The following is a 72,089-nucleotide window of genomic DNA, read 5'->3' as shown; positions in this document are numbered from 1 at the left end:
GCGCATTCAACGTGACCTCCAGGAAATTCTTGGGCTTCTTAGTATTAGAACGAGGTATCAAGGTCAACCCTGACCAAATCAAAGCTATAGAAGGGATACCAGAAAACTTGACCAACAAAAAATAGGTTCAAAGAATGACCGGTCGTATAGCCGCCCTGTCGAGATTCATCTCGTGGTCTTCTGATAGGTGCCACAAGTTCTTTGGTGTACTAAAAAAAGACAACGGACTCCAATGGACCGCCGAATGAGTTGACGCCCTGAAAGAACTAAAGGCCTACCTATCCTCGCCCCCACTGCTCTCCAAAATAGAACCTAGAGAACGCCTCCTCGTTTACCTAGCAGTATCCGAAGTGGCGGTGAGTGTAGTCCTGGTCCAAGAAAATAAAGGTACGCAATCTCCCATCTATTAAATAAGCCAAACTTTAGTCGACAGTGAGACGAGGTACCCCCACCTCAAAAAGTTGGCCCTGGCCTTGGTCGTAGATTCACGGAAGCGTAGGCCTTACTTTTAATGCCAACCCATCTTAATAGTCACAACTTTTCCCTTAAGAAGTATTTTGCATAAGCCCGAATTATCGGGCAGACTAGCCAAATGGGCCATAGAGTTAAGCGAACATGACATCACATATCAACCGCAAAAGGTAATAAAGTCGCAAGTACTTTCTGACTTTGTTCCCGACTTCAGCACAAAAATAATGCCTGAAGTCGAGAGAGAAGTTGCCAATATCTCTCCCCCAAATACAAGATCTATGGATTTTGTACAACGATGGCGCCTCTAATGCATCAGGGTCTGGATTGGGACTCGTACTCGAGGTCCTAATAGGCGAAGTAATTTGCCAATCCATCATATGCCCGGACATGACTAACAATGAGGCTGAGTATGAGACCGTGATTGCAGGATTAAGACTGGAACTCAAGTACGGAGCAAGATGGGTCATCTTACGTTATGGTTCTCAGCTCGTAGTCAACCAACTCATAGGGACATTACAGATCAAAGAGCAAAGGTTATGAGGCCGAGATCTGCAAGCTACTGCCCGACTTCGATAAATGCCAGCTCGACCAGATCTCTCGAGCACAAAATATCGAAGCAGACGGCCTCGCCAAGCTAGAGGTGGTAACTAAAATCATAACTAGAGAAGGAAATGTGGTCACCCCCCTCTGCTCATCAATCGACCAAATCGAGGTAAGGACTATAAACCTAACTTAGGACTGACGCAACCATATTGTTGCATACTTGCAGAACGACGTCCTCCCTGATGATACAAAAGAAGCCAAGAAGCTTCAAATGCAAGTGGCCAGGTACATCATCATTGACAACGACCTTTACAAAAGGACGTACGGTGGTCCCCTGGAAAAATGCTTGGGCCCGAACCAGACACGACGCATTCTAGAAGAAGTCCATGAAGGACACTATGGAGCATATTCCAGTGATCGGGCCCTGGTTAGATGTCTCGTACGAGTAGGCTATTACTGGCCTACCATGAAAAAACAAGCTGATGACTTCATGAGAAAATGTGAGCAATGACAAAAATACTCCCTCATGATCTACCAAGCGGGCAAGCACCTCCACTCAGTCACCTCGCCATGGCCTTTCATCAAATGGGGAATGGACATCGTCAACCCCCTCCCAGCAGGGCGAGTTAACGTACAATATCTTTTAGTTTTAACTGACTATTTATCTAAGTGGGTAGAAGCAGGAGCATTCGCCCAGTTATGCGAGCAAGACGTAATTGCCTTCATATGGTAGAATTCTATGTGCCGCTTCGACCTCCCCAAAGAAATCAGTTGTGACAACGGACCCAATTCAATATGAAAAAGATCGCCGAATTGTTCAAGAAATGGCATATCAAAAGAATACTCTCCACTCTGTACCATCCCGCAAGCAATGGACAAGTAGAATCCTCCAACAAATCAATACTGAACATCATAAAGAAAAAGCTCGAGAACGCTAAGAAGCTATGGCCAGAACTACTGCCGAAAGTGTTATGGGCATATCGCACCACGCCAAAAATGAGCACAGGAGAAACACCCTACTCATTAGTCTATGGGACTGGCACAGTAATACCAGTCGAGGTCGGAGAACCAAGCCTGAGATACTCCTAGGAGAGCGGGACGAGAAACAACGAAAGCAAAAGACAGGATCTCGACGAAGCCGAAGAACGAAGAGATATGGTTTACATAAGGATGATCGCCAAAAAAACAACAGGCAAAACGCTACTACAACAAAAAAAATCTAAAGTCAAACCACTCAAAGTCAGGGATTACGTACTCAAGGCCAAAACACAAGCAAGCAAGGAACCCCGGGAAGGAAAACTGGGAACAAATTGGGATGGCCCATATAAAATCACAACAACAGCAAACAAGGGGTCATTCCAACTGAAAATGATGGAAGGGAAACTACTACCAAATAACTAGAACATCGCCCACCTCAAGTACTTTAACTTCTAAGGAAAAATGTTCTCCGAGCCGTACTCTTTTTCCCTCACCCGAGTTTTGTCCCAATTGGGTTTTCTAGGGAAGGTTTTTAACGAGGCGACAAGGAGGACATTTCAAGTTAAAGTACGAATAGAGGAAGGTGCAGACCAATCAGTTCATTGCTCAACCTCTCAATACTTCTACAGGTCAACCAATGTAGGGACTAGATATACTAAGATTGGAATGCTAGCCTGGAAAATTAGACTGGGACTGGAATGCTGGCCTGGAAAACATGTAAATTTCTCCAAATTTATATATGCAAAGCACACGTACGTGAAGTTCGCCCAAGTTCACTGAAACAACGTTGCATCGCATTCGACCTCGTTCGATTTAATTAGTGACATTCGACCTTGTTCGATTTAATTAGTGACATTCGACCTTGTTCGCATTAACTCACATTCGACCTCGTTCGAATTAACTCGCATTCGACCTCGTTCGAATTAATTAAAGTGACATTCAACCTCGTTCGAATTGACTCACATTCGACCTTGCTCGGATTAATTAAAGAGACATTCAACCTCGTTCAAATTAACTCTCACTCGACTTCGTTCAAATTAACACTGATCCGCCTCGGCCGTGGCCAAAATCAAAATTATTGCGACTAAGGCAACCAAACAAGGAAGATTTAAAGACGAACAAGCAAAATAATACTTCATACTTCACAAAGAAAAACATATCCTTTACAATGGCTAAGTAGACGCCCACAAAATATACACAATTACAAAGGAAAATTTATTCACCACTCAGCCCAGCGACGCCATCTCCGCTATCACCTTGAGGATATTCTTCTTCATACCATGCATCCTGCTTGAGCTCATCCAATTCCTCCTCCTCCTCCCCATCACCGGTCCCCGGAGTAGCTGGGTCATAACCACTGGCAATCCTAGCTGCACGCGCCTTAGCATGAGCATCTTCAAAATCAGCCTTAGGAACTCTTCCTACCGTCATCAAATTATTGAAAATATCAAGCTAAGCCTCGGTGTGAATCCACATCTCGTACAAGTTCCGCGGAACATCGGGGTAAGCATAGGTATGAGAGGAGGACGACTGAGCCAACAATTGCGCCTTCTCAGCCTTAAGAGCAACAACTTGATCGCCAAGGTTCGAGACCTTCTTCTCCAGCCCCCCAATTCACTCATCAAGTCGTGCCTCCTTGAGCATGGCCATCTCCACATCATTCGCCCGTTGAGACCGGAGGACGCGGATCGAATCCTCCAAAGCTGCTACCTTCGTCGAAGACACCAACCGAGCCGACTCAACCTTCTCCAATCATGTCATCTTCTCAACGACTTCATCACTTAAAGCATCAGCCCTTATCATATAGTGCTCGAGCTCGACCCGCAGAGATACCACTTGGGTCTGGAGATCCGCGCAGTCAGCTTCAACTCCCTTAATCACTTCTAACTCTTCTTCCTTCTCCCTAAGCGCCCCCTTGAGCTTGCTGCATTTACCGATGACCTTCATAAGCTCATCATCTTTCTGCTTCAACTCGTCCTTGATAGCTTGGAAATTCCCACTCACACCAAACCGCCTATAGATCTCACATTTCTTGTTATGGTACTCATGATACTTTTTCTCTATCTTTTTTAAAGGTAGCTCGACAACTCTCTTCTAGGCGAGCACTCACAATCTCCAAGATGATGATCTGAAAAGAACCATAGAGAATCTAAAAAATGAAGGGAAAGAAAAAGATGCAAGGCATAGAAACTAGGGAAATAGGAAGACTTACCCTCAAAGCAAGGCCAGCTATGCCCGTCGACAGGGCAACGTCATTGACGTCGCCAAAGTCCTACCTTCTGCATTAGAACAAAGGGGACCCAAGGAGGGGACTACATCCTCTGTGTTTACCAAGAGGTCGCGATCCATAGGAATCATAATGGTACGAGAAGACCCCTCCAGCCTCTTCTCCACCCGAGCAAATCCTTCATTATACCTCCGCACCTTTTCGGGGTCAATATCAGAATTGGTTTGTAACTTTCCTCGACAACATCTTTTGCCCTCTCCTTGGCCGACAAAGGAATGCCGACTGACCTCGCGAGGGCTCGCTCATTAACATAGCATCGATAGCCTCATACGGCCTCCAATTCTATCTCCGTCCTCGCGTAAAGGCGACCTTTCTGCAACCTCGCAGACAATGGCAACTCAGGCGGGATGGAATCACTCTCCAATACGGCAGTTGTCGACTCATGATCATTTCTCAAAGAGTCCACTTCTTGGGTGGTCCCAACGCCCACATCCACTATTCTCCTTTAGCAGGGAACCAAGTCCCCATCACTTGGCAACGACTCGTCTATCAAGTGCATTACAGGAGAAGCTTGGTTCTTTGCTGCTGGAGCCGCCAATGGTTGGCTGGAACTATTCATTGCCGGGGGTTGAGAAGAAGTGGTCGGATGGGTAGGCTTATCCGCAGCCGCAATGAGAACGGAACCCATAGCAGTACTCAAATGGCAAAATGCCGGAGTAGGAGACCTCACCCTTCTCGAAGCTCTCTGACCTAATATTGAAAAAACGGTTAGGTCAACTATCCACAATTTAAAAAGAAAACGATATTGCGACCCAAAGGTCGAAGCAGCTAAAAACTCACCAGTCGTCGAAGGCTTGGACCCGAACTTCTTGAAAGGTCGTCCATTCACGGATCCCCACAGTATGAAGCAAAACCTGGCTAACCTAGTCATGGATGTCCACACCCAACGAAGGGGGCTCTTTCTCGGCTGGACAAAAAATATATACATATATGAAAATAGAGCAATTACGCTACTACTAAAATAAGTGAAATAAATGATCGGTACTTACGATCAAAGTTCCACGCCTCAGGAAAATTGTTAGTATTCCTCATACGTCCTCGGTCTTGACGCAGAAAAAAGTTGAACCAGAATCGATGATTGGCCTTATCGTCCATCTTCACCACCAAACTCTTACCTCCACGATGACAGAGATATAACATCGTCCCCCTATGGAAACTGGGCGTATATTGGTGCAGTAGATGGCAGATAGAGATCCCGCGGTTGGCCAGTTCCGTGTACAATGAGAATGAGTTTATAAATGTAAGGGGAAAGCTGGGCCGGACAGACACCATAATAACGGCAGAAGTCCTCCGCCAATGAGGGAAGGGGAAGCGAATAGCCCACAAGGAACGGATACGCATAGAATGTGCAGTATCCAGGGTGATGAACCTGTACTACATCATGACTGGCTGGGACAAAGTCAATATGGGTCGGGATTCGGAACTTAGCCCTAAATTCAACAAGGGTTGTCGCGTCCATCTTAGATTCAACGGGCTCAGGATCATCCTCATGCCGCTTCGAGAAGTTTGACCTAGACTTCTCCGAGCGAGGGATTATTTCATCCACAGTAGGGAAGCTTTCATCCTCTGCAACAATTGCTTCCCCTTCATCATGAGAGGGCATGTCCACTAATAATGGAACCGGGTTAGAGGTCCCCTCAGGGTTGGAAGATGCACTAGCCATCTTTTGTTACGTATATGCGAAGGAATTACAAGCACAGAGGAAGTGATAATGGCGAAAGTTGTTGAAAACAGGGAAAAACAAGGATGCAAGAGCATAGAGAAGAAGAAAGTAAAGCCTGGAGATGTGAATGCTTGAAAATGCATCAAATCAAATGGGAGGTTCTCATCCCTATTTATAAGAACACATGCACCCTAATCAAGGAGAAAAAGTATCGCTGCACTAATTTCGAAATGGCAGGGACGCGCGAAACGACGTAATGTATCAAAAAAATGTGCAATAATGATGCATGATGTCATTCTAAACCGATGTAACGGTCGGTTGTGGCTCACATAGTGCCACGTCATCACCTCGTTGTGAACGTTATTATTTGACATGCCCGCCTAAATTTCTCAAGCTGCAACTATTGAAGTCCACCCATCAAGTTCGTCCTAAAAATAACCTCGATAAGCGGAGGGACTAACTGTATGGGTCAAAATCCAACTAAGGGAATCCAACACGAGGAGAGATTATTAGAGGTGATTAGGTCGAGGTCGAATGAAGATTAATGGAACTTACTGTCGAGCTGTCGATTATGGTCGAGGTCAAGTGTTCAACGCAACAGTAACGACTAGTTTTGTAATAAGATATTTGGGAGAATATTCTATTGAATATTCCATTGAATATTATCTGCACTTGTATTTTTAGGTCAGATTAGGAGCATGTCTCATGTAAATAGGAAGAGAGAGAAAAGGTAAGGGGCATGTATTATTGATTTTGATATGAACTCTCTTGAAAAGTTGACTCTTTAGATAAATACAAAAGAGATTCGATTCGTTATTTATTCTATACTTTTCATATCAGATCCGAAAAAGTCTCCAATATTCCCATAGTTGTTTGTCTTACATCATTATCAGAAAGAGGAATCATCCACCTCACTCATATTGGGTGAATCATTCTCTCTATTTACATTTAGCGTCATTTATTGTTATTTATTGCTTATAATTATTCTCATCCGATCAATAACCGTAACATTTAATATGTATTGCAATAAATCTAATCTGACGTGGTCCCACGTTATCAGCATAAACCGCTTTTGGATCTAAAGTCAATATTTTTAACTAGGATTAACCACTTATCTTTTTATTTAATTAGTTTAACCAAAGATTTATATTTTTTGGTCAAACAATTGTCATGTATATCTTTTACCAATACAATTATAACAAGTTAATAATGACATACAAAAATTTATTTGTGCACAGAAAAGTTAAAAAGATATTTATAAATTATTGAATACAGAAAGGGAGAATTACACATAAGTACAATTCATACACACACATTGCAACTGAGTAGCTCATTTATAACTTTTCAAATCTATAGCCCAAAGACAATAGGCCCAAATCCGAAAATCGAGCATTTTTTCACACAATCAACATTTTTACGGTCAATGCTATTCAACATTCCTATTGTTGAGGAGATTATGTACTCATCTCCAACCAAAATCAGTATTTTACTATTACCTTTATGAGATAATTAATAAAAATATATTTAAATATAAAAAGAGAAAGAAAAAAAGAAGAACTAGTAGCGTTTTCCCCTTTTGTTAGTTGCAGAGAATTTGCTGGATTTCAATTGAATAGTTACTAAACATATAATATATGAATATAAAAGTAGAAGAAATCGATTAAACAATTAGTAAAATATACATTCATTTATAAACAAACAAATAAAAATAATTTTCACTGATTTTTTGCTTTGTCAATGGTAGAACAAATGGTAATTCCTTCTTATACAAAAATCATTTCTAGATTTTAGTTATTTATTTATTTTCTTCAATGATGCCATTAATAGAATTTAACCCAAAATAGAGAATAAGTTAAAAACAAGTAAATGAGGTTGTCCAGCTTGAGAAAAGGTAAGAAAACACACAAAAATTTAATTTCGTCGGTGAACATTCTTATACACTGGTATATACATATTTATACAAAATTATATACACTTATACTTATTTATACAATATATATACACTCGTATTTATAATGTCTAAACAATGTACTTATGTTGTATAATTGTGTAAAATACCTTTTAGGTACCATTACACCTCAATTTTAACACCAAAATCATGAAGAAGAAGAAGTTAGTAATCCATCAAATAGGTGCAAATATTGTATCAGCTTGGTCTAATAGTATATAAGAGATTTTTATATACCCATATACACTATTATACAATATTATACATTGTCATACCAATGAATCCTATGAATGGAGCTTCACAAGTTCTTCTTCTTTTTCTTCTTTCTTAAGCCTCTTCTAAAATTTAACTTAAATATAGCTCAAATCTGATTCAAATTGCTTCAAATTTAAGCTTTGAACTCCTCTTGATGTTTTAAATCGATTGGAACAACAACCAATATTGTTTTCAAGCAAACCCAATAACACCCATTTCAAAAAATCTCAAATCTTAGATCTGAGTTTGCTATCAAACTCAAAATCTCATATATGGTTCAAACTTAAAGCTTCAACCTTCAATGGAGTTTTTTTTATTCAATCAAATTTTAGATTTGAGAAACTTGAGCTCCAATAATGGAGGTTTTATGATTATATACGCTGAAAGGAGAGAATACTACACCTAGTAGGAAGGATGAGGCAAATTTGTAACTGTACAACTTCAAATCTTGTTCAAAGATCCAACTTCGCACTTGAAGTTGAAGTGTGCTTATATGATATGGCAGAATACGCATAGAAAAGAGATATTAAGAAGCTTATGTGGGTTATGGACTATAGAGGAATTGAGTCTTTAATGTTGAGCTAAATAATTTGAAAAAATTCTTTTAGGTTATATACAATCTGGGCCAAATAAGAATGTGTTTCTTTAGTGTCCTTTTTTTTAAACTAGAAACGCAAATTCCTGTTATGTGTCTCTCCTCTTTTAGCTGCATTTTCTCTGAATTAGGGGTGGGCATCGGTCGGTTATTATAAAAATACGGTTCGGTTAATCGGTTTTGTAATATTAATAACCAAATCAAACCAAAGTATTTACGGTTCGATGCGATTTTTTCAAAGTTCGGTTCGATTATTTCCGGTTTATATTTTCGGTTTCAAACGGTTGTAGACTCGTAGGAACAACAAAGTATGTCCTTATATAATTATGTACAATACAATGTCTAAAGACTCCTATAAATAATGTGTATTGTGGCAATTCATTCCCCCTCACCAATTATAGCGTTTAGGCACAATGTAGTATGGAACACCAGTAACTTTTCAAATACCAAAATATTTGGCATACAACAGAAAGATATAGACGTGAAGGTTTATGTTCCCTTTGGCATACCAGAATGAGAAAACTATAGTTCCCTTTGACATACCAGAATGAGAAAACGAAAGGAGCAATGCATATTGCATTGTGCTGGGGCAGTGGCAAAAACAGATAATAAACTGCTCAACAGTGACAAACTTGTCCAAAAACAGTTTAACATCTAGCAAATCTAGCAGCTACCAAAGTCCAAAATAAGTCTAAAAATACCATCACCAAATAACAAAACAGTGGCAAACTAGTCACAACCCATAAGCCACAAAATAAGTCTAGAAAATGATACTTAAAGTCTAACATACGGAATCACTGGATGAGGATTGAGACACTTCTTAATATGCTTCACTAAGCACATGGTGCCAACATACTTTGGATGACAATTATAAACTCGACCACAATGAAGACACTTTGCTTTGCGGACTTCTTCATTTGCTTCAACTAGCTCAAAATGTTCCCAAATAGGCGATCTAGCTTTAGGACTACGAGGCATAGTTGAACCTACAAAAAAAGATCACAAGTTAATAAAATATTTTTAATTATAAATAACAAAAAAATACCATAAAATAAGCAAATTCTTAAACCTACCACTTGTTCAAACTATGCATCAACAATGCTAATATTTCTTTCAATAATGCAAGTTTCTCTTCCGTTCGTTGCCATATCTAAATATAATTTGATAACGTGTGTCATATAAACTTACAAAGCAAACTAATTTTTACTAAAACACTCATAAAACGGAAAATCTTACCAAGTTCAATTTGCTCAAGAAACTCCAAATCTTCTTCAACATTAATAGGAGTATCGTCACATCTAAACTAATCTTGAACACAAACAAGACTTTGCACCAACCGAGAAGTCAATGAACTCTTAAATGAATCAAGAATGCGGCCGCCGGTGCTAAATGCACATTCCGATGCAACACTTGAAATTGGAATGGCTAATACATCACGAGCTAGCTCAGATAGAACAGGAAATCGAGGCGCATTAATTTTCCACCAATCTAAGATTTTCAAGTCATCAGAATCATCAGACAATGGCTCTTGTCCTTCACCAATATATCTTTCCAACTCAGATTTAGCACCTACACTTCCGGAGTCTTCCTTTTGCCTTTTCAACAATTGCTTTGTTCTCACAGATTTTGTTCTCACATTCACACCAGATGAATTGGATGTATCATCAGATGAAGTAGATTTAGATGGAGATGATTGAAGACAACATCCTTTGGAATATTTTTTTTGATACTCCTCAAACAAAGAATTCAAATTAACATCCACTTCGGCAATTAATTTCTTCCCTGGTTCCTTCCCAAACATTCCTCAAGTGCAAAACCAACATACTCAAATTTGTTATGAGGGTCTAATACAGAAGCAATGAAAATCATTTTACTCATCTTTTGAGGTTCACCCAATATTTTTTAAACCTCTCTGCCATCTTACTCAAATTAGTATCATCACTAGCTAAACAAGTTTTCAAATGACTATCAAGCTCACATATATCCTCAAAATGACAATTAGAAGTGACATAACGTGAGCCTGAAACTTTTTCGGTGAGCTCGTGAAATCTTTCAAGAAACTTTATCACATTTCTCACATTCACCCAATCATCACATATAAATAGACCTACAACATTCCCATCCTCACAAACATGTGTACAAAGATGAGTTGAAAATCCATCATCAAAAAGATGAAGTTTGTCAAAGGCCTTCTCAAAGTTTTGCGCCGTTTCCAACATCAAGTAGGTGGAATTCCACCTAGTAGGAACATCCAAACACAATATTTTGCTACATTCTACCTCTTGATGTGCACAACATTCCCTAAACTTTAAGGTCCTTTGTGGAGATGATCTCACATACCTCACAGCTTATCTAACACGTTTTACAGAAACATCAATTTCCTTCAAACCATCTTGCACAATTAGATTTAAGTATGTGAGCCATGCATCTCACATGAAGATGCTTACCACCCATCGAATTAGTTTTCCACATATCTAATTGTTTAGATAATTCTTTGACCGCGACATCATTTGAAGAAGCATTATCAATAATAACAGTGAATACCTTATCCAATTTCCATTCAAGCAAACAATTAGCAATAACTTTTGCCATTTCGTCACCCTAGGGCAAAAATTTAATATTCTTTTATGCAACACTCAATCTCTATCAATAGAATGATCCGTCAAACACATATAGTTAATTCTTTGTAACGAAGTCCATGTGTCTGTGGTAAGGCAAATTTTTGGTTTTACATCTCTGAAATTTTTCATTAATTTAAGCCTCTCTTCATTGTAAACTTGAAAACAATCCCTTATAATTGTCCTACGAGAAGGAACATTAAATAGAGGTTGGGCTATGCTCATAAACTTCTTAAAGCCTTTCTTTTCAACAAAGCTAAAAGGTAATTCCTCCATAATTACCATCTCAACTAAAGCCCTCCTAACTAGTTCTTGATCAAATTTCCAAAGCACCCCACCATTAATTTGCTCATCCTTTTGTAAACACAATTGTGTTTGAGTATTATCAACTTTTCGTGGTATTTTTGGACACTTCTTTAAATGAGTATTCAATGATGTTGTTCCATTCAATCATGAATTAGCCTTATAATCACGACCACAATGTTTACACTTTGCTCTATCACCTCCATAAGCGTCTTTAAACTTTTCAAAATGATCCCAAGCAATTGGTCTAGATTGTACAGATTTTCTTTTTTTTTGGGTCTTGACTAGTTTCAACTGAAATTGTAGGTGAAGAAGTAGGTTCGCTTTCAGATGAACCCACCTCACTTACTCTACTTTCAACTTCTGCCATCTATAGAAAATCGAATGAAAATAGAATTAAGGTCGGAACTGCTATAAGTTTATAACAAATAGAACAACAGAGTAATTCAGTCAAATTATACAAATAGAACAACCTTAGACATATTACAGAATTGGATAAAATGCATGGATTTATGCCATATTTCATCTTTAAAGGCAAGCAACAGATAGGACATTAAACTTGAACTAAGTTGTCCCAACACTATGATTAATGTGTGTGTGTGTGCGTGACTACAAGGAAATTTTTCCGGCAATAGCTAGCTAGTTTCTTTTACGAAGTTAGTTTCAATTAGAAACTGTTACCTAGCTACAAGAAGTCGCACTAACCTGAGGAAGAAGGCGTCACAGTGAAGCTGAGGAAGAAGGCAGCAGTCACCTGAGGAAGAAGGCGTCACAGTGGAGCTGAGGAAGAAGGCAACAGTCGCAGTGTGGCACAGAGCTGAGGAAGAAGCCAGCAGTCGCAACTCGCAAGACTCGCAAAACCCTAAGTCTAATTTTTGATGGGAAATAACGTAAGTGAGTCACTTGGGTGGGGTGGGATTCAAAGGTATTTGGGCTTCAGAGTTCAGCGGCTTCAGCCTAAGAATATAAGTGATAAGACTATTAATTAAGTTTTGAACTAATACCCAAAAGTTCGGTTTTTCGGTTTAACCGAAAACCGCAATACTAAAACCGTAAACCGCACCGAAAAATCAAAAATTAATAATTTTAAAACCGTGCATCGACCGAAAAACCAATTAAACCGAAATCGAAAACCCGAAATTCACGGTTCGGCCTATTTTTTCGGTTCGGTCGGTATTATGTCCACCCCTACTCTGAATACCAAAAATTTCAATACCATTCAAAAGTCGTCCACTATATTCACAGCTGACCAACCCCCCACGTCCCACCCACCCCCGGCCCAACCCCCTCCAATTTTCTTATGCAGCAAAGACTCTCTCTATCTAGAATGGTAGTATTCCCTTGATTTTCTTCAGCCCTCAAATTTTGAATTTTTTTTTCCCAAGACTTTTCCATTCTTCCTTCTTTAGTAAGCTCTTTCAGCTATTTTGACTATATTCAGATCTCAGCTATTTCCCCCTTCTTTACTTCTTCCTTTTTCTTCCTTCTGAATTTCTTTGAGAACAGTAACAAAACACTTTTGCTGAAATGGGTAGCCGTTATGATAGCAATCCGTTTGCTGAAGAAGAAGAAGTTAACCCCTTTGCTGTATGCTCCTTTCTCTTCTATATTTTATACTCCCATTTATGTACCTCTTTCCTTTTAGTCTGTCTCAATAAGATTAATACCTTTCTTTTTGGTGGGGTGGGGGAGATAATTTCATGTATGTGGAACTAAAGTTGAAGTCTTTTTGCTGATGGGTGTGAATTGGTTGATTTCTTGATAGTGTAATGCTTGAAATTGACTTTCGCTGAATTGGGTATTTGAGTTTTTAATCTTGTTTGTGCCATGATGTAAGTGTATGTGGAGGTTAACCCTTTTGCTGTAAGCTCCTTTTCTTGTTAATATCATATATATCTTTTGTGGTTTATTTCTGAAAATTATGATGCATTTTATGTATGTGGAACTAAAGATCAAGATTTTATCCTAATGTGTATGTGAATTGACTGATTTCTTGATAGTGTAAGACATGAATTTGACTCTGTCGGAATTGAGTATTTGGGGTTTCATTCATAGTTTCATGTGTTTTGAACTAAAGTTGAAGTTCTTTTCCTGATGGGTATAAGTGAATTGACTGAGTTCTTGATAGAGTAGGACTTGAAACTGACTTTGCCTGAATTGTGCGTTTGGGGTTTCAATCTTTTGTCTCATAATTTCATGTGTGGGGTACTAAAGTTCAAGTCTTTTTCCAATTGGGTAATTGAATTGACTGATTTCTATCTAGTGTAAGACTTGAAATTGACTTCGTCTGAATTGGATATTTGGGGTGTTAATCTTTTTTGTGTCATGATATAAGTGTATACCGAGGTTCATGTTTAAAACTGATTGCTTTAGTGTTCATTTTCTGTCTTGTTCTTTGTGGATGATTCAGCATAACTTGGCATCTGTTTGAAATTGTTGTGTGACTTGTTGGCCATAAAGCTTGAGCTAGGTTCTGCTAATTTCGCTGCCTCTAGAGTTCTTGGTTCTGTTGATGATTTTGCCTGAAGCTGTCTTATCTTTGGAAAGGGGTTTAGAAATCTTTGTCAAAGAGTTACTCGTTACCCAAGGGTATGGCCTAGTGGTCAATGAAGTGAGGAGAACCATGAGGCCTCGTGTTCAAATCCCAACAGACACACAAAATGCCAGGTGATTTCTGCCTAAGCCTTGGTGGGTAGAGTTATCCGATACCTGTACTGGTGGGAGATAATAGGTACCCAGTGGAATACTCGAGATGAGCGCAAGCTTGGCCTGGACACCACCGTCATAAAAATGAAATGGTTGTGTTTGGCCAATGATTGTTGGAGGTTGGTCAGTTCCACATTTTATAAGAATATGAGCAAAAGGTCCTGTAACTGTAATTTTTCCTACTGGATGATAAAAATGCTCCCAGACACTGTTCCCGAGATCCTTCTCTCCTACTTTCTAGGATTGTAGAACAACCTTTTTCGGTGGATTTAGTTGTCGGAAAACATCCCTTTCTTCTTAAAACTCCGATATTAGTTTTCACCCACTGTGAAGACTATTAAACCGATACTTTTCTTTGACTTTATAGCAGGAAAACAAGACTAGAAATGGGGGAAAACAGAATTTATTTCAATGCTGGTTTTAAATCTTTTGACATTATCAGATGGCACTCCAACAAAGACACATGGTTTGACTGGGTGGAAAGAAGTCGAAACATGATGAGACGATCAACAATGAGCGAAAAGATTATGGAATGGATCTGTTTTGTACTCAAAGAGGCTTCAAAAGACCAAAAGAATATAGTAAGGAGATGGAAAACAAAGGACAGAATTTCAGAATACTTCTGTACTAGGAAGTACAATGAACATGGGAGATATATGAGCATCTTGTCATTACAAGGGCTAGCTAGTTCAGTTATTTATTATTATTCCTGTGTCAGTCATAAATGTAGGATGGAAGGATGTAGCATTTAAGGTAGAAAGTTTCATTAAATGTGAAGCTCAATTAATTATCCCAGCCCCACCCAGAATTACTGAAGCAAACTATCCATATGCCAAAGCAGTTAAAGAGAGTAAATGGCAACCTAACATTCCTCATGGAGTTCAGGGCAACACTTTAAATGGAACTATAAAGATCGCGGAAATACCTGGAGTGAAGGATAATGAACTTCTGAAAAGATGCGTCATTGGATATTTTGGGAAGGAAGTCAAGGAGAGACCCACCCTAGCAAATATCAGAAGATGGGTTTCTGTCGCATGGAGCAAAGCTTTTGGGGTGAATATATATGACATGGCTGGGGACTTGTATCTCTTCGAGTTCCCAAACAGGAACATGGCTGAACAAATCATTCAAGGAGAATGGAGATGGAAGAACCAAAGGTTTTTTCTAGAATGGCGGAACCCCATTGCTGGTTGTATTCCCAACTCTCTTCCTGTTAAAACTACTTGGATCAGAGCCATGGGAGTACCTATGCACTTGTGGTCACAAAAGATTTTCAAAGAAATAGGTGAACTTTGTGGTGGGTGGATAGCTACCGAGGAAGAGACAGAACTCAAGAATCATATAAAGTGGGCTAGGATCGAAATTGCTGGAGACGGTCGGAATATTCCATCAAAGGTTATCATAGAAAGAGAAGGGGTAAAAAATTTTATTCCAATCTGGGCGGAAAAGCAAACTCGATTTGAGTTAAGCTCGTCGGAAAAGGTAGAGTCGCCGGAGTCTCTCAAGGCTACTGGAATATTCATTGGGTCGAAACCATTGAAAGACCTAAGGGTAAAGACCCCCTGTGTAATTAATGGGAAGGACAGTCAACTGGCTGTGAACATTGGAAGCAGTAAAAGCTGCTTTGAATTTATTATGGAGGCACGTGCCAGGCATGCATATGGGGTAGGGGAAAGAAATTTGTTGGGCTCTTCTAGGGTTGGGCCAGTATCAACATTTGAGCCTGATTTTTCAGCCCAAGTCATTTTTAATGACTTTCAACAAAGCCCCTCTGAAGACTTAACTTATGACTGTTGCTTAGAAGAACTGAAGATTGTATCTAACGTAAACCAGCCCCCCTCTCTAAAAAGTCAACCGTCAACTGGATTTTCAGGGGCACGAAGAAGAAGCATTGGAGCTTCTAATGCAAATCGACAGTTGTAGACAAAGTAGAAGGATGGAATCAGATTCAGAAATCAAAAAGAATAGATTTAAAGGTAAGAAAGAGTTGAAAGATCTAGTTTCTTTTGATGTCAAGTTCAAAAGTAATGGAAAAAGAAGTAGGGGGGAACATTCTGCCAATTATTGAATTATGCTGATTAATTTAGTATCATGGAATGTCAGGGGTTTGAACGATTTGGCTAAGAGGAGGATTATAAAAAGTTTGGTGAGGGAGTGGAAGACAGATATTATATGCTTTCAGGAAACAAAATTAGAAGGGATATAAAGGAGGTTATTAGTCAGGTTTGGGGAGGGAGATGGGTGAGGTATGCATGTATGGAAGCCAGTGGTACTAGAGGGGGTATTGCAATGTTATGGGATTGTAGAGTTTGGGAAGGTGAGGTGTTACAAATAGGAGCTTATACTCTGACATGTAAATTCAAGGCTCTTTGCAAAATTCCGCATGTCATATCACAGAGTATATGCTCCTAATTGCGACATTGAGAGGAAAGCTGTATGGGGGAAATAGGTGCAGTAAGAGGATTGATGGAAGGGCCATGAGCTGTTTGTGGTGACTTCAATGTCACTAGATTTCCCTCAGAAAAACGGAATTGCAACAGAAGGTCTAGAGCTATGGTGGAGTTCTCAGATTTTATCGAAGACATGGAACTTATTGATCTCCAATTAGAAGGGGGAACTTATACTTGGTTCGAAGGAGATAATCAGATCATAACATCCAGAATTGACAGAATCTTAATTCCAGAAGATTGGGATGACAGATTCTGGAACATAAAACAAGTAGTCCTACAAAGGCTGATATTAGACCATGTTCCTATCTCACTACAATGTGGGTCTTGGGAGCAAACCAAATCCTACTTTAAGTTTGATAACGGGTGGTTGAATACTGAAGGCTTTGTAGATAGGATCAAAGAATGGTGGACCTCTTTCGATTTTCACGGGAGGCCAGATTATGTGTTAGCATGCAAACTCAAAGCTTTAAAGGGCAAACTCAGAGAATGGAGCAAAAGTAGCCAAGGAAACTTGGGGGCTCAAAGAACCGAGCTTCTAAAATATTTGGCAGTCTTTGATGCCATTCAAGATACAAGAGCGTTGACTAAGGAGGAATCTGTGAGGAAGGCTTCTACCCTCATGGAATATGAGGTACATCTGAAAAATGAAGAAGCTGCATGAAGGCAAAGATCTAGGGCTCTGTGGCCTAAGGAAGGAGACACGAACGCTAAGTTTTTTCACCAAACTGCTAATGCGCGTAAAAGATGCAACAACATTGATCAACTAGTGGTGAATGATGAAACAATTGAGGAACCAAGGAGAATCAAGCTTGATCACATTGAATTCTACAAGAATCTTTATTCAGTAACAATGGAATGGAGACCTGAAGTCAATTTCAACAACTGCCCCAGAATATCAGAAGAAGAAAAAGAGCTTTTACAAAGCAACTTTGAAGAACAAGAAGTGCTATCTTGTTTGAAGCTATGTGCAATAGATAAGGCTCCAGGGCCTGATGGATACACTATGGGTTTCTTTATCAAATGTTGGGACATTTTGAAACAAGATATCATAGAGGCTCTCCATAATTTACATTCTCAGGAACTTTTTGAAAGAAGTTTCAATGCAACATACATAGCCTTGATTCCTAAGAAGATTGGCGCCAATGAACTCAGGGACTTCAGGCCTATAAGCTTAATAGGCGGCTTTTATAAGCTGCTTTCGAAGATTCTAACAGAGAGACTCAAAAGGGTGATTAACAAATTGGTGGGTGCACAGCAGATGGCTTTTATCAAAGAAGGACAAATAATGGATGTTGTTCTAATAGCCAATGAAGCAGTAGATTCAAGAAACAAACTAAAAAACCAGGAATTTTGTGCAAACTAGATATTGAGAAGGCATACGATCATGTGAATTGGAGATTCTTGTTGAAAATGCTGGAACTAATTGGCTTTGGGAAGAAATGGATCAACTGGATGAGAGCTTGCATATCTTCAGTTAAATTCTCCATTCTCATTAATGGATCTCCAAAAGGTTTCTTCTCTGCACACAGAGGGCTCAGGCAAGGAGATCCCCTATCTCCTTTTCTCTTCATAATTGCTATGGAGGGGCTGAACAATATGATCAAAACTGCAAAAATCAATGGATGGATCAAAGGGTTCGAGGTAGCAAGAAGGGGCAACAACAATCTGGAGATTACACATCTCCAATATGTTGGCGACACTCTAATTTTTTGTGATGCAAAAGAAGAACAATTGAGGTATTTGAGAATCATCCTGGTCTTGTTTGAAGGTACTTCAGGATTGCATATCAATTGGAAAAACAGTCATCTGTATCCAATCAATGATGTGCCTGAGATAGAGCAACTATCATTGATTTTGGGAGGTGTAGTAGGATCTCTTCCTGTTATCTATCTGGGCATGCCTTTAGGTGCTAAGTCCAAGTCCAAGGAGATATGGAATACAGTCATTGAAAAATGTGAGAAGTTATCCAGATGGAAAGCTCAGTACCTTTCTATGGGAGGAAGATTGATTCTGATCAATTCAGTATTTGACTCACTTCCTACATACATGATGTCACTCTTTCCCATCCCTGTAAGTGTTATTCAGAGATTGGATAGTCTCAGAAGATCTTTCCTTTGGCAAGGAAACAAAGAAAAAAGGGGTATCACCTAGTGAAATGGAAATCTCTGACGATTGGCAAAAACAAAGGTGGGCTAAGCATCAGGAACTTAAAAAATCAAAACAAGGCTCTTAAGATGAAGTGGTTATGGAGATTCTCTCAAGAACCTCAATCCCTATGGAGTAATGTCATCAAAGCTAAGTATGGAGGGGAAAACAGCTGGGTTTCAAAGGAAGTCAATACAACATATGGGGTTAGTTTATGGAGATCCATCAGAACACTCTGGCCTATAGTGAAGAGCCAATCCTGCATCAGAGTGAAGAGTGGTACCAAAACTTCTTTCTAGAAGGATAATTGGATGGGATCTGGAAGCTTGATGGAACTATTTCCTGATATGTATGGTTTAGGTCAACACCAGCAAGAGACAATAGCTGAAATGTGGACCCCTCAAGGCTGGGATCTGATACTTAGAAGAAGGGTGAATGACTGGGAGCTGACGAGGTTGACTGAACTTTACAAGCAACTGGAAGCATTCAAAGGCCTTCAGAATGGTAGGGATGCACTATGGTGGAAGGGCGACAACAGAGGAATCTACAAGGTAAATGAGGCTTACAAGATGCTTAATCATACTAATGTACAGATCACTAATTGGCCATGGAAACACATCTGGAAAGTTAAGATACCTTACAAGGTATCTTGTTTCACGTGGTTACTTGCAAAGGAGGCAGTCTTGACCCAGGATAATCTTATGAAGAGAGAGATCCCACTGTGCTCTAGGTGTTTTTTATGTGGGGAAACAGTTGAGACAGTTAGTCATCTATTTCTACACTGCAGGATCACATATCAACTACGGAAGATATTCATTAACCTCAGAGGTATTTCATGGACAATGCCCTCTAAGATTACTGAAGTGCTCACTAGTTGGGATGAAACTTCAACATTAAGAAGAGATAGATGGAGGACTGTCCCCGCATGTATATGGTGGACAATATGGAAGGAGAGAAACTCTAGATGTTTTGAGGATAGTAGCAATTCAATACAGAAGATCAAAATGAATTGTGTCCTACTTTTTTATTTTTGGTGTAAACAAAAGTGGCCAGAAGATACTGTATCGATCCTAGAAGTCCTAGAATACTGCTAGGATTGTAGCTCAGTAGTCTATCCTTTTGCATATTGTAAATATGGTTTCAGTACAACCTATGTACTGTTATATATCAATACACACAAATGTTACCTTCTCAAAAAAAATACCTAACCAAGTGCGTTGATTCACCACACAAAATTTCTACCTTGTTCGCTAGTACAAGTACTAAATATCAGAATGTCACTGTTAGTGGATAAGGAACTTCATAAGGCATGCATAATTCCAATCCCAATGCCTAATTCTCATTAGAGTTGACAAGTAAATGCAATTTAACAGAAAAAAATCAGCGTAAATAGTAATATTTCTAATCATGAACACGGTTTTGGAAAATCTTGGACAAATTCTACCAATCTTATCTGAACCTTCTAATCCTTGATACTATATGTTATTATGTTATTGAATGTAAAATCTTTTATGTATAATTACGAAACTACATGAAATGATGTCTTTGCATCATATTGATTGGCTTATTGCTGGATGTATTATCTTTTCCCGCGATCTCCTTTGCCTGAATATCAATTATGACTTAAAAGCCATGTGTTAAAGCAGATATTTTTTCCAGGTCTTGTAAGTTGGCCAATTTATCTTCTGATATATCTTTTGCAGGATGGAGGAGGAAAATCAGGGCAATCAAAATTTAGTGGAGGCACGTTTTATACCACAGTAAGTTAGACGGGCAGTCCCTACCTTCTACCTGTGTCCGTCTTTGTCTGTCTGTTTTATGGAAATTGTGTACTACGTATATTTAGTGAGAGTTTGTTTTCGCTGATCCCAACTAGTTTGGGACTGTAGGTTAGTTGATGGATTAAGATTTGCTTGCAAAATGTATGCCAAATTCAGAGCAGCATCATACTAAGGCATTTCATCATCATAAATATCAAAAGTACTCAATAAATGTACAAAAAACGTCGAAGTTCCGCTATTTTGTATAATGGATTCCTTTGCTCTCAAACTTGATCTTCTATTTCTTTCCTTCCATATGGTTCACATTAGAGCTAGACAAATTACTTTGCAAGCTCGACTTTTGTGCTTCTCTTCTGTATTTCCAAACTGCTAACATTTCATGTACAGTGCTCTAGCTCCACAATTTTCTAATGAAGAGATTTTTTCCCCCTCAAATTCTGTAGATATCATATTTGAACCCTTATCTTGATCCATGCTAATAAATATGTCATCTTTTCACTTTTCAGAGTACTGCGAGTGTTCCTCCAGCGACAAACTCAAGACTTTCACCCCTTCCGCATGAACCTGCTGATTTCTATGATCGTGATGCGCCTATTGATATTCCTCTTGATAGTGCTGCGGTACTTTCAACATTTGAATTTGTTGAATGTGATTAGATATTTACCCAGTTTATCTTATTTAATATCTATTACTATGATTTGTTTATAGGACTTGAAAAAGAAAGAGAAGGAACTCCAGGCTAAGGAGAATGAATTGCGAAGGAGGGAACAGGTACACATTGTAAATGAACTGAATTTGTGATAGTGCTGGGTCTTTTTCTGGAACCATGTTTCTTGATTAGCTTTCAACCAGTTCTTCTTTTAACAATATTAAAAGTTATTTCTTCTATAGGTTTTTTCCCCCTATTCGTAATCCCTGGATTGTTTTTGGATGTCCACATTAGGATTCTTTTTCGTCCTTGCTCTCTTTTAGAGCTTGTAATACCATGGGGGAAGTGACCAAATTGCAAGCTTGTTCTGCAAAATAGTTTAAAGAATAAATAATACAGTTTTTTCTTGCAGATTTCGCCTTTTCTATGAAATTATGCTTACTCTTTTGTTGTGTTGTAATGCTTGTGACTAAGTTGGCTCCTAATACATTCCATTAAGCAATACAGCATGGAGGTTCGATGCTGAGTTTTGATTTGTTTCATTTGTCGTCAAGCCTCCTATGCTGGCTGTAACTTGTCATAATTCTTTTCTGTAACTTGTATTCACGGCCTCTTATATTGGTCCTAAAGCTTAAAATGGGAGACAAAGTCAGCTTCCAATATCGATCCTATCCCATATTTACCAGCAAAAAGATGGGACAATCATCCCCTGGTCTCTAAATTGCATTATTAATATGTGTTTTGTGGATGAGTCTCTTTTGGCTTTTATTCTTCTTCCACCAGTTGAAATCAGTGTTGACCTTGAGACATTGCAAGTGGTAAAATATTAGTCCCTTCTGTCCCCAGCAGCTCATGTTTGCTTGTGGTACAAATGTCATTATTCCCTGATTTGGTTTGTTGATGTCGTGCAGGAATTAAGACGAAAAGAAGAGGCTGCTGCAAGAGGTATTTCCTTTTCTCCTGTATTAATCCACTTATCTCTTGTATCCTTTTACAACCTCTAGATTTAAACGTGGGGCTATTTCAGTCTTGTGATTTTGTAGACATCTAAACGAGGAACTTAAAAGGGAAAAAAAATCCAAGTCCACACGAAGAAATAGAGCTGACTAAACTTTTCTGATTTTTCATTCTTATCATGGTCATTGTCTTATTTCCTTCTCCTATGATATCCATTGTGTCTGTCCATATTTAATTACGATGGTGTAGCCATAAGTAGCGTGGATTTTATGGTTTTCCTGAGTATTTATAAGCTTACTTTAAAATTTACATGGTTCAGATAATTTAATGCAGTACATTACTAAGTCCCTCTATTCTCTCTGATTTGCAGCTGGTATTGTTATTGAGGCGAAAAATTGGCCTCCATTCTTCCCAATTATCCATCATGACATTGCAAATGAAATACCTGTTCATTTGCAAAGGCTGCAATATGTCGCATTTACTACCTTGTTGGGTACGTCAACTTTGCCTCATTATATGTTTGTTTCTTCTAGTTTGAAGCACCTTATGAGACACTTCCTACTTTTTTATTTTTCCTGTCATGCAACATTTAAGGCTTAATATCTATTGCATTGGAAAAATTAACAATCAAGCATGTTTTCTTTTCTCAGGATAAGTAAACTTGGGACCTAAAGCTGTATTTGGCTTCCATTTGATACATTTAATTTACTTAGTTACGATGTTTTTCAGAAGTAAAATGTCTTGTCTTTTTTCTTTATAGTAAATTTTTTTTGGAAAGAGCCTGTTTCAGTTTTTTTTCCCCGAGTTTCCTGCAAGACCTTCAAGTAATTAAATACAAAATTTAGAAAGATCCTGTTTCAATCTCTATAGCAAGAAAACTTAGATTTGATAGTCTCTGTCTCTTTTCTCTTGACCAGCAGTTTAACTATTACTCCCTCTGTCCCAATTTATGTGGCACTATTTGACTTGTCACAAAGTTCAATAAATGAAAACTTTTGAAATTTGAGGTCTAAAATAAGTCGTAGACATTTGTGTAGCCGTAAATCATCTCGTTGAATATTTTCTTTTGATGAACCGCACCAATCAAAACAAGCGTTGTGAGCATTTGGTTATTTCATTCACAGAATAAACTGCTTGACGTGTTATAGCTTAGGATATCTCTGTCTATAAAAGTTGTGGTGTACATATGCTTGCTTTTTCGCTTTTTTACATCCGTGAGATTTTTATTGCTCCTTTCCTGATTAGATAAACGATGATGGTGACAGGACTTTTTGCATGCCTTTTATGGAACATCATAGCAACCACTACAGCATGGATTAAAGAAGGAGGTTTGTCTGATTCAGCATGTTCCTTTTCCGTAGATGTTATCACTTATTGCTATAGCGTCCTAACTTTTTGTTTTTGGCTTTAGACGTAAAAATCTGGTTCCTTTCTATTATTTACTTCATATCGGGGGTTCCAGGAGCCTATGTACTGTGGTATCGTCCACTTTATCGTGCTTTCAGGTATATGATCCTTTCTTTTGGAGAACTAAACATACTTTCCGAATTAAATCAACCACTTTCTGAATGCAATATTACAGATTGTAAAATGAACTTTGGTTATGTAGCTGTAGTATCATATTTAACAAGTTTGATAGTGTGGCAGAAAGCTTGTCCATTATTAAGATCTTGTAGGTTGGTCAATGATAATATGCATGGGCGAAGCCAGGGGCAGAAAGGGGTTCGTCCGAACCCTCTTCGCCGGAAAATGATACTATATGTACTAGGTCAAATTTTTTTTTTGTCTATAGTATATGTTGGAAACCCCTTAACTTCTTCATATGTTGACTTCTTTTATTTTTTGAACTCCTTTATTGAAATTTATGGCTCCACCACTGATAATATGTATCCTGGATCACAGTCTTAAAAGTTTGTCTAGGCTTTTAATTCCCTGTTATGCTATTCCACTTTTTGGTTCCTTTCTTTATGGGACTAACCCAAATATTGTCACAGAACTGAGGGTGCAATGAAGTTTGCATGGTTTTTCTTGTTTTACTTGGTAAGTTCTGTATAATTGTTTTTCTTTATCTCCGATCTAAATTGGTGAATGCAACGATATGTCTTATATTTTGCTTCTGTGTACAGCTTCACATTGCATTCTGCATCTTTGCTGCTGTTGCTCCTCCAGTAGTTTTCAGAGGAAAATCACTTACGTAAGAATCTTACATTTGACTTTATAGAAAGTAGTGTAAATGCATTCCTTAGATTTCCTTTCTGATGCTGAACTTAACTTCTAGTCCCATATAGAAGAAAATGAGGACGGATAATGAGTTTAGTTATTAGTTATTGCTCAGTTTGAACATCTTAATCTAATTCATGTAACTTGTACCAACAAGTTTTAGCCCTTCCTATTAGCTAATTGCTTTTAGGGGCCCGTTTGGCCATGAAAAAAATCACTTTTTTCCGAAATCAGTGTTTGGTCATGAAAATTCCAAATCCAACTTGAAGTTGAATTCCAGATTCAAAAAAAATCCAAAAAACTGTTTTTGACAATTTTCACTCCAAATCACTCACAATAATTCAAAAACAACTCCAATTTATATTCATGTTCAAAAACAACTCCAATTTTCAAACAATCAGACCTCTCTAAAAACATCTCCATATAACAGTCATTCACGATAAAAGTCAAGTTTTTTTCGGGACCAATTTTTCAGTTCTGTTATAATACATGTCCTCTAAAACAGCACGTCACTATAGCAGCCAAAAAATGTCGGAACAAACGAGGTTTGTTGTTATAGATAGATTTGACTGTACCATTTTCAACTTGAAAAAATATTTTACTTGTTTTCCGGAATGTCACAATTCTTATGTCCAAATCACGAGATTTCTCGGGATTTCCTTTAAGTTGTTGCTACTTATTATCTATTTCTGTGATCTGACCTTTTACAATTTGTTGGAACAGAGGCATTCTACCTGCGGTAGATCTCATCGGCAAACAAGTACTTGTTGGGGTACGTTTTCAACATGCTATTCAGCATATTCCACAGCATCTCCAACATACTCCCTCCTCCCCGCCCCTTCATTAATTTCGACAAGAAAAATAGAAAAGGAAAAAAAAAACTGCTTAAGTAGTCATCTGAAGTTTGACTATTAACATGACTTTTATTCTCTGGCCTTTAGGTTTTCTATTTCATCGGTTTCGGTCTATTTTGTCTTGAATCAGTATTGAGCATCTGGGTTATTCAGGTATGACTTCCCTCTTTATCTGATTTTTCCACACTAAGTTTTATTCTAGTCATCTTAGGGAGTGAGAGACGTAACATTTTTGTTCATTGCGATCTCATTATGCAGCAAGTATACATGTATTTCCGAGGAAGTGGTAAAGCTGCAGAGATGAAGCGCGAAGCTGCTAGAGGGGCGTTGAGAGCAGCAATATAATCGTGAATCGCGGGTGAGGTGTAGCAGATATAGAATTTGGTCACTTCAGTCCGGCAGATATGCTTGTTTCATATTTTTGAGTTATCATTCCTGTGATGTATGTCTTCATTTATACTACTTTGACCACAATGATTTTAGAAAAAATATAGAGATCTTTGTAAATCTGGCAAAAACAATCTTTGCGTATGTAAATCTCGCTTTTTAGCCTTTCTATTTTTTGGCATACCCTTCTGGCTCTGTAGGACTAATCAAAGTTATATTGAACATTTATATTAATTAACTATGATATAGTGATAACACCGTATTCATTAGTTTGGACTAAAAACAAGTTACGATAAAATAAAATTCCGCCATATGCATTGGGGATCTTGGCGTAACTGGTAAAGTTGTTGTCATGTCACCAGGAGGTCGAGGGTTAGAGCCGTGAAAACAGCCTCTTGTAGAAATAGACCCTTGTGGTCCGATCCTTCTCCGAACCCCGCGCATGGCGGGAGTATAGTGCACCGTCCTTTTTATGCGTTGGAGACCGCACAGCCATGTAAATTTCTTTCTATAGCAGTATGTCGATGTTTTATCATGGCTGAACAATTATATCCGCTTGGTTTTGCCTTTGAAAAATATAAATAGTTGGTTTATATACTTTTCTAAAATATGTTTTATATTAAGGTCAGACTGATTATAATTGAGTAGTTGGTGTATACTCAATAATCGAGTTATCCACGTACTCCAAGTGTAGGAACCAACACATTCACGCGGTTTGCTTAATTGTCATGTCTCATGGAGATGAAATTTAGTTAAAAGGTAGTAGTGGGATGGATATGATTTTCATCCTAATTACTGTGTCAAAGTATGTAACGATAATTTATATATTGATTTGGTGTAAACATTAAAGGTGTTAAGAGGTAGTAAGTGACACAATATGTAACGATAATTTATATATTGATTTGGTGTAAACATTAAAGGTGTTAAAAGGCAGTAAGTAAATCGTAGCCCGACAAGAAGTTTCTATTCTTCATTTGCCTCAATGGGGGGCAACTCAATCTTAGGTTAAGCTAACTTTATAAAATTTCTTCCTCGAATTAAAGGCAAATTGACTATACCATTAAAAACATTATGATCACCCTTAATAGTTGTTCTTTTGTAGGCTCGGCTATACTCCCCAACCACTCTAGTTCTACTTTATATGCTTTAATGATCATACATCATTTTCGTTAATTTGCCTAAGAATTTAGATAAAAATAATTGCGGATTTTCGTTCCTGTCTTTATCTTTTAATATGTTCTTATCAATTGTTTGATTCGACTAACTGTTATTTTTACTTTCTACTTATTTAGACATTACACACAATGGCTAAATATTAATAAGCGACTAAGAAATTGGTCATTCCACCTAAGTTTTACGGTTAAATCGCTCCATAAAGAGAGGTTATCCATTCTCAAGACTCTTAGCTGCTATTTGGATATAGATTTTTTTTCTTTCTAATATTTAAAAATAAATAAAAACATTACTTATCTTATAATTTGATTAATTATTGAAAAAAATTGAAGAAAATTTTCCAGGTTCCAAAAACTGTTTTTTTCTAGTAAAATGCATTTTCAAACTCAACTTTCACTTCTAAAAATTATTTTTTTTAAAATTTTAACAAAATCTATATTCAAACGTCTGCTTAATCGTTGATCTTATGTAGGCTCAGCTATAACTACTCTAGTTCTAATTTATATGCGTTAGTAATTTGCTATCCCCATGAAATTATGACAAGCAGACAAAGATCGCATGATTTTCATTGGTTAGGTACTTAAGACTAGATAATCATATGAAAAATATATTTCCCAAGTGGACCAGGGTTTGTCTTATCCCGCAAATTAAAGTGTAACAAAACGTTTCGGTTATAGTTTTCAATTCTGACCATAACAGAAATGGAGATGAGAAACCGCCTTTTTGGATAACAGAAACAGAAATTGTACTTTAAAATTTATCTTTTATTTAATGTCATGCTAGGCCAAACAGCCCCCTATTTACAACATTTTAAGGTTTGTCTTTGAGACTTACTGGTAAATAAAAGTATTCCCTTGGTTTCAATTGATGTATCTTAAAAATGAAATATAAAAATCAAGAATGTAAAAGAGATTTTTGAATCTTACGATCTTAAATTAAAAGCATATATAACATACCAAAAATTAATATTTAAATTTTATGGTCTTAAACATGCCATGTTCTTCTTGGAAGAAAGTGTTTTACGGGTAAAATGAGAATATAATTGAATTAAGAAATTACAAAATTTAGAAATGTAATGTTCTTTTCTAAAGAAATGATATGCTTTTTCATATTGGACTTGTCAATAAATTAGGTAACTTTATAACTTAATTTTGAGATAACATCATCATTGTATAAAATGGAACGGAGAAGCTAATATTTCAAGCCTACTCATTAGTAGGGCAGAGCTGGCATGCGCAAGTTCGGTTTAACCTAGTAGTTTTGGTTCAAATTTTGTATTTATCTTAAGAATTCCTCTAAATATGTAAAAAAAATATATTTAGAACCTAGCAACTAAGGGTGAGCGTTCACAGTTCGGATTGAATATGAAAATTTCAGTTTGGATACCGTCCAAAAAAACCGACCAAAGTAGGTCTAATGGATAATAATTGTCCAAAACGCGACCATTAACGTATGGTCGGTATTTTGAAGGTCAGAAGGACATACCGACCAAAGTTGGTCAGAAATTACCGACCAACTTTGGTCGGTCAATTAAATTCAAAAAAAAAATTGCCGAAAAAATCGACCAAATCGAACCGGGGTTTGTACTGTGGCAGGATACTATTCTACCACTGGACCATTGGTGCATTTTGTTTTAAGACTGTCTTTTATTTCATTTATACTCTTTAATTATATTTTTGCACGAAAATAATCGACCAATATCGGCCGATTTTATTAAAAAATAAAATTACCAACCGAATTCGGCCGTTTTTTAAAAATGACCGACCGAATTAACCGAACGATTTCGGTCATTTTTTTAATATTAATTTTAATTTATTTTAAATAAAAAACCAACCAAAGTTGGTAGGTTTCTTGAAAAATAAATTTCGCGAGACTCAAAAATAGTTTTCCGCATTTTTGCGCCAAAGAAAACCGATTAAAGTTGGTCGATTTCATAAAAAAAATTAAAAAATAATATATTTTAAAAAATCGATCAACTTTGGTCGGTCGACCGCAGTCGATTTTTGCCGAATTTCTAGTAGTGTTTCTATTTTCGGATCGAAAAAATATCAATCCAAATCCAATCTAAATAAGCTCGGATTGGATCAGATTTTTTAAGTTCGGTTTGGATATTTTGGATTTTCATTTTTGAGTTATAAGTTGAGATGTTTCTTCTTTTTACCAAAATAAATATCCAAATGAAGTACTCATGTTAAATTATCTGGAAAGTTCCTCGTTCTCCACCACATCACCCAAACAAAGTATTCAAGTAATAAAAATATTATCAAGGAAATGCACTAGAGACATCGATACGGCTAATAAGAAGTAGTAATAGTAAAACCATGTTCAAATAGAAAGTATCCTGACAGTAACTTAGTACTCATTAGTATTGAATATATGAGATAATATCTAATGGGTAGGGTATTGGGCATAATTTGGTAAATACCGAATTACCGTACTGAAACCGAAAATTTTGATATTTGGTATACGGTATTTTGGTATTTGGTAGGGTATTTGGTTTAAGTTTTTAAAAAAACTTGTATTAGGTATGATATTTTAAAATAAAATAGCGAAATACCGATACCGTACCGAAATATATATTATATTACGCAAAACACATATTATCAATTATAACATAAATATAAAATATCTAAAATTTTACTTTCCTTTATTCTCAAAGTTCATCAATTAACTCTAAACAAGTAACAAGACATTTCTAATGATCAAATATTCTTTTATGTAAAATTTTCTCTATTTGGGTCAATATTTGCTAGTTTTGGACAAAATTTTTGTCAACAAATATTTTCAGTTTTGTATTTTTGAGTACTTTAATTAAGAATATTAGAGTGTATGGCTTTATGCACTAGTTAGTATTCAAACCGAAGTTACCGAACCGAACAAACCGAAACCGAAAGGAGAAAAATCGAACCATACCGAATTTAATTAGGTACGGTATTGGTATAGGATTTTAAGAAATCGAATACCGAAAATACCGAACCGAAATGTATAAATACTATACCGTACCGACCGACGAACACCCCTACTTATTACTATTTGGGGAGAAATTCAAAAATAGCCAGATTTACAACTGGTCGTTCAAAAATAGCCCAGCTTCAAAAGTAATCAAAATTTAGCCACTTTTCATATAAAGATAAATCTGAGCGAAAATACTGTTCAAAACCCGAAAAATACGCCAGTATATTATGTTGGAGTTCCAGCATAAGTATACTTGAACTCCAACATATTATACTGGAGTTCTAAGTATGCTGGAACTCCAGCATAATATGATGGAGTTCCAGGATAAGTATGCTAGAACTCCAGCATAATATGATGGAGTTCCAGCATAAGTACACTAGAACTCCTCCATAATATATTGGAGTTCCAGCAACTATACCGGTCCAGCATAATATACTGGAGTTTGGAGCACCGGTGCTCCAGTCTCCGGTATATTATACTGGATCCAGCAAAGTATACCGGTCCAGCATAATATGCTGGAGTTTATATACAGGTGCACCGAACTCCAGTATATTATGTTGGCCGATCTCTGTTGCAGCAAAATAGTGGCTATTTTTCATTGACTTGATAAAGCTGACTATTTTTGAATGACCAGTCCGAAAACTGGATATACCGTGTTATTTTTACTACTATTTGCATATGGATAATGTACCAAATGCAATATCTCCAATCCGAAAAAATTAAATCCAATCCAAGCCGAAATTCAAACCAAAAATTTAGATTTGGATTTGAATTTCGGGTTTGCCCAAACCATGCCCAACCCTACCAACAATTTACACAGACTACAATCCCGAACCAATAAACTTTAAATTCATTAGTCAAAGATGGAAAAAGCGTTTAACCAGTGAGTCACTGACCCAAGCTGTACGTAATTGATTCAGTGCGCATGATCAAGAATATCATGCGTTTCTTTCAGTTTTCTTGACCAACTTTAATCAAGAATATAAGATAAGAGCTCACTTAGGTTAAGCAAAGAAAAATAACGTACCATTTCCACAAACAGAGAAATATCTCATCATTAATTCTACTATTACTATATTAAAACAGCAGAACTAAGTTCCATACATAGAATTTTCACACAAAACTCATTCAAACCAAATATTCAAAACCAAAACACCATCATATATATATATTCTTTAAAAACTCCAACATATATTATAAATACTATATTATATTACTTACTTAATGATTCTTAACAATAAGCAACACATTTCTTCTTGCAATCCATAGTACAGCCACCACCTCCACCACCATAACCATAACCTTTTCCAGCTCTACTAAATGATTTGAAACATTTAGCTGGACATCTTAGTATCTTACCCAAACATGGGCCTTTATCTTTACAAACAACAGTGGGCCTTATAATACCACCTTTAGCATATCCTCCTTTTGGGCCTCCAAATCCACCACCATATCCACCACCACCAAATCCAGGTATGTTAAATCCACCACCAGGCCCAAATCCAAATCCACCACCATTATCATTTTGAGCAGCAAAAGAGAAGGTAATTGTGATGAAAAAGAAAGTTAAGAGAGTAAAAATGAGTAGAGAATTCTTCATTTTTGAGAAAGGAATATGAGAGAAATGAGGAGTTGGGGTTTTATGAGGGGAAAGGGAATAATTATTTAAGGAGAAGTGGAACATAGTGTTGGCAAAAGCATTTAAGAAAGAGGGAGAGAAAGTTGAGTTTTAAGTGGATGGCAGTTGGGGTTGCAATTATTACACTAGGTATAGATTATGGAAATCTAGTCTAGTGTTTTTATTGTATGTTCTAAGGTGTGAAAGATTTCCACATGTCTATCAATATTTAGCTTATTATATAAACTGTAAATTAGTAGTCAAGTACCTATCGAAAACAGCTTCTCTACATTCACAAAGTAGGGGTAAGATCTGCATATACAAAATACGTTACTTTTTTCAGACCTCACTTACGGAATTATTCTGAATATGTTATTTTTGTTGGTATATATAGAGTGTAATTAGTTGATCACAACTTATTTGATTTTGAGGCATAATAGTTATTCGGTGAACATATATAAATTAACTTATTATAATATGTTACTTTTTTTATTTATTTTACTTTTTTTTAACGCTAAAAAAATTAATTTTAATGCATAATTATAGATTTCCCCATGTTTTCCGCAAAAAGTCAAAAATCGATTCCAAGCCCTTTAACTAGCAGTTATAAATCTAAGTAATCGTGAATTTCTTCCTTTATTTCCCTAGTTAGAATTCTTAGTTCCGCCCTGACAACTATAATCAAAGTTGACAAGTCCAAGTAAATCTATTTTAGGAAAGGTCTTTTCCATCAAGGAATTTTGCCATCTTCTAGGTACATGCTTTCATTTCAGCATGCTAAATTTCTTCTACGTCCACTCTATTCTTGACACTTTTCATTCCAAGAAGATCTAGCATGGTCCTATATCCATACCAAACTCAGCCAAACATCTATAGACATATGGGCAGGAGCTTAATTTTTGTAATAAAAAAATTCATGCCATCGGAAAATAATTACAATAAGGCTATTAGTGTTCTAGTATATACTTAATGGACGGTTTCGAGTCTAAACCCAAACAGGCCAAACTTAAGGGTTTTGAACTTTTTCTTTACAATTACAAATAACATTTATTCAGAGTTCATCTAGAATATATGAATCACGTTACTTAAAATGCAAATAAAAAATAGAGAAGAAATGAAACTTTAATACATTCTCAAATAAGAGCTCTTAATAATTTTAAACAAACAATAGAGCTAAATTAGAAAATATAGGAAAGTAATCTTCAGATGAACAAGCCTTTAATCTAGTTGATTGTGACGACCCAAAAGGTCATCTCGTGTTTTAAAATCCAATCCAAGGTTTCGAGGCCTTCAAAATCCCATCTTCTTTCTCCTCGATTTACGTGCACAGTCCGGATGCGTTTCCGAAAAGCCTTTATATGAAAATTTGTTAAAATGCTAAGTTTTGCCTTTAGAAATTTATTTAAGTTGATTTCGGTCAATATTTTGAGTAAACGGACCCGGACCCGTATTTTGATGGTCCCGGATGGGTCCGTACTTGGGCGTATGCACGGAATCGAATTTCAAGGTCCCTAGCCCGAGAAAATGAATTTTTGAAGAAAATTGTTAAACTGAAAATATAATGGTTTTTAGAAATTGAATAATGTTTGATCTTGTTGGTATCGGGCTCATACTTTGGTTTCGAAGCCCGGTACAGGTATCATGTCAGTGAAATTTGGTAAAAAAACGAAGTTCATTTGACCGGGATTCGGACCCTCGGTTGTGAAAATAGAAACTTTAACTGTTCTTGAGAATTTCATTGATTTTGATGCTAAATCCGTAGTTTTTGGTGTTATTTTAGCGATTTGATCGCCCAAGCAAGTTTATATGATGTGTTAAGACTGGTGTGCATGTTTGGTTTGGAGCCTCGGGGGCTTGAGTGTGTTTCGGATAGGCTACGAGATGTCTAGGCTTAGAAAAGATCTGGTGTAAGATAGTTGCAAAGTTGCAGATCTCTGAACCTTGGAGTGCGGCCATGCTGGAAACTTCGCGGACCGCGGTGGGATTTCGCGATCGCGGTGGAGGGCTTCACGGACCGCAATGGGTAAGGCTAAGGTTTCGCGGCCGCGCCCATAATTCTGTGGACCACGGTAAAGATTTCGTGGACGTGGTAGGGTAAGGCCAAGGTTTCGTGGTCGCGCCTATAATTCTGTGGACCGCGTAGTGAGGATCCGGGGCGCTATATAAACGGGACTTTTCATCCACTTTTCACTTTTTCAAAATCCTAAAACATAAGAGGCTATTTTCTAAATACTTTTTATTCCCCAAATCATAAGTAAGTGATTCTTAACTCATTTCTTTCAATCTATTTCATCTTTTTACAAAAATTCATCCTAGAATCTAGGGGTTTTCATTGTGGAATTGGGTGTTTTGGGTAGAACTTAGGAATTTCGAAATTTGGGGATTTAGACCTCAAATTGAGGTCAAATTCCAAAACTAATTGTATATCCGGTCTCAGGGGTGAATAGATAATCGGGTTTTGGTCCGAATTTCGGGTTTTGACTAAGGGGTCCCGGGGTCGATTTTTGACTTTTTGGGAAAAATATTGGGAAATCTATAATTAGGCATTGGAATTGATTTCTTTAGCGTTAATTGATGTTATTAAGTTAATTATGAATAGAAACGAGTGGATTGGAGGTGGAATCGAGAGGTAAAGCGGTATTTGAGCTTTGAAATACCTGTTGGCTTGAGGTAAGTGTTTGGTCTAACTTTGACTTAAGGGATTAGGGATCCCCGACTTATTTGCTATGTGAAATTTCATGTGTGTGGCATATAGGTATGGTGACGAGTACCTATGCGCCGCCAAATTATCTGTTTAGCCTGTTCCCTTCCCCGTTCCCTTATATATTGCTTTTCTGCCTTAACTGCTACTTGCTTATTGATGCTTCCATGTCTAATTGCTTCCTGTTAAATGTTGTTTTCCCTATTGAAGGTATTACTTGTTCCGTAGTTTTATTATATTATATTGTTGGTTTACGTGGTTTATTGATACTTTATGGTATACCTTGATTGGTCTCGTTGTGTAGTAGTAACTGTTGAAGTTTCGTAATGATATAGACCTCCCGTCGTTATGATTTGAGGTATAAATATTGTGGGAAGGTTTTGAGCAAAATTGTGAAATGCTTGTTCTTATTTTGTGATTGGTACTGATATGTTGGGATCGGGTTGCACGCCGCAACAGGAGGAATAAGGGTGAAATGTGATTGTCTGGTGGGATCGGGTTGCACGCCACAACAAGGAGTAATAAGGGTGGACATGTGGGATCGGATTGCGCGCCGCAACAGGAGGAATAAGGGTGATATATATCGAGGAGTAATAAGGGTGGACTGGTGGGATCGGGTTGCACGCCACAACAAGGAGTAATAAGGGTGAATGATCATGTTGTTACTGATATGGTGATATATATCGAGGAGTAATAAAGGTGGATTGGTGGGATCGGGTTGCACGCCGCAACAAGGAGTAATAAGGGTGAATGATCATGTTGTTACTGATATGGTGATATATATACTATTTGCTCTTATTATAATTTACTCTTACGTTACCATTCGTGTTCCCTTAACAATTACAATAAGATTAAATAGTATATATATCACCATATCAGTAACAACATGATCATTCACCCTTATTACTCCTTGTTGCGGCATGCAACCCGATCCCACTAGTCCACCCTTATTACTCCTCAATATATATCACCCTTGTTCCTCCTGTTATAGCGTGCAAACTGATCCCACCCGTCCGCCCTTATTACTCCTTGTTGCGACGTGCAATCCGATCCCCCCAGACAACCTCAATTCTCCCTTATTCCTCCTCAACATATCAATAACCAGACATAGTTTAAAATCAACCACAATAACAATTCAACAACCCAATCACAAGGATTTCTACCACCAAAAGTATGAGTACACGGCAACAAGAGAATCACGGAAAAATCAAGAAGCACAACAACCTTTACAAAACAACAAGACATATAAGGCCTGTGATAACTATACCGACAACTACAACAATTTGGACACATAGCATATATGCACAGGGTCATAGAGAAATTCATAATTAAGAGATAACAAAACAATAAGGAGTATAATCACTTCAGTTAAGGAAATAAGGGCCAAGTAACAAGTAAGAGTTAGAAGAAAGCTAACAACGTCGTAGGGAGCATATAGAGGTAAAACAAGCAATTAGGAAACTCAATCATATCGGAAAACTTCCCACTTAATAAACATAAGGACCTAAGAACCCTAAAGGCAAATTTTCCACAAATAAGACTGAGCACGCACTTATCACCTCGCATGCACAGACTACAATTAGCATAGAAGACTCAAATTCTAAGGGGAAGTCCCTCACACAAGGTTAGGCAAGATACTTACTTCACTCCGGCCAATTCAATACTCAATTTAATTTTTCCTTTACCAATTCATCAACGCTCGGCTCAATCTAGCCAAAAACGACTTGAATACATCAAACAATGCAAGAAAAAACAATTTCAATTAACAAAGCTATGATTCTTATACAATTTGCAAAAAGTCAACAAAAGTCAACTCCCCAGGCCCGCACATCGGAACCCGACAAAATTTACAAAAACTGAATACCCATTCCGATATGAGTTCACTCATACAAAAGTTATCAAATTCGGATACCATTTGATCCTTCAAATCATCATTTTACATTTTTGAAAGATTTTACAATTTTTCCTAAATTTTCCTTTTGATTCTCATGAATTTGATGTTAAATCTAAGATATAATCACAAAATGCAGTTGGAAATTGATTAAAGGTACTTACCCAGTGACTTGGCATGAAAATCTCTTCACAAAATCGCATCACCTCGACTCTAGGGTTCAAAATATAAAAAATAAAGCAAAAACTCGAAATAGCCAGCTTTTAGCAGGCTACAGATGTCGCATTTGCGACACTGGGTTCGCAAATGCAAACTTGCAAGCGAAGAAATCTTCGCAAATGCGAAGCCTAAAGAATCTTGTCTCCATCGCAATTGCGATGAGGCACTTCGCAAAAGCAAAGTAGGGCCTTCGCAAAAAGCGGCCCAAATGTTCGCAAATGCGAACTCCCCCTGCCCAGCCCATCTTCGCAAATACGAGAAGAATCTTGCAAATGCGATGAAATGCTCGCAAATGCGAGAACAGAAACACCAGCACAGCTGAACCTCTTTCAAACACTCTGAAATGCATACAAAACTCATTCGAGCCCTCGGGGCTCCAAACCAAACACCCACACAGGTCTGAACACATAACACGAACTCGCTCGTGCGATCGGAACACCAAAATAACCTCTAGAACCACGAATTGGATACCAAAATGCATGAAAATCACTATGAACTTTAAGAACCTCTAGAATTGCAACCAAGCGTCCGAACCATATCAAATCAATTCCAAACGACACCAAATTTTGCAGGCAAGTCCAAAACGACATCACTGATCTGTTCCAACTTTTGGAATCGCATTCTGACCTCGATAGCACAAAAGTCAACTATGGGTCAAACCTCTCCATTTTCCAAACTTTAACTTTTCCAACTTTCGCCGAAATGCCTCAAATTACCCTACGGCCTCTAAATCCAAATCCGAATGCACGCCTAAGTCCAAAATCATCATACGAAGCTATTGACATCATCCAAAACTCATTCCGGAGTCATTTACCCAAAAGTCAAATTCCGGTCAAATTCTCACTACTTAAGCTTCCAAAACTAAATTCCTTCTTCCAATTCGACTCTGATTCATCCGGAAACAGAATCCAACCATGCACGCAAGTCGATACATATAATATGAAGTTGCTCGTGATCTCAAACTGCCGAACCGGACGCAATTGCTCAAAACAACCAGTCAAGTCGTTACAAAATTGATGCTCTCATCAGGGGGAGTTAATACGCGTTGTACTCTTTTTTTCCTTACAAGGTTTTGTCCCACTAGGTTCTCCGTGCAAGGTTTTTAATGAGGCAACCAAAAGGCGTATTGTTAGATATGTATACTCTTTTTTCTTCACTAAAATTTTCTCCCACTGGATTTTATTTTAGTTAAGATTTTAACGAGACACATTATATGTTGAATAGATATTCAAGGGGGAGTGTTATAAATAGAATTGTATTTAAGACGAATGTCTATATTTTAGAGAGATTTTAGGGATTTTTACTTGGTGGCTAAGTCACTCTTTTCCTATAAATAAAGGGGTTCTATTCCTTTGTAATTCAATCCAAATCAATAAGAATTCTCTTTTTTTTTTTAAAAAATATTCTTCTTTTATTATTTTATAACAAAAAGCAATATTTTTGTCTACAGTAGCAAAATTTGTAAAAGCAAATAACGGAAGATCGTAGCAGTAGCCTAGTCAGGAAATAACTCAACAAATTGGACTAATAAACTATTGTGTGTGGCTCAATCTGAAAATCTATATTTAATAGATACGAAAATTTTAAACTATGGACTCCAATTAACTTGAGATTTGAGCGGAATATTGATGGAATATTCTCAAATCAAAATTCAATTTAATTTAGGTTATTACCGAAATATTTCTGCTTGTAATATAAAGCTAAGAGAAATGAATAAATAGAGAATCAAATAGCACCATCTATATACTCCCTCCGGTCCAAAATAAGTGATTTTTTTATTATTTTCACACATATTAAATTTTTTTAACTTTTAGCATTAATTAGCAATGAAATTAACCATATTGACATTTACTATCTTTTCATATAAACACTCCTAACACATACTCCAACATTAATTACTCCAAGGGCAATGTAGGAAAAAATAATTAATTCATTCTTGAAATCTAAAAAAATCACTTATTTTGAACCACAAAAAAAAAACTAAAAAATTACTTATTTTGGACTGGAGGGAGTAATAAATAAATGTCTTTTTTTTTTGTCGAAGTTGTATGAATTAATTACTCAGTAATAAAATATTAGCTACGAGGTGTACTATATTGCCTAGTAATTGAACGCAATTGGGAGTAGTATTTATGAGTACAACTATTCTAAACTGAGCAGTGGACATTAGTAAATGAAAAGGCTGCTGAATCACCAAATCTTTGACTTTAATTTTGCACATTAAAGATGCACGTGCCTCTTCATTTTTCGCTATTTTGCTTCCCAAAATTCTACTAAATATATTAATTCTATAATGCATTACTAGCCATCGAATTGCACTCTTGATATACCTATATTCATCTGCGCAAGGGGGTCACATTAACCCCGGGCGGATTTAGGCCTAAATTATGGGATACGAGAACTCATAGTGTTTCTGCTAAATTAGGTATTTTATGTATATATTTTTTAGAGTTGATCTATTATAATTTGGTGGTCCCATATTTTAAAAAGGCTGAATGGTACACTTGATTAAACGTTGAATTATTTACCCAACGGAAGAAGGATCAATTCCCATGAAACACTTTTCCCCCTCTTTTTTAGTGGTGTACCCGTATTCTAGAAATCTTAAATCCGCATCTGACATTAATTAGGGGACTTCGAGATGTATCTAAAATCATTTTTAGTACTCTCTCTGGTCCCTAATAAGTGGCTTTTTTGGCATTTGACACATCCCTTAAAAAATGCGAACACCTAAAGAAAAAAATATGTATTTACTAAATTATTAATTATTTGTTACATTGACACATTGTGATATATAAATAAGGGCAAATATTGAAAAAATAAAATTAATTCCTTCTTAATTATGTAAAAGGACATTTATTTTGGACCAAAATAAAAAGTCTAAAAGATCGCTTATTATAGACCGGAAAAAGTATTTCATTAAAATTCAATGGCACTTAATGAGTTATTTTGAAAAAGTTGAAAGGAGTTTAAAAAGTCCTCTTACTGACAGATCAGTTGTTGCTATAAATTCTATATAGAATGGCATGGCATCTTTATCAAGGACTCCATCTGTTTCAGGCCTTCGCCTGCGAGATACTAGCTCTGACCCCCTACACCTTCCACACATGCCTCTGATATATATGCTTCGGACGGTGATGCTAATGATGACGAGGAGGTGCATTATGATCAATATAGCAGGATCATCATAGTCCCTGAGGGTGATGGGTAAGAGTTATTTGTTATTTTTACATATTGTTTTGTACAGTTTTACTAAGATATTAATGTGTTTTTTTTATTAAATTACAGGTTCATCCCGAGTAATATTACTACGAGGATAATCACCAAAGCAACCAGAAAGCTTTATGATGGCCCTTATGCGACTTGGAGTGAGTTCCTATTCTCGCTGAAGGAGCAAATTTTCAATCAATTTAAGGTATAAATATTCTTTTAAGCAGTATAATTATTTATATTTATGATATTTCCATAAATATTTAACTTTTGAAATACAAAGCAAGTGTGTATGGGAACACCGCTATAGCGCAGAAGTGGCTGCAAATTTTCATCTCAAAGCTCGCAAGCGGTTGTCGCATACTTTCTCCAAAGCTAGAAAGTTAAACCAGAAGCCTGACTGGTTGCTTCAGAATTTATGGGAGGATTTGCAAAGGCAATGGCTTACCGCAAAGTTCTTAGAGAAGAGCGAAAAAGGAAAGAAAGTTTGTGCATCTAAGAAGGGATGATCCTTGCACACTGGAGGTGCGATCAGCCTAGGGACAATAAAAAGAAGAATGGTACGTAATTGCTTAATTTATTTTAATTTTCAAAGTATATCTATTCTGTTTATTAACTAAAATTTATGAGTTTTCAAGAAAAGAAGTTGGGGCGTCCGATGGACCAAGATGAGCTATTCAAGGAGACTCATATTGTAAAGGAAGAAGAAAGAGACGGACCAAGAAAGGTGGATCGAGGGCCGAGCCTCGACTATACATGTAAGTTTTCACTTTTCATTAAGTATTTTGATTTACTTTTATATAAATTTTGAAATACTAATTCACTTGCAATTTATCTGATAGGATCGCTTCACAGTTGAAGTGGAGGAATTCATACGCAGTCAGCCACTTAATGAGTCGGGCGAGCCAATCCAACCTTCGGACGAGGATGCTAAAAGAATGTAGACGGAGGCTGCAGGCGGTCCAAAATGGGGGAAGGTATACAGGCTTCCTACTAAGAAATTCCATCGCTATAAGTGTGGAATGCAAGGAATAGGGACTTCCTCGCAAGCCGAGCAACTTGATGGGGAGAGCCTCTCCGCTATGCGGGAGACTGTGACAAAGCTCACATCCGAGCTAGAAGCGACCAAGGAAAAAGAAAAACTTAGAGATGCTTAGTACATTGGCATGCAAGCTCAATGCCATGGCATGCAAGAGCAGCTCAAATCTATCCTAGCTTCTGGAGGTTTTGCGATTCCACGGTCTCGTGAGTCATCGCCAGAGGCTCTCCTTCCCCGTGCTCGTTCCTCCCGTCCTCCAAGTGCTTGTTCCTCCCGTCCTCTCCGTGATCATTCTTCCCGTCCTCGATAAGTAGACCCTTCTGGATACCGTCTTGGTGATTAAAGTTCATCAGACGGTGATGATAATGATGTACAAAACACTCCTTGACTTTTATATACTTTGAACTAGACAAATAGAATCAGTTTTCCATATTTTAAAATATAATATTTGTTTTACAGACCAAAGTTGGTCGCTATATTTTGATTAATAATAAATAAAAAAACGTAATTTAAATATAGAGACCAACTTTGGTTGCTAAATTTATATTATTAAAATATTAAAGCGACCAAAGTTGGTCGGTATATTGTTTACCCGGAATATTTGATCCTTTTACCTTAGAGACCAAAGTTTAAATAGCGACCAACTTTGGTCCCTAAGGTAAAGGGACCAGCAAAATAACGACCAGGTCTGTTTGGACGCTTTTTGGTCGCTTTTTGACCTGTAAGCGGCCAACTTTGGTCGCTTTTTGTTGTCGTTTTTTTCCGGATATCTAGTAGTGACATACATAGAATTTTTGGTAAGCGATGACAATATTTAAAAAAATGAACGAATAAATAAATTCTTATAGTGATAAGCAATGCCAATTTTTATATTTAGACTCAATATTTTTATTTTGTATACTATATATATAAAATAAAATTTTTGATAAAGCAATGTCACATGACACCACTTGCCGCAAGGTCTATCCGACCTGTGGGATGTCACCGTCCGTTTGAGCACGGGTAAGCACCTTTAATTTATGGGGGAAAATTGCAGGTTATCAATTGGTTAGAAAATGAATAATAGGACATTGGTACCACAGATGCACAAAATAGGAGAATAGGATGAGCCCCGATGTCCATTTGAAAAAATATACCTTTGCTCTTTGCTTCTTAATATATATATATATTTCACGTTAAATGTTGAACGACAAAATATTCTTAAAAAGTTGATTGACCTTTATGTCCTTCAACATACAATTATATATTAGATAAAACTGTAACTTAAAACTTGAATTAATATTAATTCGCACCGAATTCTAATCACAATCAAATTTAGTCGGACCTAAAAGTAAAATTTTGAAACGATCATATGATTTGGAGTTGGATAAAAAATAAGAATCATAGAAGAAGACTAATTCTATTAAATTAATTATTTAATATTTATAAGCCAATTGTAGATCTTGTTGAAGAGAAGATATGGGCTCTCTGTGTCATACTCTCAAAGACTCGTATGATGCAATCCTTTTAGTAGTGCGCATCTATGGATTTTTATTTGATACAATACGACATCTTTTTTGTTCACAAAACTAATAAATTTATGGTGTCTTTCGATTTAGTGTTAGATTTATATTTGGATACTTAGTCTTTGTTCTAAACTAAACCTAAACAGATATAAACAATTCACAAATAATTATAACCAAACCTAAAATCATAGTGTATAACAGATATAATAGATATTGATATATTTTTTTTTAGAAAAATCTATACTTTAAGACATCTTTTTATTTTCTAAGAACTCCTAAACCTAAATTATCTTGTGAATTAGTGTTTGACTTTAATTTGGACTCCAAAGAGTCTTTTAGGATAAGGAAAAGATGGAGTCGCTAGAAGTTATTCACGTTGGGAACCTAGCAAAACTAAGGCAGAGAATAAAGATGTAAGGAGATGCTAAGAGAAAACTATTTTTTACATGGAAAACTTTTGTTCTACTTTTAAAAGGGATATTAATATCTAAAGAGTTTTGTTCATAATAGAGTTAACCGAAGAGTCAGAAGGAAACATACATCCAAAACATCGTCTATGAAAAACTACTCGATAAGATACGACCACGTTCCATATTTCTATAATATAGGTACATATATTATCTGACTTAATTAAATTGATTATATTCACATATTTAATTCAAGTTTATGATATGTAATAACATCATTCTCAGCATTTAATTAATTGATTGCTATAGTTTTACAATCAATTGCTATATAACAATTTTTCATCTAAACAATTCACTAAACATTTACGTGCACGTACATAGAAACTAGTTCTATATTAAAATCACGAAACTCCTTAGCGAAATATAGGTTTTATATTGGACAAAATCATAATTAAATAATTTTTCTAATTTTTAGAACTTTGAAATCAATTAAAATTCTCTTTACTTATTGGATTATACTGGATTTGTTATATTTGTAAAAGATTGTGATGACCCAAAAGGTCATCACTTGTTTTGAAAATAAATTCTGTGTTCCGAGGCCTTAAAATCTCCTTTTTATCTCACTTTGATTTGCGTGTACAGTCCGGGCGTGTATGTGAAAGCCATTATGTGAAGATCTGTGAAAAATGATAAATTTTGCTTTTAAAATGAATTTAAGTTGATTTCGGTCAATATTTTAGGTAAACGGACCCGAACCTGTGATTCGACGGTCCCAGAGGGTCCGTAGAAAAATATGGCACTTAGGCGTATACCCGTAATTGAATTCCGAGGTCCCAAGCTCGAGAAATGAATTTTTGAAAGAAATTGTTTAGCTAAAATTATAAGAGTTTTTAGAAATTGGAATGTGTTTGAATTTGATGGTATCGGGCCCGTATTTTGGTTCTGGAGCCCGGTAAAAGTATTATATGACACTTAAGGTGAGCCTATAAAATTTGGTAAGAAACGGACTTGATATGACGTGAATCGGACCATCGGTTGTTAAAAATGGAACTTAAGAGTTCATGAGATTTTTCTTTGATTTTGATGCTAAATTCATAGTTATTGATGTTATTTTGATGATTTGATTGCACGAGCATCTGTATGATATTTTTGGACTTGCATGCATATTTGGTTTGGAGCCCTGAGGGCTCGGGTGAGTTTTAGATAGGCCACAGAACTTAGGAAAAACTGTTGTGTGTTGCAGGTCTGCAGGCTTCGCAATTGCGAAGCCTGGCTCGCAATTGCTAGCTCGCATTTGCGAACAAACATTCGCATTTCCGAAGACTGGGTTGGGCAGGCCTTGGTCGCAAATGCAACCTTTCCTCACAATTGTGATGTCGCAAATGCGACAGGTCCCTCGCAATTGCGAAGGTGACCGAAATTTCCCATGATCGCAAATGCGACGTATCCTTCGCATTTGCGAAGTCAGCAAGTTCCTTAAGGGTTCGCAATTGCGAACCCTGGTCGCAATTGCGACATCTGCAACCTGCTAAATCATAACTTAGCCGAAAATTTCTCATTTTTCAAACTCTTTCTAACCTAAAACATCTTTGGGCGATTTTTTAAAGACAACTACTTTTCCAAATAGATTGTAAGTCATTTCTAACTCGTTTTCTTCAATCTATAACATCTTTTCACATGATTTTAACTCAAAATCAAGGGTTTCCATGGAGAAAATTGGGTGTTTTGGGTAGAATTTAGGATTTTTGAATTTTAGGGATTTGGAATTCGATTTGAGGTCGGATTTCAAAATAAATTATATATTTGGGTTCGTGGGTGAATGGGTAATCGAGTTTTGGTTCGAACCTCGGGTTTTGACCATATGGACCCAGGGTTGATTTTTTGACTTTTTGGAAAAATCTTCATAAAACCAATTTTCATGCATTAGAATTGATTCATTTAGCATTTATTGATATCGTTAAGTAAATTGTGGCTAGATACAAGCGAATTGGTGGTGGAAACAAGAGGTAAAACAGTAGTTGAGGCTTGAATTGTGTTCGTGCCTTTGAGGTAAGTGTTTGGTCTAACCTTAGCTTGAGGGATTAGGAGTTATGTCTTAATTGTTATGTGTTAATTGTGGAGTACGACGTATAGGCATGGTAACGAGTATCTATATGTCGGTGTCAAGCATGCCCGTGAGTTTCGTATTGTAATTGTTATGATTCCGTTGTGATTTATTCATGCTTAATATGATGATTATCATTGTTGGTTCCCTTGCTGGGATGTTATTGTTTACGATATTGTCTTCCTTGCCGGGATGTTGTTATTATACTCTTGTTCCCTTGCCAGGCTTCTTTTATGATTGATGTTGATTTGTAAATGGGATCGGGTGGTATGCCGCTACAGTGATATATGAAATGGGATCGGGTGGCACACCGCCACGGTGATATATGAAATGGGATCGGGTGGCACGCCGCCACGGTGATATATAAAATGGGATCGGGTGGAACACCGCCACGGTGATATATGAAATGGGATCGGATGGCACGCCCCCCACGGTGATTTATGAAGTGGGATCGGATGGCATGCCGCCACGGTAATATTTGAAATGGGATCGGGTTACACGCCTGCAACAAGAAAGAAATGAAACTGAATATTGTGTTTGTTTTCCTTATTCTTGTTGGCAATTAAATTTTGGTTTCTTTACATTCCTCTTTTGGTATTTTATTGTTATCTGATACTCCCCGCAGCATGCTTTCCCCCTCCTATCTTTAAGTGTAAATATCTTCTTTTATTTTTCCGTTGTATATGATTTAACTGCACAAGTTTATTTGGTAGTCTGGTCCTAGCCTCGTCACTACTTCGCTGAGGTTAGGCTAGGCACTTACCAGCACATGGGGTCGGTTGTGCTAATACTACACTCTGCACTGTGTGCAGATACAGATGTTGTAGCTTTTGGACCGCAGTGAGGTTGTTGCTTCAGTTCATTCAGGCGATCCGAGGTAGTCCTGCAGGCATCCACAGGCTTTGACGTCTCCTTCTATCTTTTCCTTCTGTTTCTTTTATGTATTTCAGAGACAGTGTTGTATTTATCTTTCGAACCCTTATTTGTAGTACTCTTAGATAGTTTGTGAAATTGTGACACCAGATCCGGGTAGTTTTTGGTTTTTGGATTTTGTTATCGATGTTAATATTAAAGTGTTATATATCATTCTTCCGTCTTATTATTTCCACTGAGTATGAAATGTTAATTCATAACTGTTAAAGGACTAAAAAGGGAAAAAAAGTAAATAATATTAATGGTTGGCTTGCCTAGCTTTTACTAGTAGGCGCCATCACGACTCCCAAGGGTGGAAAATTTGGGTTGTGACAAGTTGGTATCAGAGCTCTAGGTTGCTTAGGTCTCACAATTCACGGACAAGCTTAGTAGATGTAAGCACATGATTTTTGCTTCACGGACAATCACTCCAAAAGAAAACAAAAATAGTGACCAGTGACCTCGCTGTACAAATTTTCAATTTTTCATGACATGTACTGCTAGTCATTTGTGGTTCGTCCCATTTTTGCATTTTTGATCTTATCAATCAAAATACAAAGTATGTCTGTCATGGTAATCAAACCGTAATTCGGTCGTTGAAAGAAAATTCAAAAAATATATATATGTGCATCGTTCGTTCTAGGTTGTGATTTAACTTACTTAAACATTTTAATTTGGTATGATAATTGTGTTGAAGTGTTACATTGTTGTTTATTTTAATTTCATTTGTTTTATTATTTATTTGTTATTTCATTTTTTGTTTTAAAATTAGAAAACAAAGAAAAGAGTGATGAAAATCGATTTAGGCCCCGGAAATGAAACAAAAAATAGGCCCAAAACCGGCACTCAAGTCCAGTCCAAATCCGGCCTGCCCAAACATTGATTCAAACGACGCCGTATCAGCGTCCTTATTGGAGCCGTTGATCTGACTCAAACAAACGGTCCTGATCAGGCCACTCATTCAACCCCAAACGACGTCGTCTTAGGCAATTGATCTGAGCCGTCCAACCCCTTGATCCAACGGACCCAGGCTTTCCCCCTAAACCCGTCCAATTTTGACCCGATCCAGCCTTACCCGGTCTCACCCACTACCAAGACCCAAACGACACCGTCTTCCCTAAGTGAATAGATCCTGGCCATAGATCTCATTTGATCCAACGGCCAGGATCTAAACCCCTAGATCGTATATAAGCTTTCTATCGTACCCCACGCCCCCTATTCGAACCCCCCTCCACTCATCGTCTTCACCAAACACTGAAACCACCCCCCAAACCCTAGCAGCCGCCCTGATTTCCCTTTCACCAGAACCCGGCGGCATGAACGCCGATGACCCCCTCCTGAACACCCTAGGACCACCTCACTCTCCTGAACATGGATCTGTAACCCCCTAGCCTCGAATCACCTTCCTTCGTCTCGAATCTTCATTTGAAGATACGAGTCGAACTCTGACCTATGCCAAACCTCACCATCTTCGTACCAGATACTCCCATGACCTCCTTCGTGACCAAACCAGGTTTGGTTTGGTCCGAATCTACCCACAACTCCTAAAAAACCAGATCTGAAGATCCAAAACCTAGAACACTAATAGCCTTGGAATCCGGCCGGTCTTAACAGGGGTTTGAGGTCTAATAGACCTTAATCAAGGTGTTCTCGTGTGAGAACACCCTGATTAAAGTTTGTTCGGCCTCAAATGGTCGAAGCTAAGTCGGATTTGGGTCAGTTTGGTTTAAACTTTTTCAGTAAGTTTTCCCTTCTCTTTGTTTTAGTTTTGATTGAGTTGTTAGCATGCTTTGTTGTGACTGTTTGTTATTGTCTGATGTTTTTCTTAATTTCTTCCGTCACTGTCAAAGACCTTTTATTTGGTCGTTTGATTTTCTATGTGTGTTCTGAATGTACTCTGTGATATACATGCTCGTCAATTAGATTAATCGTCAAATAAGTTAACTCATATAGGTTCCCAGTAATTGAACAAAGATATTTGAAGGCATTCGGGACCCTGTACGTGTTGTTTATATGAGCGACTGATTATTACCTGTTATGTTTAGTATAGTCGACTCGATAAACGTCGTCGATTAGTTTTCTATAACTAATGGATCAAATGAGCTAATAATTTCACATGACTAATTGAACCATGTCACTGACTGAATGCCCGACATTGTTTGAAATGGGTTTGTTTGCATTGCAAAAACGACTGAAAAGGTTCAGTCCAGGGCAGTCCTGAATTTGAACTTTCAGGAGTTCAAAATGCCTTGATGCTGCAATGGGTTTAGGGCAGTAATAATCAAGGTTTAACAAGGGTAGTCTGGGGTTCGAAAAGAATAGAAAAGGCTTAGTTTAAAGTGAGCTGACAAGTAGGGTACTAAATTAGGATTAAACTAATGCCAATGGGGAACAAGACACAAGAGTATGGGGGTTAAAATGAATACTTAAATGAACTCATAACTCTTGAACAAAAGGAATAAGCCAGGCGTGGGGAACAAAATAGCTGGCATCAAAAAGATGCTTAGGCATGGGATTTAATAGGTATGGGCAGTCTGCAATTGGCAGAATCCAGGCAGCTTGACTGCACTGGTTTGTTGGCTTATAAATAAGTTATTCCCAAAACTTAAAGGGGGCTGGAAATTTTAGTCTTGAGGGAGGTCTTGTGAGTTGAAGAAAACTGAAAAAAAACAGAAAGAAATTTCCAGAAATACTGTAACTGAACACTGTCCAAAAACTGCACAAAGAAACCAAGTTGGTTATCCTAACTAGGGCTGTCATTGTTCCATTAAGAGAAGTCTGTGTACCTTCAGCTGTGATTGCTACTACATTGAGTTTCTGTGTGCTGTACACTGAGTTTTAGTCTCCCTGATTGTTTGAAACTGTGCTGGTTGTTTGCTGAGCTTTGGTGGTTATTGAATTTCTGTGGCTATAGCACAACATATTCTGGTTCTTTTCTCGATTGGTTTTGTTTCCCATCCTGTTTCCTGGGATTATTTGTCTGTTGCTCGACCAACGTGTGAACTTCACCTTTGTGGCTGTTTGGTTTTTGCTGTGTTGTGCTGTTTTATCTGCTGCTGCTGTGCTTGCTGTGTACCACTCAACTGATCATCTTCCTTCTTCTTTTGCTCCTCTATACCAGGTACACAACTAATACTGTCCATGTAACTTGAAAGTTGAGCATGAATACGAAAGAGAAGATTCGAAGACATCTATGTCCACATGTAGTTGTTATATAGAGTATCATGTAGTGTGTAATGGTTTATAATCTTGTTTGGGTATTGGAGTTGGTCCTTTCATATAGTGAATGCAAAAATGTAGTATGATTTGATATCTTATGGTGGTTAGGTTGACAGACAAAAGGATTGGCAGTACAATAGGCTATGTCTTGGTAATTAGTTGTGTTTTGTAATTAGCATTTCTGTTTTTAATGCATGTCAAAGAATAAAACTATCCGACTCAGTTAGTTTCATTCTCTTTTGATAAACTACCTCGTTTATAATCATCAAACACACTTTTATAACAAATAGCATCAGTCCGCACTCCTCAACCTTATGAAAGTCGAGCCCAGGTCAAAACAGGCCAAGCAGACCCGCCTCGGATAAACAGTGGCCCAGGTCTGGCCCATCCCGCATGAGCTGGATTTGGGCCCATAATGTTCGATCAAGCTGCCCGTATGCATGGTCACGTTTCCTTATTCTGAAAAAGCATTTCGAATCCTGCTATAAATAATCTGCAAGCATGTAATTAACTAGGACTATTTCTGTTTTCAATTAGTAGAGACAAACGCGACAAGAAACGTAGTTGCTATAGGATATCCTTTTAAAAAATAAGAATGAGACGAGCCTCGACAAACAAAACGTATAAAGCTGCGGGGCCCTCACAAAATGTATGGTTTAATTAGAATTCGGAAGGACCGTTCAGCGAATTTCACGGTCTTCCCAAAATAATAACGCGATAGTCTCTTTAGGCACGTGTTTAATATTTTACTTTCTTAAGTCTGGGTGTGCATTTCATGCGACCCGAATCCAAATCCCAAAACATCAAATAAAACGTGTTCCGGATTGCGGGTGCATTTCATGTGACGCAGTCCAAAGACATGTTTTAAGCGATGTTCACATTCTTTTAAAAAATAATATTAATAAAGCGGTTAAAAGATAGAATTTGCACATAAGTTCATATTGGTGTAAAATCAGGTAATCAAGCCGAATATAACAGTTGAGCGGCCGTGCTAGAACCACGGAACTCGGGAATGCCTAACACCTTCTCCCGGGTTAACAGAATTCCTTATCCGGATTTTTGGTACGCAGACTGTAATATGGAGTCATTCGTTTCCTCGATTCGGGACTAAAATTGGTGACTTGGGACACCCTAAATCTCCCAAGTGGCGACTCTGAAATAAATAAACCAATCCCGTTTCGATTGTCCTTTAATTGGAAAAACTCCCTTGTACCCTATCGGGTGCGTAAAAAGGAGGTGTGACAGCTCTGGCGACTCTGCTGGGGCTGGGGACACGACCCAGAACCACTGGTTCAGGGTTAGAAATTCGAGCTTATATAAATTGTTATATTTGGTATTATCTGATTTTGTTACATGTTTTTGAGCCTAATGTGCTAAATGCTGCTTTTATCGCTTTGATATTACGTGAACTGTATATAAACTGTGCCAAAACCCCTATACCTTCTGAGTCTTCTAAATCATGAAGAAGGGCGTACTTCGTACGACTTCTTTTCTGTATAGTGTCAAATCCCAATTTAGAACGAGGTTCGGACAAGTTGCTAAGCCGGTGAAGCTTCTGTATTCCCGGTACGCTGCCCCCCCTCGGCTCGAGCTGTCCGCTCGGGTAAGCCAGGTCTAGAACAAACACCCAGGTTATGAACCTAGAATAACTCAACTTCATGTCGGATCCCTAGTAGGAACGCTTATTTGCATCATGTGCATTTTTGACTTAGGGGACTCATCACAGGGGTTGGGTCCGTCTAGGAATAGCAACCTGAAACAGAAAAGGCCATCCTGATGCATCCTGCTCACTGCTTGTGCATTTGTTTGTTTCAAACATGCATGATGACCGGTTGTGAATGTTGGGAATTTTTTTTTTACAAAAAAAAAACTATTTAGTTTCTTCATCACATTTGTGTTTTTCTTTAATTTGCTTTATTTTCAAGTTATAAACTATTTAGTTTATTACCCGAACTACGTCGGTTTGATTCTCACCGGATGTGGGATACGTAGGCAACCCTCATCGGGTCCAACTCCCTTTTCATTTTACCAATAATGATATACCATAAAGTATATATGTATATATATATATACACATGTATATAAATACATATATTATTTTCTTGTTTGTCTTCAAAGATTTTTGTTTAGAGTCAAAATAAAGGTTTTTATTTTCGCCTAAAAGTCACCTTAATAAATGTGCAGGATGAGCACAGAGCAAAATGAACCATTTTCGGCCCTCAGTGAGGTCCCTCTGCAACTCCACATGTGGTGGAATGACTTGGAAATCGATAGCAAAGGGATAGTAGGAAGAATATTGGGAGGTTTTGTCAATTTGTTGGGTGTTAGGCCAAGGACAGATATTCTTGAAGCTCTAATACCATTTTGGGACCCAACCCGCAATGTATTCCGTTTTGTTGACTTTGAACTTTCACCAACACTTGAGGAAGTCGCCGGATATGCGGGATTGAATGAGAGGTTAAGAGGGCAATATTTGCTTTCGCCAAGGCCAGTGTCTCCGCATGCGTTTCTGGATCTACTAAGCATCAGTCGGAAGATACAACATGACGATTTATCGAGAGGATGTTGTGATCTCCATTTCTTGTATCAGCGGTACGGAGCCCCGCAGGGTTTCGAGGAACCAAACCTTGGGCTAACTCACGGCGGGAACAGAAACAAATGGGAAGCAAGACGTACTTTGGCTTTCATCACAGCATTCCTGGGAGTCATGGTCTGTCCAAGGAAGGATAAAAAGATAGAGATAGGTCTGGTAGGGATGACCGACGTTGCAATTAAAAGAACTAATAGTACTGTGGTTCCTTTGATTTTGTCCGAAATCTACCGGGCTCTGACTATATGCCGAGAAGGAGGCAAGTTCTTCCAAGGTTGCAATCTGTTACTTCAGCTATGGATGCAGGAACATCTCCATCACCGAGTAGGATACATGAACCACGGGTTGACCGAGAGGAATTGTATCAGCGGATTCAAGAAGCGCATGACAGGCGCCAGATTTCCTGAAGGTGTCGAAGCATGGTTTACACGGTTAAGGTCAACAACAGCTGACCAAATTGAATGGGCATTCGGTTGGTTGACTGATACTGAGGTGATCTACATGTCGGCTGAAGAATGCCATGTTCTCTTAATGGGGCTTCGCAGCATCCAGCCATATGCCCCTCATCGGGTATTACGACAACTGGGCAGGTTTCAAGTAGTCCCTACTGATGAAGATCTGAGCAAGCATGCCATGGAATTAAGCCCGGGAGTCATATTCCCCGAGGGGAAGATTAGAAAACTGTGGCATGAATGTAGATTCTTGGATCCCAAGACCATGGTGCGAGAACTAGCTAAAGGTGAGGTAGACCCAAAGTACGATGCTTGGTTCGAAAGAAGGTTTTAGATTCGGCAAAGACCTGCTAAAAGGGCCCACGTCCAACACTTCACAGATGACTCACAAGAGCAATGGGGATGGTTAAAAAGGGAGGAAGGTTACCGGGTTGAAATCGGGAAGCTAAAGCAACAAGTTGAAAGGCTTGTATTTGAGAACAATGTGCAAGTCGCCTCGGAGCAGGCTGAAAGAAACAAGCTAGCCCAAGAAAACCAAACCTTGAAGGCCCGCCTTCGCCAAGCCAGTAAGAGTAACGTTGACCGACAGAAGCGTCGCTCCGACGAAAGATTGATAGCAAGTTTGAGAAATCAGGTCATCCAAAGCCAAGAAGAATTAGAACAATCAGAAGCTTGCATAGCAAGGATGAAGGTCAGATGGGCAAAGTACACAATGGCCCGGAAGCAGCGTTTGCAACAGGTCATAAGGGATTATGAAATGAGCGTCAGGATATTAAGGGAGACGAACTCCATTCTACATGATCGGATCGTCAAACAAGCACGAGACGCCCAGGCCGACAGAAGACAGTGTTACGATGCAATGGCCTGCATGGAAAGACAAATGGAGTTGTTCCAGGATCGACTTGCCGACAATGCTCAGGCACTGGGGTTAAAGAACCGACAAATTAGGCAGTTGTTCAGTGAAAGGGATAACATTCGAGCAAGGATTGACGAAATCGGGCATTACATCTACATGAAATGTCTGGCATGTGAGCGAACACCTCAGAAGACCCTCCTTGTTTCCATCATGGGCTGCGTCCATCGGATTATGAACGAGTTGAAGAGCCTGCAAAGAGACCTCACACCTAGAGCCGCGGAAAGGCCGAATGATGCTTCGCGGGCCCTTAAGTTGGAGAATTAGTTTTTGGTCAAGTCCTGTTTATTTGGCCTTTGTTGTTTTCCCGTATGTTGTTCTCTTTTCTTCAAACCAAGTTTAAAATCGTGGAGTGTGTACTGTTGCTATTTTTGTTTGAAGTAATGTGTAATAGCAAATTTTGATAATGAAATTAAGTGACTCCAGAAGAACTTCTATGTGTCTTTACTTTGAGGCAGAACTACGCCTGGTCTGATTCGCGCGGGGACGTGATACGTAGGCAATCCCCATAAGATTTGACCGCTTTAATAAAGAAAGAAAAGAAAAAACAAAAATAACAATAAAAAGGACAAATGAGCAAGCCGGGATGACGCATGTTGTTTGAAGCAAAGCATGTAGAAATGGTTAACTGCCTAGGAGCATTGCATCCTCTATGTGTTATGATCAAATCTGTTAAGCTCTAACGCTAACAAAGTTTGTTGTTGTCTGATACCAGACAATTTAGTTGTTAAAGAACTCTGGCAACACACTCATACCAAACCAGATCCAAATGACCGATAGCAACAAGCATGACTACTTCAGAGAATAGTAATGAGGAAGAGAGGTCGATGAGCCAATTGTTAAAAGAAGCGATGGAAAAGATTGAAAGGATGGGACTAGAGATGAATGCAATGCAGCTAACCCTAGCCAAAGCACAAAAGAGCCCTGAGCCACTGGGGCACATGCCGGAAAACCCTCACTCCGGCCCTTCCACAAGCCTCCCAAATCCCCGTTATCATCAAGAAAGAAGCCCTCATGATTCCCAAACTCCACCAACCCATCAACCTCTCCCAACACCCAGTATTCCCACTTTTGTGGGACCCACATCAGCCCCCTTGCAAAGAACGGCCAGTGAGCCATTGTTTCAGGCTCACGATACGCAATACTATCCCCCCGAGCCTACATTTCATGCTCCCGAGCCACATGCTTACAATCCACACTTGGAAGTGCCGGCAGAGATTGAGAAGCCGGTCAAGACCCCTGAACAGGATGAAGTATTGAGAAAGTTCAAAAGCCTGGAGCAGTCCTTTAGGAACCTGCACGGGCTGGGCAATCAAGTCAGCGTAGCATACAAAGATCTGTGCCCTTTCCTAGACGTCCAACTCCCGGCTGGGTTCAAGATGCCTAAGTTTGATTTATATGAAGGGCACGGTGATCCCATGGCACATTTGCGGGGATTCTGTAGTAAAATGAGAGGGGCAGGCGGCAAGGATGAGCTGCTGATAGCTTATTTCGGCCAAAGTCTGAGCGGATCTGCACTAGAATGGTATACCAGGCAGGATTCCAGTAGGTGGTATACTTGGGACGATCTGGCGCAGGCTTTTGCAGGTCATTTCCAGTACAATCTCGAGATAGTCCCTGACCGTCTCACATTATTGAGAACTGGGAAGAAACCCGGGGAAAGCTTTCGCGAGTTCGGATTCCGTTGGAGAGAACAAGCAGCTAGAGTCGATCCTCCCATGAGAGAGGGAGAGATGGTGGACTATTTCTTGCAAACATTGGATCCAACCTACTTTGGTCACTTGGTGACAACGGTTGGAAAATCTTTCAACGAGGTGGTCAAGATAGGGGTCATGATAGAAGAGGGTCTGAGGTCTGACAAAATCTTGAACTACTCGGCACTCAAGGCCACGACCCAGGCTATTCAGAGCGGCACGGGAGGTGCGCTGAGAAGAAAGAAAGAAGAGGTTGCCACAATCGAGGCAGGCAGTTGGTCCAGGGCTGGCAGGCCACACTACAACCAACCCAGACCTCACAGGTCAAACTACCCATACAACCCACCACAAAATTTCTATCCACCTCGAGAACCACATTGTTCCGTACACCAGGCTCAAGCATACACTCAGCCTCCGATTCGCCCGCAATGGCGCGCGCCGGCTCCCCAGAACATATATGCACCACCACAAAACACCTATCCTCCACCGAGGGCATATAGAAACCCTTCAGGGGCAGGCTTTCGGGGAAATCCAGATGCTAGGAATGACAAGTTGCGGAAACAAAGAACTTTCACGGAGTTGGGAGAAACCTACACCGCTTTGTTCCACAAACTGAGGCAATTGAGTTTGGTTAGTCCTGTCCAGACTCGAGAACCAAATCCCCCACCTCAGAATTTGGATCGATCAATAAGTTGTGAATACTTCTCAGGGATGCTCGGGCATGAGACCGAGAAGTGTTGGAAGTTGAGGCATGACATACAGGATCTTATTGACACCAATAAGATCGAGGTCCAGACACCGGAGGCTCCTAACATCAACCAAAACCCACTGCCAGCGCACCACGAGACTCACATGATTGAGTTGGTGTATGAGGGAGGAGAGTTGAGAAAACCCTCACAAACGGTGATGATGATCCAGGCCGCCCCGAAAGAAGTCTCAACCAATGGGGGAACGAGGGTACAGCCACAGGGAGAAAGCGTCAAGCCAGTAGTGATATTGGGAAAGAGCCCGTCCGCCATAACAAGCAAACCCGAGCCAAACAAGTTGGTAATATCAGGGATTCCGCCCGCACCTACAGTTGTGTTGAAGGGGGCATATAGAGAACTGGTCACCATAAAGCCTGTAGTCCAGCTGCCGATGATTCATAGCAAGGTTGTGCCTTGGAAATATGAAAAGGCGGTGGTGATGTACAAAGGAAAACAGGTGGAAGAAGTCAGTTGTGAAGCGCAAGGGTTGACTCGATCAGGTCGATGTTTTGCTCCGGTGGAGCTAAGAAGAACCAATCCAGTTGCAACCAAGAAACCTGTGTCCGAAGAAGAGGCTGAGGAGTTCCTGAGGAAGATAAAAGTGCAGGACAACTCCGTGGTCGAACAGCTGAGAAAAACACCGGCCCATATCTCATTGTTGTCATTACTGATCCATTCTGAGGAGCATCGACGGGCTTTGATGAATATATTGAACGAAGCTCATGTACCCAACGTGATTTCTGTAAACCACCTGGAAACCATTGCCAGCAAGATTTTCGAGGTGAACAGGGTAACATTCTCAGATGATGACCTGCCGATGGAAGGTACGGAGCATAATAAAGCTATATACCTAGCTGTCAAATGTGAAGACTCGGTGGTAACTCGAGTATTGGTGGATAACAGCTCAAGTGCCAATATTTGTCCACTATCTACCCTGAACCAGTTAAAGATCGACCACGGAAGAATCCACAAGAACAGCATCTGTGTCCGAGGGTTCGACGGAAACGAAACAGCCACTGTGGGGGATGTTGTACTTGAAGTGACCATCGGTCCAGTCCTGTTTACCATGGAGTTCCAGGTGTTAGATGCCACAGTATCTTATAACCTTCTGTTGGGACGACCTTGGATTCATGCAGCCAAAGCAGTGCCCTCCACCCTACATCAGATGGTGAAGTTCGAGTGGGAAAGACAAGAGGTCTTGTTACACGGTGAGGACACAACGTGCACCATGGGCGGAGCCATTGTACCTTTCATAGAGATCGCTGATGACAAAGGTCCTTGGGTCTATCAGATTTTCGATACAGTGTCGGCCAACAAAATTTCTGAAGGAGAAATCATCCCGCACCATAGGGTAGTTGCCGCAACAGTCATGATGGTCTCGAAAATGTTGGGTAATGGATTCGTGTCGGGAAAGGGCCTGGGAATCGAGCTTCAGGGGATTGTCCAACCTGTTTCCCTTCTTAAAAATCTGGAAACTTTTGGATTGGGGTTCAAACCAACCGCAGCCGATAGGAAGTAGGCGCGAAAAACGAAGAAGAGTGTTTGGTTTCTGCCTAAACCAGTGCCACGTCTCTCAAGGTCTTTTGTCAAAGCAAGTGCCAAGGGGTCGCCAGTCCCAAAGATTCTAGGACCATTGATTGGTATGAATGGGGACCTGAATCAGAGTTTTGAGAGGCTATTCGCTGATATCAGCATGGTAGAGGCTGGAGAAGGTTCCAGCAGAGCAGAGATACAATTTGTGGGGCCTGAGGCCAAAACCAACAATTGGACTGTTACTCTTCTTCCTGTCCGAGGGGAGTCTTGGTAGTAGGCTTTGATTTATGTTTTGTTTGTTCTGTTTTGTTCGGATTATTCCAGGGTGTAATCCAAATTTTACTTTTGTCTTGTAAAATTGTGAACCCTTTTATCCCCCAAATTTAATAAAGTTCTCTCTTTTTGTCCCATTTTAATTTTTGTTTTGTTCTTTTTCTTTCTGAACAGTTCTCTTTTTACTGGTTCTAATGACATGGCATGCACAGCGGATCTTCGACCTAGTCTAATAAATCAATCTGAATCTGACTCAATGATGCAAAAGGTCGTTTGTGACGATGAATCTGAATGTGACGAAGGTGAAGCCTTCGAAGAGATAAACCGAGAACTGTGCCAATTTGAGGAAAAACCCAAACCCAACCTAAATGACACTGAGGCTGTGAATCTAGGAGTCACTGATAACGCCCAAGAAACCAAAATCAGCATCCACATTGAGCCGAATGTCAGGGAAGAATTGGTCAAAACCCTCATGGAATTCAAAGATGTTTTTGCATGGTTGTATGACGATATGCCTGGATTAAGCACCAATTTAGTGGTTCACAAATTGCCCACTGACCCGGCATACCCTCCGGTCAAGTAAAAGCTAAGAAAGTTTAAAACAGAAATGAGTGTAAAGATCAAAGAAGAGGTGATTAAGCAGTTGCAGGTGAAGGTCATTCGGGTCACTCGATATCCCGAGTGGATGGCCAATGTAGTACCAGTTCCAAAGAAGGATGGGAAAATCAGGGTGTGCGTCGACTACCGCAACCTCAACAAAGCAAGTCCCAAGGACAATTTTCCGTTACCCAACATTCATATCCTGATCGATAATTGCGCTGGGCGCGAGATCGGATCCTTTGTAGATTGCTATGCGGGTTATCATCAGATCCTAATGGACGAGGAAGATGCGGAAAAAACAGCATTTATTACGCCATGGGGAACTTACTGCTATCGGGTAATGCGGTTCGGATTGAAGAACGCCGGGGCAACGTACATGCAAGCAATGACTGTTGTGTTTTAATGACATGATACACAAAGAAATCGAGGTGTACGTCGATGACGTGATCATAAAGTCTTGGCGTCAGGAGGACCATGTAGCAGACCTAAGGAGATTTTTCCAAAGACTCCGAAGGTATGACATCAAGCTTAACCCGGCCAAATGCGCATTCGGGGTTCCATCAGGAAAATTGCTAGGTTTCATCGTCAGTCGACGAGGGATTGAGTTAGACCCATCCAAAATTGAATCCATCCGAGATTTGCCACCGCCAAGGAACAAAACAGAGGTAATAAGTTTGCTGGGTAGACTCAATTACATCAGCAGGTTCATCGCTCAACTCACAGCAACTTGTGAGCCCATATTTCGGCTGCTGAGAAAGGATGTTGCGGTAGGTTGGACGGCAGAGTGTCAGGAGGCCTTCGACCAAATCAAAGGGTATCTGTCTAATCCACCCGTATTGGTTCCGCCTAAGCCTGGGAAGCCCTTAATTCTTTACCTGACGGTCCTGGAAAATTCATTTGGTTGTGTACTGGGGCAACATGATGACACGGGAAGGAAGGAGCAGGCCATCTACTATCTTAGCAAGAAATTCACAGTACATGAGGTCAAGTACACTCAAATCGAGAAAACATGTTGCGCCCTAACTTGGGTAGCTCAGAAGTTGAAGCACTACCTATCTTCATATACTAGTTATCTCATATCCCGTTTGGACCCATTGAAGTATATCTTTCAGAAACCTATGCCCACGGGAAGGTTGGCAAAATGGCAAATTCTGCTCACAGAGTTTGATATCGTCTATGTGACGAGGACAGCCATGAAAGCCCAGGCGTTGGCCGACCATTTGGCAGAGAATCCTGTTGATGAAAAATACGAGCCCTTAAGAACGTATTTTCCCAACGAAGAGGTAATGCATACAAACGAGTTGGAATTACCTGAGGAACCGGGTTGGAAGCTTTTCTTCGATGTAGCTGCAAATGCGAAAGGGGTTGGAATAGGAGCAGTACTCATTTCTGAAACAGGACGCCATTATCCTGTTACGGCTCAACTATGCTTCTATTGCACCAATAATATGGCCGAGTATGAAGCTTGCATTTTGGGTCTACGATTGGCTGCGGTCATGGATGTCCAGGACGTCTTGGTCTTGGGAGACTCGAACCTCTTGGTACATCAAATTCAGGGTGAATGGGAAATGCGAGATCAAAAACTCATACCATACCGACAATGCTTGCATGATCTGAGCAAGCGATTTCGATCGGTGAAGTTCAAACATATCCCGAGAGTTCACAATGAGGTTGCGGATGCCTTGGCCACTTTATCATCAATGCTGCACCACCCTGACAAAATGTATGTTGATCCTCTGCACATCCAGGTCCGTGATCAGCACGCTTACTGCAACGCCGTAGAAGAGGAACCAGATGGCGAACCCTGGTTTCATGACATCAAGGAATACCTCAGAATGGGGACATATCCAGAACATGACACTGGAGACCAAAAAAGAGCCCTTCGGCGTTTGTCGAATGGTTTCTTCCTCAGCGGAGGAGTGTTGTACAAAAGAACCCCGAATTTGGGATTGTTGAGATGCATAGATGCCGGTCAAGCCACGACAGTTATGGCAGAGGTACATGCTGGAGTTTGTGGGCCACATATGAGCGGATATGTATTGTCAAGGAAGATCCTCCGAACAGGGTGTTATTGGCTCACCATGGAACACGACTGTATCACTTTCGTGAGGAAATGCCATCAGTGCCAGATACATGGAGATCTGATTCATTCTCCGCCAACAGAGTTACATACGATGTCAGCACCCTGGCCGTTTGTGGCATGGGGCATGGATGTCATTGGGCCCATCGAGCCGGCAGCATCCAACGGTCATAGGTTCATTCTAGTGACCATTGATTACTTCACCAAATGGGTTGAGGCCAAAACCTTCAGGTCGGTAACCAAAAAGGCAGTGGTGGATTTTGTGCACTCCCATATCATCTGCAGGTTCGGGATCCCAAAAGTGATCATCACGGATAACGGTGCGAATCTTAATAGCAGCCTGATGAGAGAGGTATGCCAGCAATTCAAGATTACACACCGCAATTCCACCCCATATCGTCCCAAGGCGAATGGAGCGGTCGAAGCAGCCAATAAGAACATCAAGAAGATACTGCGAAAGATGGTGGAAGGATCCAGACAATGGCACGAGAGATTACCCTTTGCTTTGTTAGGTTACCGCACTACTGTCCGGACTTCCATAGGTACAACTCCTTATTTGTTGGTGTACGGAACTGAGGCCGTAATACCAGCAGAGGTCGAAATTCCGTCCCTCCGGATTGTCGCTGAAGCCGGGATTGATGATGAGGAATGGGTCAAAGCTCGATTGGAACAGCTGAGCTTGATAGATGAGAAAAGATTGGCAGCAGTGTGCCATGGTCAACTATACCAGAAGAGAATGGCGAGAACATATAATAAGAAGGTGCGCCCCAGGAAGTTTGAAGTAGGGCAGCAGATATTGAAGAAGATCCTCCCACATCAGGTCGAGGCAAAAGGCAAATTCGCCCCAAATTGGCAAGGGCCTTATATCGTGACCAGAGTATTGTATAAATGGTGCTTTGTGTTTGACAGATATCGAGGGGAGATGTATCGACATGGCTATCAATTCTGATGCAGTCAAGAGATATTATGCGTAATTTCTTTAATTATGGCAATTATCGGTTCGTTTGTTTGTATTTGGCATTTATTGGATAAGGAGATGACGGAGGCAATTATTTATTCTATCCAAATACTTTTAACCCTTGCTTCCCCTTTTGAGCCTTAAGTTATTCTTTCATACCCCTCTTTTGGAATCACTAATGGAAAAGACATGGGAAAAAAGGAAAAGAAAAAAAAATCTTTAAAGGAAAATGAGAAGAAGGAGAAAGAAAAGAAAAAAGAAGATAAAATCATAAGAAATACAAAACCGTGGGAACTACGTTTGACCTGATTCCTCTAAGAGGATACGTAGGCACCTCACGGCTCGGTCATAGTGTGCATCATAGTGTATATAGGATGCATAATGTACATAGTGTGCATAATAGGCACAATGTGCGTAACGCACGTAGCTCAACATAAGTATAAAAAAATAAAATTCCCCAAGCAAGAAAACCGGGGCAGAGGTTATGTTTTAAGTTCCAACAAAGTTTTGATTCCAAAAGTTGTAGCAGATCACCCATCAAATTATTTCATTTTTGATAGCCTTTCTTTAGCCCCACACCAAAACCAACATCGACGTCCAAAAGACCTCCCGATCAATATCAAAGAGATGCCAAGTCAGGCAAATAAAGCAGAGAATAACACACCGATCCCCAGCAAAGAAGAGGATCATAAGACTGGGAATGAATTGATGGTCAAAGGAATCTCCAGAAAAGGGGGTCGTATCGACAACACCCCTAGTCCTCGAAAGAAATAAAATGAGAGAGTCTTATCGGTGAAAACCTTCACAGGCACCGAAAGGCGACGTAAGATGAGAGATATAAAATGAGAGAGTCTTATTGGTGAAAACCTTCACAGGCACCATAAGGCGCCGGGAGTTGAGAGAAAAGAGAGAGTCCCATTAGTGAAAACCCCTCGAAGGGCACTATGAGGCGACAAGACAGATCAACAAAAAGCGACCACATTCGCAACGAAATGGACACTCATTTATCATCCCCAGCAAGTCAGACCATCGGGCAAAACGATTGATACAAATAGACTGGGTCGGGAATCTATGGTGCACGTCATGATCACGGGGACCAGTCATGTCCTCCAGATAAGTTCTTCTGAATTTCTTCTCCCACCAAATATTGGTTCAGAAAGATTTTCTCCTTCTTCCGTCTTTTATTTCTCTTCCTGAAAATTTGTCTTAAAAGGGATTTTTCAAAGCTTACTACCAGAGACCGAAGGGGGATTCACCCAATGCAGGATAACCCCAAAGGCTGGCCCCAGGCAATGCAGTGTTGGGCCCTGCGGTTTTGGAGGAAGTAAACTCCTAAAGGGAGTGGTTTCGGGAGTAAAGGCAGACTCCCACAGCATGTACTGTAAAGAGAAAGCAGAAAAGGGGATAAATTGAAAATCAATCCCCAGCAGGCCGGAAACCCCCAGTAAGCGGTTTTGTCCACCAACCAGTTAAGGGGACACAGAGCAAGAAAAAGGAAAGAGAAGGAAAAGCATCCACCGGAAAGGCACCTCTTCCCACCACAATTAAAACTAACTAAATCCTTCTGTCTGCTGCAGGGAAAACAAAGGATTGATGATGGCAGCAAGACGCGATGCCAGGGAAATCACCAAAACCGGGGCAGAAAATTTTCTGCCGATTGTCAAAAATTTTCTCGGAAGAACGAGGAAACAATTTCAATACATTTCAGTTCTAGGTCGCCCACCAGTATAATGCGGGAATACTTTTAAGTTCTAGGTCGCCCACCAGTAAAATGCGGGAATACTTTTAAGTTCTAGGTCGCCCACCAGTATAATGCGGGAATACATTTAAGTTCTAGGTCGCCCACCAGTAAAATGCGGGAATACATTTAAGTTCTAGGTCGCCCACCAGTAAAATGCGGGAATACATTTAAGTTCTAGGTCGCCCACCAGTAAAATGCGGGAATACATTTAAGTTCTAGGTCGCCCACCAGTAAAATACGGGAATACATTTAAGTTCTAGGTCGCCCACCAGTAAAATGCGGGAATACTTTTAAGTTCTAGGTCGCCCACCAGTAAAATGCGGGAATACTTTTAAGTTCTAGGTCGCCCACCAGTAAAATGCGGGAATACATTTAAGTTCTAGGTCGCCCACCAGTAAAATGCGGGAATACTTTTAAGTTCTAGGTCGCCCACCAGTAAAATGCGGGAATACATTTAAGTTCTAGGTCGCCCACCAGTAAAATGCGGGAATACTTTTAAGTTCTAGGTCGCCCACCAGTAAAATGCGGGAATACTTTTAAGTTCTAGGTCGCCCACCAGTAAAATGCGGGAATACATTTAAGTTCTAGGTCGCCCACCAGTAAAATGCGGGAATACATTTAAGTTCTAGGTCGCCCACCAGTAAAATACGGGAATACATTTAAGTTCTAGGTCGCCCACCAGTAAAATGCGGGAATACTTTTAAGTTCTAGGTCGCCCACCAGTAAAATGCGGGAATACTTTTAAGTTCTAGGTCGCCCACCAGTAAAATGCGGGAATACATTTAAGTTCTAGGTCGCCCACCAGTAAAATGCGGGAATACTTTTAAGTTCTAGGTCGCCCACCAGTAAAATGCGGGAATACATTTAAGTTCTAGGTCGCCCACCAGTATAATGCGGGAATACATTTAAGTTCTAGGTCGCCCACCAGTAAAATGCGGGAATACATTTAAGTTCTAGGTCGCCCACCAGTAAAATGCGGGAATACTTTTAAGTTCTAGGTCGCCCACCAGTAAAATGCGGGAATACATTTCAGTTCTAGGTCGCCCACCAGTAAAATGCGGGAATACATTTAAGTTCTAGGTCGCCCACCAGTAAAATGCGGGAATACATTTAAGTTCTAGGTCGCCCACCAGTAAAATGCGGGAATACATTTAAGTTCTAGGTCGCCCACCAGTAAAATGCGGGAATACATTTAAGTTCTAGGTCACCCACCAGTATAATGCGGGAATACATTTAAGTTCTAGGTCGCCCACCAGTAAAATGCGGGAATACATTTAAGTTCTAGGTCGCCCACCAGTAAAATGCGGGAATACATTTAAGTTCTAGGTCGCCCACCAGTAAAATGCGGGAATACTTTTAAGTTCTAGGTCGCCCACCAGTAAAATGCGGGAATACATTTCAGTTCTAGGTCGCCCACCAGTAAAATGCGGGAATACATTTAAGTTCTAGGTCGCCCACCAGTAAAATGCGGGAATACATTTAAGTTCTAGGTCGCCCACCAGTAAAATGCGGGAATACATTTAAGTTCTAGGTCGCCCACCAGTATAATGCGGGAATACATTTAAGTTCTAGGTCGCCCACCAGTAAAATGCGGGAATACATTTAAGTTCTAGGTCGCCCACCAGTAAAATGCGGGAATACATTTAAGTTCTAGGTCGCCCACCAGTAAAATGCGGGAATACATTTAAGTTCTAGGTTGCCCACCAGTAAAATGCGGGAATACATTTAAGTTCTAGGTCGCCCACCAGTATAATGCGGGAATACTTTTAAGTTCTAGGTCACCCACCAGTAAAATGCGGGAATACATTTAAGTTCTAGGTCGCCCACCAGTAAAATGTGGGAATACATTTCAGTTCTAGGTCGTCCACCAGTAAAATGCGGGAATACATTTAAGTTCTAGGTCGCCCACCAGTAAAATGCGGGAATACATTTAAGTTCTAGGTCGCCCACCAGTAAAATGCGGGAATACATTTAAGTTCTAGGTCGCCCACCAGTAAAACGCGGGAATACATTTAAGTTCTAGGTCGCCCACCAATAAAACGCGGGAATGCATTTCATAATTTTGCGTTTAAGCAACTTTTGGTCTTATATTACAGATTCTGGAATCAGTAACCCCACCTGAAGGCGGAAGGTTACAACAGAGATCCCCAAGTAGGAAACAACAAAATCCCCAGCACCAAGAAGCAGAAGGCTGCAAAGGCAAGCGCGCGATTCAAAAGGAAGAAGGAACGCGTCTCGAAGGAAGCAGTTTGGGGGAACGTTATAGCATGCCCAACATAACAGTTTTGATGAAGAAAGCCATACCACTGAAGAAACCATTGAAAGGCTTAAAGAAGAGGGCCATGTTCCCAGCAGATCAAGCGAAATGATGAAACTGGCATTCAGAAAAGGCAAAGGACCAGTATCATTCCCCAAGTTCACAAAATAAAGGCATCGGAGGAAAGCGCTAGCCGACAAGAAAGCAAGGCAACAAGAACAAGTTGAAGATAGATGAGATCTCATGATCCATACTCTAGCTTAGCTTCTTGTTTTTCCTTTCAGAAAATGTAACAAGGAGATCGGTGAGCGGTAGCATGTTACAGCAGCATGCAACAGCGCACAGCAGCAGCTAACACTACAGTCACGCGGTAGTCCCAGCTACCAAAATTTCCCGAACTTTATTGACCTGATTCCTGTTCAGCCCAGGATATGTAGGAAACCTTTGAAGCAAAGGTTCGGTCAAACCTTTTTAAAAAAAAATGCTTCACACGGAGTATTCGCACGGGCAAAAATCGCTCGCTTTATCTTTACGCGAAAACCCTTCGTGTCTTCGTGCAAAGAGGGGCAGCTGTAAGCACGTGATTTTTGCTTCACGGACAAATACTCCAAAAGAAAACAAAAATAGTGACCAGTGACCTCGCTGTACAAATTTTCAATTTTTCATGACATGTACTGCTAGTCATTTGTGGTTCGTCCCATTTTTGCATTTTTGATCTTATCAATCAAAATACAAAGTATGTCTGTCATGGTAATCAAACCGTAATTCGGTCGTTGAAAGAAAATTCAAAAAATATGTATATGTGCATCGTTCGTTCTAGGTTGTGATTTAACTTACTTAAACGTTTTAATTTGGTATGATAATTGTGTTGAAGTGTTACATTGTTGTTTATTTTAATTTTAGTTATTTTATTATTTATTTGTTATTTCATTTTTTGTTTTAAAATTAGAAAACAAAGAAAAGAGTGATGAAAATCGATTTGGGCCCAGGAAATGAAACAAAAAATAGGCCCAAAACCGGCACTCAAGTCCAGTCCAAATCCGGCCTGCCCAAACATTGATTAAAACGACGCCGTATCAGCGTCCTTATTGGAGCCGTTGATCTGACTCAAACAAACGGTCCTGATCAGGCCACTCATTCAACCCCAAACGACGTCGTCTTAGGCAATTGATCTGAGCCGTCCAACCCCTTGATCCAACGGACCCAGGCTTTCCCCCTAAACCCGTCCAATTTTGACCCGATCCAGCCTTACCCGGTCTCACCCACTACCAAGACCCAAACGACACCGTCTTCCCTAAGTGAATAGATCCTGGCCATAGATCTCATTTGATCCAACGGCCAGGATCTAAACCCCTAGATCGTATATAAGCTTTCTATCGTACCCCACACCCCCTATTCGAACCCCCCCTCCACTCATCGTCTTCACCAAACACTGAAACCCCCCAAACCCTAGCAGCCGCCCTGATTTCCCTTTCACCAGAACCCGGCGGCATGAACGCCGATGACCCCCTCCTGAACACCCTAGGACCACCTCACTCTCCTGAACATGGATCTGTAACCCCCTAGCCTCGAATCACCTTCCTTCGTCTCGAATCTTCATTTGAAGATTCGAGTCGAACTCTGACCTATGCCAAACCTCACCATCTTCGTACCAGACACTCCCATGACCTCCCTCGTGACCAAACCAGGTTTGGTTTGGTCCGAATCTACCCACAACTCCTAAAAAACCAAATCTGAAGATCCAAAACCTAGAACACTAATAGCCTTGGAATCCGGCCGGTCTTAACAGGGGTTTGAGGTCTAATAGACCTTAATCAAGGTGTTCTCGTGTGAGAACACCCTGATTAAAGTTTGTTCGGCCTCAAATGGTCGAAGATAAGTCGGATTTGGGTCAGTTTGGTTTAAACCTTTTCAGTAAGTTTTCCCTTCTCTTTGTTTTAGTTTTGATTGAGTTGTTAGCATGCTTTGTTGTGACCGTTTGTTATTGTCTGATGTTTTTCTTAATTTCTTCCGTCTCTGTCAAAGACCTTTTATTTGGTCGTTTGATTTTCTATGTGTGTTCTGAATGTACTCTGTGATATACATGCTCGTCAATTAGATTAATCGTCAAATAAGTTAACTCATATAGGTTCCCAGTAATTGAACAAAGATATTTGAAGGCATTCGAGACACTGTACGTGTTTTTTATATGAGCGACTGATTATTACCTGTTATGTTTAGTATAGTCGACTCGATAAACGTCGTCGATTAGTTTTCTATAACTAATGGATCAAATGAGCTAATAATTTCACATGACTAATTGAACCATGTCACTGACTGAATGCCCGACATTGTTTGAAATGGGTTTGTTTGCATTGCAAAAACGACTGAAAAGGTTCAGTCCAGGGCAGTCCTAAATTTGAACTTTCAGGAGTTCAAAATGCCTTGATGCTGCAATGGGTTTAGGGCAGTAATAATCAAGGTTTAACAAGGGTAGTCTGGGGTTCGAAAAGAACAGAAAAGGCTTAGTTTAAAGTGAGCTGACAAGTAGGGTACTAAATTAGGATTAAACTAATGCCAATGGGGAACAAGACACAAGAGTATGGGGGTTAAAATGAATACTTAAATGAACCCATAACTCTTGAACAAAAGGAATAAGCCAGGCGTGGGAAACAAAATGGCTGGCATCAAAAAGATGCTTAGGCATGGGATTTAATAGGTATGGGCAGTCTGCAATTGGCAGAATCCAGGAAGCTTGACTGCACTAGTTTGTTGGCTTATAAATAAGCTATTCCCAAAACTTAAAGGGGGCTGGAAATTTTAGTCTTGAGGGAGGTCTTGTGAGTTGAAGAAAACTGAAAAAAAAAACAGAAAGAAATTTCCAGAAATACTGTAACTGAACACTGTCCAAAAACTGCACAAAGAAACCAAGTTGGTTATCCTAACTAGGGCTGTCATTGTTCCATTAAGAGAAGTCTGTGTATCTTCAGCTGTGATTGCTACTACATTGAGTTTCTGTGTGCTGTACACTGAGTTTTAGTCTCCCTGATTGTTTGAAACTGTGCTGGTTGTTTGCTGAGCTTTGGTGGTTATTGAATTTCTGTGGCTATAGCACAAAATATTCTGGTTCTTTTCTCGATTGGTTTTGTTTCCCATCCTGTTTCCTGGGATTATTTGTCTGTTGCTCGACCAACGTGTGAACTTCACCTTTATGGCTGTTTGGTTTTTGCTGTGTTGTGCTGTTTTATCTGCTGCTGCTGTGCTTGTTGTGTACCACTCAGCTGATCATCTTCCTTCTTCTTTTGCTCCTCTATACCAGGTACACAACTAATACTGTCCATGTAACTTGAAAGTTGAGCATGAATACGAAAGAGAAGATTCGAAGACATCTATGTCCACATGTAGTTGTTATATAGAGTATCATGTAGTGTGTAATGGTTTACAATCTTGTTTGGGTATTGGAGTTGGTCCTTTCATATAGTGAATGCAAAAATGTAGTATGATTTGATATCTTATGGTGGTTAGGTTGACAGACAAAAGGATTGGCAGTACAATAGGCTATGTCTTGGTAATTAGTTGTGTTTTGTAATTAGCATTTCTGTTTTTAATGCATGTCAAAGAATAAAACTATCCGACTCAGTTAGTTTCATTCTCTTTTGATAAACTACCTCGTTTATAATCATCAAACACACCCTTATAACAAATAGCATCAGTCCGCACTCCTCAACCTTATGAAAGTCGAGCCCAGGTCAAAACAGGCCAAGCAGACCCGCCTCGGATAAACAGTGGCCCAGGTCTGGCCCATCCCGCATGAGCTGGATTTGGGCCCATAATGTTCGATCAAGCTGCCCGTATGCATGGTCACGTTTCCTTATTCTGAAAAAGCATTTCGAATCCTGCTATAAATAATCTGCAAGCATGTAAATAACTAGGACTATTTCTGTTTTCAATTAGTAGAGACAAACGCGACAAAAAACGTAGTTGCTATAGGATATCCTTTTAAAAAATAAGAATGAGACGAGCCTCGACAAAAAAAACGTATAAAGCTGCGGGGCCCTCACAAAATGTATGGTTTAATTAGAATTCGGAAGGACCGTTCAACGAATTTCACGGTCTTTCCAAAATAATAACGCGATAGTCTCTTTAGGCACGCGTTTAATATTTTACTTTCTTAAGCCTGGGTGTGCATTTCATGCGACCCGAATCTAAATCCCAAAACATCAAATAAAACGTGTTCCGGATTGCGGGTGCATTTCATGTGACGCAGTCCAAAGACATGTTTTAAGCGATGTTCACATTCTTTTAAAAAATAATATTAATAAAGCGGTTAAAAGATAGAATTTGCACATAAGTTCATATTGGTGTAAAATCAGGTAATCAAGCCGAATATAACAGTTGAGCGACCGTGCTAGAACCACGGAACTCGGGAATGCCTAACACCTTCTCCCGGGTTAACAGAATTCCTTATCCGGATTTCTGGTACGCAGACTGTAATATGGAGTCATTCTTTTCCTCGATTCGGGACTAAAATTGGTGACTTGGGACACCCTAAATCTCCCAAGTGGCGACTCTGAAATAAATAAACCAATCCCGTTTCGATTGTCCTTTAATTGGAAAAACTCCCTTGTACCCTATCGGGTGCGTAAAAAGGAGGTGTGACAGTAGAGTCTGAGGGATCGGTACGGAGACATCTATATTTATCCCCCAGAGGCTACAGAGTTGGAAAAAACTCCACACCTATTCTTTCCTGTCGTGCGGTTTGGTTTCTCAATGCTAATTGAATTTCTACTTTGTTCATTTGTAGATAGCGAGAACACGCGCTTTCTCATCCACTGATCAGCAGACCGAGCCCCCAGCAGCAGCCCCAATGAGGGGCAGAGGGCGAGGCTGAGGCAGGGACAGAGCTCAACCTAGAGCAGCAGCACCAGTGGCGAAGCCTCAGGTTGAGTTTGATGATGATGTTCTGGCCCAGGCAGTTCTGGTGGGCCCAGATCAGGTCCCAGAGTGGTTTATTGCTACCCCAGTACTCAAGGATGCTTTGGTCCATCTAGTGGGCCTTATGGAGAGTGTCACCCGGGCAGGCTTACTTCCTGTAGCACCAGCCGTCTCTCGGTCCTGGGGAGGAGCACAAACTCCCGCTACCCGCACTCCGGAGCAGATAGCTCCCCAATTTCAGACTCCAGTAGTGCAGCCAGTTGGATCAGTTCAGTCAGGTGTAGTAGCTCAGACCGGTGATAGAGCAGCTATGTCTGCTGATGCCTTGTGGAGATTGGATAGGTTCACCAAGCTCTTCACTACCACTTTTAGCGGTGCATCTTTTGAGGATTCCTAGGATTATTTAGACAGCTGTCATGAGGTTTTAGGAACATGGGGATAGTGGAGACAATTGGGGTCTACTTTGCTGCTTTTTGCTTGTCTGGATCCGCCAAGACTTGGTGGAGAGATTTTTGTTTGGCTAGACCAGCTGGGTCAGCAGCTTTGACTTGGGATCAGTTTTCTTAGCTATTTCTGGAGAAGTTTCTTCCTATCACTCAAAGGGAGAACTATCAGAGGCAGTTTGAGCATCTCCAGCAGGGTTCTATGACTGTTACTCAGTATGAGACCAGATTTATTGACTTGGCCCGTCATGCTCTTTTTATACTTCCCACTGAGAGAGAGAGATAGAGAGAGAGAGAGTGAGGAGGTTCATTGAGGGACTCATTCGTCCTATTCGATTGCAGATGGATAAGGAGACGGGAAGCGAGATTTCTTGTTAGGATGCGGCCAATGTGGCCAGGAGAGTCGAGATAGTTCTGTCACAGGGGAGTAGTCAGGGGTCTGACAAGAGGCCTCGTCATTCAGGCAGGTTTAGTGGTGCCTCATCTGGAGGCAGGGATTCTTTTGGTAGGGTCCATCCTCCCAGGCTGTTTCATTCAGCACTTTAGACTTCTCACGGTGCTCCAGGTGTCTGTGGTTCTCACATGCAGTATTCTGATCAGTAGTCCTATAGTGCATTGCTATCTCCTATTAGTGCACCTCAGCTTCAGAGTTTTCAGGGTCATCAGCCCCAGCAGTCATGGGCTTGTTTTACTTGTGGCGATACGAAGCATATTGCTAGATTTTGTCCTCGAGCACCGAGCAGTTCTCAGCACCAGGGTTCCCGTGCCATGGTTCAGGAACTGAGTGTTCCATCGCCCATACAGCCATCTAGAGGTGGAGGTAGGGGTGCTAGAGGTAGAGGTCAGGCCGCTAGAGGTGGAGGTCATCCAACAGGAGGTCGTCCCAAGGATGTAGTTTAGAGTGGTGGGGCCCAGCCCCGATGTTATGCTCTTCCAGCCAGGTCTGAAGCTGAGGCTTCCGATACAGTTATCACATGTACTGTTCTGGTTTGTAGTAAGGATGCTTCAGTACTATTTGATCCAGGGTTTAAATACTCCTATGTGTCCTCTTAATTTGCACCGTATTTGATCATGCCTAGTAATTCTTTGAGTGCTCCTATATATGTGTCTACACTGGTGGATGATTCTATTGTGGTAGATCGTGTTCATCGTTCTTGTATAGTGGTGATTGGGGGTCTTAAGACCCGAGTAGACTTATTACTTTTGGACATGGTTAATTTTGATATCATATTGGGAATGGACTGGTTATCACCTTACCACGCTATCTTGGACTGTCATGCCAAGACTATGACCTTAGCCTTGCCGGGGTTGCCTCGTTTAGAGTGGAGAGGGACTCCTGGTCATTCTACCCGTAGTGTTATCTCATATGTGAAGGCTCGGCGAATGGTCGAGGAAGGGTGTTTGGCCTATTTGGCATATATTCGTGACTCTAGTGCTAAGGTTCCTTTTATGGATTCTATGCCTGTTGTTCATGAGTTTCCTGAGGTATTTCCTTCAAACCTGCCGGGTATGCCACCCGACAGAGATATTGACTTCTGCATTGACTTGGCTCCGGGCACTCAGCCCATTTCTATTCCGTCGTATCGTATGGCCTCGCCTGAGTTGAAAGAATTGAAGGATCAGTTGAAAGACTTGCTTGATAAGGGCTTTATTAGACCTAGTGTCTCACCTTAGGGTGCGCTGGTGTTTTTTGTTAAGAAGAAGGACAAATCGATGAGAATGTATATAGATTAAAGGCAGTTGAATAAAGATACAATCAAGAATAAGTATCCATTGTCGAGGATTGATGATTCGTTTGATCAGCTTCAGGGTGCCAAGGTATTTTCAAAGATTTACTTGAGATCTAGCTACCATCAGTTGAGGATTAGGGCATCCGATATCCCTAAGACAGCTTTCTGCACTCGGTACGGGCATTATGAGTTCTTGGTGATGTCAATCGGGCTGACAAATGCCCCAACAGCTTTTATGGATTTGATGAACCGAGTGTTCAAGCCTTACTTGGATTCGTTCGTGATAGTCTTCATTGATGATATTTTGATTTATTCCTGCAGCCGGGAGGAGCATGAGCAACATCTGAGAGTGGTTCTTCAAACTTTGAGAGATGGTCAGTTGTATGCTAAGTTTTCGAAGTG

The 72,089-nt window shown here is 39.6% G+C and overlaps 1 protein-coding gene and 1 long non-coding RNA gene across 3 annotated transcripts; both read left to right on the top strand.

The window, feature by feature from the left end:
• The first annotated feature begins 12,988 nt into the window (after positions 1-12,988).
• Positions 12,989-25,981, top strand: LOC107795847 (secretory carrier-associated membrane protein 3). The gene is made up of 13 exons (XM_075256073.1): positions 12,989-13,248; positions 20,666-20,722; positions 21,250-21,363; positions 21,452-21,514; positions 22,304-22,337; positions 22,720-22,842; positions 23,615-23,677; positions 23,761-23,854; positions 24,344-24,389; positions 24,476-24,543; positions 25,293-25,341; positions 25,511-25,576; positions 25,682-25,981. The coding sequence occupies exons 1-13, from the start codon at positions 13,189-13,191 to the stop codon at positions 25,766-25,768; spliced, it is 924 nt and encodes a 307-aa protein (XP_075112174.1). The 5' UTR covers positions 12,989-13,188; the 3' UTR covers positions 25,769-25,981.
• A 13,442-nt stretch (positions 25,982-39,423) lies between these two features.
• On the top strand, positions 39,424-41,173 carry LOC107810810 (uncharacterized). 2 transcript variants are annotated; one of them, XR_001653729.2, is made up of 5 exons: positions 39,424-39,574; positions 39,656-39,782; positions 39,861-40,137; positions 40,221-40,335; positions 40,420-41,173. It is a non-coding gene; the product is annotated as an uncharacterized LOC107810810 (long non-coding RNA). The 2 variants fall into 2 exon arrangements; XR_001653728.2 differs by having other exon boundaries at positions 40,216-40,335.
• Positions 41,174-72,089: the final 30,916 nt, after the last annotated feature.

This window comes from Nicotiana tabacum, chromosome 1, assembly GCF_000715075.1.
Source record: "Nicotiana tabacum cultivar K326 chromosome 1, ASM71507v2, whole genome shotgun sequence".
In the NCBI taxonomy this organism is placed as follows: Eukaryota; Viridiplantae; Streptophyta; class Magnoliopsida; order Solanales; family Solanaceae; genus Nicotiana; species Nicotiana tabacum.
This window is presented reverse-complemented; position numbering and strand designations above follow the sequence as displayed.

Coding starts and splice junctions, on each gene's coding strand:
- LOC107795847 (XM_075256073.1), top strand. CDS start 13,189: ATGGGTAGCCGTTATGATAGCAATCCGTTTGCTGAAGAAGAAGAAGTT. Junction 21,515..22,303: donor AATTGCGAAGGAGGGAACAG/GTACACATTGTA, acceptor GATGTCGTGCAG/GAATTAAGACGAAAAGAAGA. Junction 23,678..23,760: donor AGCATGGATTAAAGAAGGAG/GTTTGTCTGATT, acceptor TTTTGGCTTTAG/ACGTAAAAATCTGGTTCCTT.